At 43.3% G+C, this 72,089-nt stretch overlaps 2 protein-coding genes across 2 annotated transcripts; one reads left to right on the plus strand and one right to left on the minus strand.

Annotated features, from left to right (window-relative positions):
* The first annotated feature begins 17,737 nt into the window (after positions 1–17,737).
* LOC123143704 (uncharacterized) lies at positions 17,738–19,019 on the plus strand. The gene is made up of 3 exons (XM_044562659.1): positions 17,738–18,248; positions 18,391–18,435; positions 18,568–19,019. Exons 1-3 carry the CDS (start codon positions 17,860–17,862, stop codon positions 18,623–18,625), a joined length of 492 nt encoding a protein of 163 aa, XP_044418594.1. The 5' UTR covers positions 17,738–17,859; the 3' UTR covers positions 18,626–19,019.
* Positions 19,020–22,756: 3,737 nt separating this feature from the next.
* LOC123143705 (rhamnogalacturonate lyase B) lies at positions 22,757–25,953 on the minus strand. The gene is made up of 7 exons (XM_044562660.1): positions 25,740–25,953; positions 25,348–25,472; positions 25,195–25,251; positions 24,032–25,086; positions 23,744–23,897; positions 23,527–23,643; positions 22,757–23,439 (listed from the first exon to the last, which is right to left on the minus strand). The coding sequence occupies exons 1-7, from the start codon at positions 25,866–25,868 to the stop codon at positions 23,073–23,075; spliced, it is 2,004 nt and encodes a 667-aa protein (XP_044418595.1). The 5' UTR covers positions 25,869–25,953; the 3' UTR covers positions 22,757–23,072.
* Positions 25,954–72,089: the final 46,136 nt, after the last annotated feature.

The raw sequence follows: 72,089 nt of genomic DNA on the forward strand, positions 1-72,089 counted from the left end.
TGCTATTGCACCCATACTTGGCAGTTCCTTCGATAAAAAGCATGATTGCAATGATTTTACTATAAATTTTTTTATGTCAATTGTGCTAATAATATGCAAAACCCTAAGCTTGGGGATGCTAGTTTTGCTATGTCTACTACTTGTTGCAATGATCATGATTGGGGTGATTCTTCTTATGATCTTGAAATTTTATTTAAGCCCCATGATGAATATGAGATTGATAACAGTGTTTGCAATAATATTGAAAGTGGGTTTGGAAGAGTGTCAACTTTAGATCCCACATATTCGAGAATTTTCAATCTTATGAAGTTTTTGATAAAAGTGGATTTGGAGAGGTCATGACTTTAGTTAATATTAATCCCACTATTTTGGAAGAGTGTCAACTCTGCATACATGTGGATCGTGTTAAGAATATGTTTTGTCATAGCTATATTGTTGAATTTTCTTATGATCATACATGTAATTATTATAAGAGAGGAAAATATGGTTTTAGAAATTTTCATGTTACTAAATTACCTCTCATTATGTTGAGATTGCTATTGTTTCTTTCCGCTTCCTTGCATATGCTAGTTTTTGCTTGCCTTGATAATTTTTTTGCCTATAAGATGCCTATGCATAGGAAGTATGTTAGACTTAGATGTGTTTGTCACGTGTTTTATGATGCTCTCTTTGTGCTTCAATTCTTGTCTTTCATGTGAGCATCATTGAAATCTCAATGCCTAGCTAGGAGCGTTAAACGATAGCGCTTATTGGGAGGCAACCCAATTTTATTTTTGTTCCTTGCTTTTTGTTCCTGTTTAGTAATAAATAATTCATCTAGCTTCTGTTTAGATGTGTTTTTATGTTTTAATTAGTGTTTGTGCCAAGTAGAACCAATAGGATCTTCTTGGGTGATAGTTGCTTGATCTTGCTGAAAAAGACAGAAACTTTGCGCTCACAAAAATAATTGTTAAAATTCACAGAACGTGATAAAATACCAATTCTTTTTGCAGTAGATCAATATACAAATTTTACAGGTTGTCCAAGTTTTTAAGAATTTTTGGAGTTCCATAAGTATTCGAACAAATCTGATTACCACAGACTGTTCTGTTTTTGACAGATTCTATTTTTCGTGTGTTGTTTGCTTATTTTGATGAATCTATGGCTAGTATCGGGGGGTATGAACCATAGAGAAGTTGGAATACAGTAGGTTTAACACCAATATAAATAAAGAATGAGTTCATTACAGTACCTTAAAGTGGTGGTTTGTTTTCTTGCACTAACGGAGCTTATGAGATTTTCTGTTGAGTTTTGTGTTGTGAAGTTTTCAAGTTTTGGGTAAAGATTTGATGGATTATGGAATAAGGAGTGGCAAGACCCTAAGCTTGGGGATGCCCAAGGCACCCCAAGGTAAAATTCAAGGACAACCAAAAGCCTAAGCTTGGGGATGCCCCGGAAGGCATCCCCTCTTTCGTCTTCGTCCATCGGTAACTTTACTTGATGCTATATTTTTATTCACCACATGATATGTGTTTTGCTTGGAGTGTCTTGTATGATTTGAGTCTTTGCTTTTTAGTTTACCACAATCACACTTGCTGTACACACCTTTTGGAGAGACACACATGAATCGGAATTTATTAGAATACTCTATGTGCTTCACTTATATCTTTTGAGCTAGATAGTTTTACTCTAGTGCTTCACTTATATCTTTTTAGAGCACGGTGGTGGTTTTATTTTATAGAAATTATTGATCTCTCATTCTTCACTTATATTATTTTGAGAGTCCTTTAGAACAGCATGGTAATTTTCTTTAACCATAAAATTAGTCCTAATATGATAGGCATCCAAGATTGGTATAATAAAAACTTTCATAAAAAGTGCATTGAATACTATGAGAAGTTTGATACTTGATGATTGTTTTGAGATATGAAGATGGTAATATTAAAGTTGTGCTAGTTGAGTAATTGTGAATTTGAGAAATACTTCTTTTGAAGTTTGCTAGTCCCTAGCATGCACGTATGGTAACTGTTATGTAACAATTTGAAACATGAGGTGTTCTTTGATTGTCATCCTTATGAGTGGCGGTCGCGGACGAGCGATGGTTTTTTCCTACCAATCTATCCCCCTAGGAGCATGCGCGTAGTGCTTGGTTTTTGATGACTTGTAGATTTTTGCAATAAGTATGTGAGTTCTTTATGACTAATGTTGAGTCCATGGATTATACGCACTCTCACCTTTCCATCATTGCTAGCCTCTTTGGTACCGTGCATTGCCCTTTCTCACCTTGAGAGTTGGTACAAACTTCGCCGGTGTATCCAAACCCCTGTTGGGGATCGTTGCAGAAATTAAAAAAATTCTACGCATCACCAAGATCAATCTATGGAGAGACTAGCAATGAGAGAGAGGGGAGTGCATCTTCATACCCTTGAAGATCGCGATGCGGAAGCGTTACAAGAACACGGATGAAGGAGTCGTACTCGCAGCGATTCAGATCGCGGTTGATTCCGAACTAAGCGCCGAACAACGGCGCCTCCGCGTTCAACACACGTACCGCCCGGGGACGTCTCCTCCTTCTTGATCCAGCAAGGGGAGAGGAGAAGTTGAGGGAGAGCTCCGGCAGCACGACAGCATGATGGTGGAGCTTGCAGTTCTCCGGCAGGGCTTCGCCAAGCACTACTACTACTACGGAGGTGTTGGGGAGGGAGAGGGCTGCGCCAGGAGAAGGGGTGCGGCTCCCATGCACCTCACCACTATATATAGGGGTGGAGGGGGCTGGTTACTTGCCCTCCAAGTCCATTGGGGCGTTGGCAAAGGTGGGGGAAAGAAATCCCATCATTTCCCTTCCCCACCGATTGTTATCCCCCTTTTTAGGGATCTTGATCTTATCCCTTCGGGATATGATCTTATTCCTTCTAAGGGGGGATCTTGGTGCGCCTTGACCAGGGGTGTGGGGCCTTGCCCCCACTACCCACGTTCATGTGGGTCCCCCCATGCAGGTGGGCCCCACTCCGGAACCTTCTAGAACCTTCCCGATACAATACCGAAAAATCCCGAACATTTTCCGGTGGCCAAAATAGGACTTCCCATATATAAATCTTTACCTCCGGACCATTCCGGAACTCCTCGTGACGTCCGGGATCTCATCCGGGACTCCGAACAACATTCGGTAACTGCACACTAATTCCCATAACAACTCTAGCGTCACCGAACCTTAAGTGTGTAGACCCTACGGGTTCGGGAATCATGCAGACATGACCGAGACAGCTCTCTGGCCAATAACCAACAGCGGGATCTGGATACCCATGTTGGCTCCCACATGTTCCACGATGATCTCATCGGATGAACCACGATGTCGGGGATTCAATCAATCCTGTATACAATTCCCTTTGTCAATCGGTACGTTACTTGCCCGAGATTCGATCGTCGGTATCCCAATACCTCGTTCAATCTCGTTACCGGCAAGTCACTTTACTCGTTTCGTAATGCATGATCCCGCGACTAACTACTTAGTCACATTGAGCTCATTATGATGATGCATTACCGAGTGGGCCCAGAGATACCTCTCCGTCATACGGAGTGACAAATCCCAGTCTCGATTCGTGCCAACCCAACAGACACTTTCAGAGATACCTGTAGTGTACCTTTATAGCCACCCAGTTACGTTGTGACGTTTGGCACACCCAAAGCATTCCTACGGTATCCGGGAGTTGCACAATCTCATGGTCTAAGGAAATGATACTTGACATTAGAAAAGCTTTAGCAGACGAACTACACGATCTTGTGCTATGCTCAGGATTGGGTCTTGTCCATCACATCATTCTCCTAATGATGTGATCCCGTTATCAACGACATCCAATGTCCATGGTCAGGAAACCGTAACCATCTATTGATCAACGAGCTAGTCAACTAGAGGCTCACTAGGGACATGTTGTGGTCTATGTATTCACACATGTATTATGATTTCCGGATAACACAATTATAGCATGAACAATAGACAATTATCATGAACAAGGAAATACAATAATAACCATTTTATTATTGCCTCTAGGGCATATTTCCAACAGTCTCCCACTTGCACTAGAGTCAATAATCTAGTTCACATCACTATGTGATTGTAATGAATCCAACACCCATGGGGTTTGATCATATCTCGCTTGTGAGAGAGGTTATTAGTCAACGGGTCTGAACCTTTCAGATCCGTGTGTGCTTTACAAATCTCTATGTCATCTTGTAGATGCAGCTACCATGCGCTACTTGGAGCTATTCCAAATAACTGCTCTACTATACGAATCCGGTTTACTACTCAGAGTCATCCGGATTAGTGTCAAAGTTTGCATCGACGTAACCCTTTACGACGAACTCTTTTACCACCTCCATAATCGAGAAAATTCCTTAGTCCACTAGTTACTAAGGATAAGTTTGACCGCTGTCATGTGATCCATTCCTGGATCACTCTTGTACCCCTTGATTGACTCATGGCAAGGCACACTTCAGGTGCGGTACACAGCATAGCATACTGTAGAGCCTACGTCTAAAGCATAGGGGACGACCTTCGTCCTTTCTCTCTCTTCTGCCGTGGTCAGATCTTGAGTCTCACTCAATGCTCACACCTTATAACACAGCCAAGAACTCCTTCTTTGCTGATCTATTTGAACTCCTTCAAAATCTTGTCACGGTATGTATTCATTTGAAAGTACTATTAAGCGTTTTTGATCTATCCTTATAGATCTTGATGCTCAATGTTCAAGTAGCTTAATCCAGGTTTTCCATTGAAAAACACTTTTCAAATAACCCTATATGCTTTCCAGAAATTCTACATCATTTCTGATCAACAATATGTCAACAACATATACTCATCAGAAATTCTATAGTGCTCCCACTCACTTCTTTGGAAATACAAGTTTCTCATAAACTTTGTATAAACCCAAAATCTTTGATCATCTCATCAAAGCGTATATTCCAACTCCGAGATGCTTACTCCAGTCCTTAGAAGGATTGCTGGAGCTTTGCATACTTGTTAGCATCTTTTAGGATTGACAAAAACCTTCTGGTTGTATCACATACAACCTTTCCTCAAGAAAATTGTCGAGGAAACAATGTTTTGACATCCTATCTGCAAGATTTCATAAATAATGCAGTAACTGCTAATACAATTCCAACAGACTCTTAGCATCGCTACGAGTGAGAAAGTCTCACCGTAGTCAACTCCTTGAACTTGTCGGAAAACATCTTAACGACAAGTCGAGCTTTCTTAATGGTGATACTTACCATCATTGTCCGTCTTCCTTTTAAAATCCATCTGTACCCAATAGCCTTACGACCATCAAGTAGTTCTTCCAAAGTCTATACTTTGTTTTCACACATGGATCCTCTCGGATTTTATGGCCTCGAGCCATTTGTCGGAATCCGGGCCCACCATCGCTTCTCCATAGCTCGTAGGTTCATTGTTGTCTAGCAACATGACCTCCAAGACAGGATTACGTACCACTCTGAAATAGTACGCATCCTTGTCGACCTACGAGGTTTGGTAGTGACTTGATCCGAAGTTTCATGATCACTATCATCAGCTTCCACTTCAATTGGTGTAGGCGCTACAGGAACAACTTCCTGTGCCCTGCTACACACTGGTTGAAGTGACGGTTCAATAACCTCATCAAGTCTCCACCATCCTCCCACCCAATTCTTTCGAGAGAAACTTTTCCTCGAGAAAGGACCCGTTTCTAGAAACAATCACTTTTGCTTCCGGATCCGAAATAGGAGGTATACCCAACTGTTTTGGGTGTCCTATGAAGATGCATTTATCCGCTTTGGGTTCGAGCTTATCAGGCTAAACCCTTTTCACATAAGCGTCGCAGCCCCAAACTTTTAAGAAATGACAGCTTAGGTTTCTCTAAACCATAGTTCATACGGTGTCATCTCAACGGAATTACGTGGTGCCCTATTTAAAGTGAATGCGGTTGTCTCTAATGCCTAACCCATAAACGATAGTGGTAATTCGATAAGAGACATCATGGTTTGCACCACATCCAATAGGGTGCAGCTATGATGTTCGGACACACCATCACACTATGGTGTTCCAGGCGGCATTAGTTGTGAAACAATTTCCACAATGTCTTAATTGTGTACCAAACACGTAACTCAGATATTCATCTCTATGATCATATCATAGACATTTTATCCTCTTGTCACGACGATCTTCAACTTCACTCTGAAATTACTTGAACCTTTCAATAATTCAGACTTGTGTTTCATCAAGTAAATATACTTAGAATCTACTCAAATCATCTGTGAAGTAAGAGCATAACGATATTCACTGCGTGCCTCAGCACTCATTGGATTGCACACATCAAATGTATTACTTCCAACAAGTTGCTCTCTTGTTTCATCTCACTGAAAACGAGGCCTTTCAGTCATCTTGCCCATGTGGTATGATTTGCATGTCTCAAGTGATTCAAAATCAAGTGAGTCCAAACGATCCATCTGCATGGAGTTTCTTCATGCGTATAAACCAATAGACATGGTTCGCATGTCTCAAACTTTTCAAAAAACGAGTGAGTCCAAAGATCCATCAACATGGAGCTTCTTCATGCGTTTTATACCAATATGACTCAAATGGCAGTGCCACAAGTATGTGGTACTATCATTACTATCTTATATCTTTTGGCATGAACATGTGTATCACTACGATCGAGATTCAATAAACCATTCATTTTAGGTGCAAGACCATTGAAGGTATTATTCAAATAAACAGAGTAACCATTATTCTCCTTAAATGAATAACCGTATTGCGATAAACATAATCCAATCATGTCTATGCTCAACGCAAACACCAAATAACAATTATTTAGGTTTAACACCAATCTCGATGGTAGAGGGAGCATGCGATGCTTGATCACATCAACCTTGGAAACACTTCCAACACATATCGTCATCTCACCTTCAGCTAGTCTCCGTTTATTCCGTAGCTTTTTATTTCGAGTTACTAACACTTAGCAACCGAACCGGTATTTTAATACCCTGGTGCTACTAGGAGTACTAGTAAAGTACACATTATAATGTATATCCAATATACTTCTATCGGCCTTGCCAGCCTTCTCATCTACCAAGTATCTAGGGTAGTTCTGCTTCAGTGACCGTTCCCCTTATTTCAGAAGCACTTAGTCTCGGGTTTGGGTTCAACCTTGGGTTTCTTCACTAGAGCAGCAACTGATTTGCCGTTTCATGAAGTATCCCTTTCTTGCCCTTGCCCTTCTTGAAACTAGTGGTTTTACTAACCATCAACAATTGATGCTCCTATTTGATTTCTACTTTTGCGGTGTCGCGAATAGCTCAAGGATCATCATATCTATCCCTGATATGTTATAGTTCATCACGAAGCTCTAGTAGCTTGGTGGCAGTGACTTTGGAGAACCATCACTATCTCATCTGGAAGATTAACTCCCACTCGATTCAAGCGATTGTAGTACTCATACAATCTGAGCACATGCTCAACGATTGAGCTTTTCTCCTTAGTTTGCAGGCTTAAGAAACTTGTCAGAGGTCTCATACCTCTTGACGTGGGCACTAGCCTGAAATCCCAATTTCAGTCCTTGGAACATCTCATATGTTCTGCGATGTTTCAAAAACGTCTTTGGTGCCTCAATTCTAAACCATTTAGCATTACGCACTGAACTATCATGTAGTCATCAAAACGTGTATGTCAGATGTTCGCAACATCCACAACCGACGCTCGAGGTTCAGCACACTGAGCGGTGCATTAAGGACATAATCCTTCTGCGCAGCAATGAGGACAATCCTCAGTTTACGGACCCAGTCCGCATAATTGCTACTGTCAACTCTCAACTAAATTTTCTCTAGGAACATATCTAAAACAGTAGAACCAAAGCGTGAGCTACGACATAATTTGCAAAGACCTTTTGACTATGTTCATGATAATTAAGTTCATCTAATCAAATTATTTAATGAACTCCCACTCAGATAGACATCCCTCTAGTCATCTAAGTGATACATGATCCGAGTCAACTAGGCCGTGTCCGATCATCACGTGAGACGGACTAGTCATCATCGGTGAACATCTTCATGTTGATCGTATCCACTATACGACTCATGTTCGACCTTTCGGTCTCTTGTGTTCCGAGGCCATGTCTGTACATGCTAGGCTCGTCAAGTCAACCTAAGTGTTTTGCATGTGTAAATCTGGCTTACACCCGTTGTATGCGAACGTTAGAATCTATCACACCCGATCATCACGTGGTGCTTCGAAACAACGAACTTTCGCAACGGTGCACAGTTAGGGGGAACACTTTCTTGAAATTTTATGAGGGATCATCTTATTTATGCTACCGTCGTTCTAAGCAAATAAGCTGTAAAAACATGATAAACATCACATGCAATCAAGTAGTGACATGATATGGCCAATATCATTTTGCTCCTTTTGATCTCCATCTTCGGGGCGCCATGATCATCATCGTCACCGGCATGACACCATGATCTCCATCATCGTGTCTTCATGAAGTTGTCTCGCCAACTATTACTTCTACTACTATGGCTAACGGTTAGCAATAAAGCAAAGTAATTACATGGCGTTTTCATTGACACGCAGGTCATACAATAAATTAAGAGAACTCATATGGCTCCTGTCGGTTGTCATACTCATCGACATGCAAGTCATGATTCCTATTACAAGGACATGATCAATCTCATACATCACATATATCATTCATCACATCCTTTTGGCCATATCACATCACACGGCATATGCTGCAAGAACAAGTTAGACGTCCTCTAATTGTTGTTGCAAGTTTTTACGTGGCTGCTATAGGTTTCTAGCAAGAACGTTTCTTACCTACGCCAAAACCACAACGTGATATGCCAATTTCTATTTACCCTTCATAAGGACCCTTTTCATCGAATCCGATCCGACTAAAGTGGGAGAGACAGACACCCGCTAGCCACCTTATGCAACTAGTGCATGTCAGTCGGTGGAACCTGTCTCACGTAAGCGTACGTGTAAGGTCGGTCCGGGCCGCTTCATCCCACGATGCCGCCGAATCAAGATAAGACTAGTAACGGCAAGTAAGTTGACAAAATCGACGCCCACAACAACTTGTGTTCTACTCGTGCATAGAAACTACGCATAGACCTAGCTCATGATGCCACTGTTGGGGATCGTTGCAGAAATTAAAAAAATTACGCATCACCAAGATCAATCTATGGAGAGACTAGCAACGAGAGAGAGGGGAGTGCATCTTCATACCCTTGAAGATCGCGATGCGGAAGCGTTACAAGAACGCGGAGGAAGGAGTCGTACTCGCAGCGATTCAGATCACGCTTGATTCCGATCTAAGCGCCGAACAACGGCGCCTCCGCATTCAACACACGTACAGCCAGGGGACGTCTCCTCCTTCTTGATCCAGCAAGGGGAGAGGAGAAGTTGAGGGAGAGCTCCGGCAGCACGACGGCGTGATGGTGGAGCTTGCAGTTCTCCGGCAGGGCTTCGCCAAGCACTACTACTACGGAGGTGTTGGGGAGGGAGAGGGCTGCGCCAGGGGAAGGGGTGCGGCTACCATGCGTCTCCCCACTATATATAGGGGTGGAGGGGGCTGGTTACTTGCCCTTGAAGTCCATTGGGGCGTTGGAAAAGGTGGGGGAAAGAAATCCCATCATTTCCCTTCCCCACCGATTGTTATCCCTCTTTTTTGGGGATCTTGATCTTATCCCTTCGGGATATGATCTTATTCCTTCTAAGGGGGGATCTTGGTGTGCCTTGACCAGGGGTGTGGGGCATTGCCCCCACTACCCACGTTCATGTGGGTCTCCCCATGCAGGTGGGCCCCACTCCGGAACCTTCTAGAACCTTCCCGGTACAATACCGAAAAATCCCGAACATTTTCCGGTGGACAAAATAGGACTTCCCATATATAAATCTTTACCTCCGGACCATTCCGGAACTCCTCGTGACGTCCGGGATCTCATCCGAGACTCCGAACAACATTCGGTAACTGCACACTAATTCCCATAACAACTCTAGCGTCACCGAACCTTAAGTGTGTAGACCCTACGGGTTCGGGAATCATGCAGACATGACCGAGACAGCTCTCTGGCCAATAACCAACAGCGGGATCTGGATACCCATGTTGGCTCCCACATGTTCCACGATGATCTCATCGGATGAACCACGATGTCGGGGATTCAATCAATCCTGTATACAATTCCCTTTGTCAATCGGTACGTTACTTGCCCGAGATTCGATCGTCGGTATCCCAATACCTCGTTCAATCTCGTTACCGGCAAGTCACTTTACTCGTTTCGTAATGCATGATCCCGCGACTAACTACTTAGTCACATTGAGCTCATTATGATGATGCATTACCGAGTGGGCCCAGAGATACCTCTCCGTCATACGGAGCGACAAATCCCAGTCTCGATTCGTGCCAACCCAACAGACACTTTCAGATATACCTGTAGTGTACCTTTATAGCCACCCAGTTACGTTGTGACGTTTGGCACACCCAAAGCATTCCTACGGTATCCGGGAGTTGCACAATCTCATGGTCTAAGGAAATGATACTTGACATTAGAAAAGCTTTAGCAGACGAACTACACGATCTTGTGCTATGCTCAGGATTGGGTCTTGTCCATCACATCATTCTCCTAATGATGTGATCCCGTTATCAACGACATCCAATGTCCATGGTCAGGAAACCGTAACCATCTATTGATCAACGAGCTAGTCAACTAGAGGCTCACTAGGGACATGTTGTGGTCTATGTATTCACACATGTATTACGATTTCCGGATAACACAATTATAGCATGAACAATAGACAATTATCATGAACAAGGAAATACAATAATAACCATTTTATTATTGCCTCTAGGGCATATTTCCCACAACCCTGTGATATGATACGCTATGTCACACATAAACCTCCTTATATCTTCCTCAAAACAGCCACCATACCTACCTATTATGGCATTTCCATAGCCATTCCGAGATATATTGCCATGCAACTTTTCACCGTTTCATTTATTATGACACACTTCGTCATTGTCAGATTGCCTTGCTTGATCATGTAGTTGACATCGTATATGTGGCAAAGCCACCATGCATAATTTATCATACATGTCACTCTTGATTCATTTCCCATCTCGGTACACCGCCGGAGGCATTCATATAGAGTCATATTTTGTTCTAATATCGAGTTGTAACCATTGAGTTGTAAATAAATAGAAGTGTGATGATCATCATTAATAGAGCATTGTCCCAAATAAAAAAATAAAAAAAGAAAGGCCAAAAAAAAGGAAAGGCCCAAAAAAATAAAAAGAAAAGAAATAAAAAGGGACAATGCTACTATCCTTTTTTCCACACTTGTGCTTCAAAGTAGCACCATGATCTTTATGATAGAGAGTCTCTTGTTTTGTCACTTTCATATACTAGTGGAAATTTTTCATTATAGAACTTGGCTTGTATATTCCAACAATGGGCTTCCCCAAATGCCCTAGGTCTTCGTGAGCAAGCAAGTTGGATGCACACCCACTTAGTTTCTTTTGTTTAGCTTTCTTACATTTATAGCTTTAGTGCATCCGTTGCATGGCAATCCCTACTCCTTGCATCGACATCAATTGATGGGCATCTCCCTAGCCCGTTGATTAGCCGCGTCAATGTGAGACTTTCTTCCCTTTTGTCTTCTCCACACAACCCCATCATTATTAGGGATGGCAATGGGCAGGGTATGGGCGGGTACAACCTCCTTCTGCCCAAACCCATACCCATAGAAACTTTCTATACCCACCCACTTCAATACCCATGGGCATAAATTGGCACCCATGCCCATACCCATCGGGTATTCTATACCCAATGGGTACAATATATAGCATTTGAATTTTTAAAATGTCAAGAAATGAGTTTAAAATTCAAGTGATGATGGGCGAGCAGTATAGCACTAACACGATCTCCTCCGGTGGGTGGTCTCTTGGAGGCATCAAGGGAGTATGAGTGGTGGTTGGTGGAAGCTAGATAATGTGGGGTATCGCTCGACTGAGAGTTGGACATGAGTCTGGTAGCAAAGAGTCGAGATTTCATCTTTTCGAAGTCACATAGGATGTACGAGTTGCGAGCAGGTGATTACGCACCTATGAGCTATGGACGGTTTATGGAATACGAGACTTAGGGTGGGCCATAGGAGTTGGATGTTGACCCCACATGTCATAGGCGTTATTTTCATTTATTAACTTTTCATAGGTATCCATTGGGTTACCCATGGGCATAATTTCATACCCATATCCTACCCATATATTTTGCGGGTATGGATACCCATTACCCGTGGGTACAAAATCCCTTCAAGTCTTGCCCATGCCCGTTGTTTTCGGGTAGGGTACCCGCGTGTACCCATACCCATGGGCAAAACTACCATCCCTAATCATTATATTCTATTCCACCCATAGTGCTATGTCCATGGCTCACGCTCATGTATTGCGTGAAGGTTGAAAAAGTTTGAGATTACTAAAGTATGAAACAATTGCTTGGCTTGTCATCGGGGTTGTGCATGATGAGAGAATTTTTGTGTGACGAAAATGGAGCATGACCAAACTATATGATTTTGTAGGGATGAACTTTCTTTGGCCATGTTATTTTGAGAAGACATAATTGCTTAGTTAGTATGCTTGAAGTATTATTATTTTTATGTCAATATTAAACTTTTGTCTTGAATCTTCCGGATCTGAACATTTATGCCACAATAAAGAAAATTATATTGAAAATTATGTTAGGTAGCATTCCACATCAAAAATTCTGTTTTTAGCATTTACCTACTCGAGGACGAGCAGGAATTACGCTTGGGGATGCTTGATACGTCTCCAACGTATCCATAATTTTTTATTGTTCCATGCTATTATATTATCTGTTTTGGATGTTTAATGGGCTTTATTATACACTTTTATATTATTTTTGGGACTAACCTACTAACCAAAGGCCCAGTGCAAATTGCTGTTTTTTTTGCCTATTTTAGTGTTTCGCGGAAAAGGAATATCAAACAGAATCCAAACGGAATGAAACCTTTGGGAGAGTGACTTTTGGAACAAACGCAATCCAGGAGACTTGTAGTGCACGTCAAGGAAGCCACGAGGTGGCCACGAGGCAGGGAGGCGCGCCCAGGCGGGGTAGGCGCGCCCCCACCCTCGTGGGCCCCTTGTGGCTCCCCTGACCGACTTCTTTCGCCTATATATACTCGTATACCCCGAAAACATCCGAGAGCACCACGAAACCCTATTTCCACCGCCGCAACCTTCTGTACCCGTGAGATCCCATCTTGGGGCATTTTCGCCGGAGGGGGAATCGATCACGAAGGGCTTCTACATCAACACCATAGCCTCTCCGATGATGTGTGAGTAGTTTACCATAGACCTTCGGGTCCATAGTTATTAGCTAGATGGCTTCTTCTCTCTCTTTGGATCGCAATACAAAGTTCTCCTTGATTCTCTTGGAGATCTATTTGATGTAATTCTTTTTGCGGTGTGTTTGTCGAGATCCGATGAATTGTGGGTTTATGATCAAGATTATCTATGAAAAATATTTGAATCTCCTCTGAATTTTTTTATGTATGATTTGATATCTTTGCAAGTCTCTTCGAATTATCAGTTTGGTTTGGCCTACTAGATTGATCTTTCTTGCAATGGGAGAAGTGCTTAGCTTTGGGTTCAATCTTGCGGTGTCCTTTCCCAGTGACAGCAGGGACAGCAAGGCACGTATTATATTGTTGCCATCGAGGATAAAAAGATGGGATTTATATCATATTGCTTGAGTTTATCCCTCTATATTATGTCATCTTGCCTCATGCGTTACTCTGTTTTTATGAACTTAATACTCTAGATGCATGCTGGATAGCGGTCGATGTGTGGAGTAATAGTAGTAGATGCAGAATCGTTTCGGTCTACTTGTCACGGACGTGATGCCTATATAGATGATCATGCCTAGATATTCTCTTAACTATGCGCTTTTTTATCAATTGCTCGACAGTAATTTGTTCACCCACCGTAGATGCTATCTTGAGAGAAGCTACTAGTGAAACCTATGGCCCCGGGGTCTATTTTCCATCATATAAGTTTCCAATCTATTTTACTTTGCAATCTTTACTTTCAATCTATATCGTAAAAATACCAAACATATTTATTTTATTATCTCTATCAGATCTCACTTTTGCAAGTGGTCGTGAAGGGATTGACAACCCCTTTATCGCGTTGGTTGCAAGGTTCTTATTTGTTTGTGTAGGTACAAGGCGACTTGCGTGTAGTCTCGTACTGGATTGATAACTTGGTTCTCAAAAATTGAGGGAAATACTTACGCTACTTTGCTGCATCACCCTTTCCTCTTCAAGGGAAAACCAACGCAGTGCTCAAGAGGTAGCAAAAATCAACTTTCAAAAGAGCGAATTGTTCTCCTTTGGTAGGGCCAAAGAGGAGCAAGACACATATAGACAATTGTTCGGTTGTGAATTAGGTTCGTTGCCCTTCAGTTATTTGGGCATACGATTCATCACCGCAAGCTTTCTAATAAAGAATGAAAATGCATCAAAGATCGAATTGAGAAAAGGCTTAGCCGTTGGAAGGGTAAGCTAATGTCGTATGGAGGTCGGCTAGTGCTTGTTAACTCAATACTTAGTACTTACTAGTATGCCGATGTTCCTGTTATCCTTCTTTGAGGTACCCAAGGGGGTGTGGAAGAGACTAGACTTTTTTCGATCTCGAATTTTCTGGCAGTCAGATGAGGCTAAGAGGAAATATCGCCTAGCACGATGGGATATAATATGCTGACCCAAGGATCAGGGAGGTCTCGACATTGAAAACCTGGAAATTAAGAATAAATGCCTTATGAGTAAATGGCTCTATAGGTTATCAATAGAGACTGACAATATGTAGGCACAGATATTACGCAACAAGTATCTGCAATCGAAAACTCTTGCCCAAGTCACCGCGAGGCCGACTGATTCGCCATTCTGGAAGGGGCTTATGAGAACGAAAGATTTGTTTTTTCTTATGATCAAATTCCTTGTTGGCAATGGGATGACAACAAGATTTTGGGAGGATACGTGGTTAGGGGAGACACCACTAGCCATACAATATCCCAGCCTTTATAATATTGTGCAACGTAAAGAGGATTACGTGGGCACAATATTACAATAGGTACCCTTGAATATTCAGTTTAGGCGATCTTTAGTTGGGGAGAGTTGGAATTCCTGGATGCACTTGGTACGGAGATTGATGGATGTTCAATTATCCGGCCTACCTGACTCACTGCACCGGAAGTTCGCTAGAAACAGAGTGTTTACGGTAAAATCATTTTATATGGATCTAACTAATTCTGGCCCAATCCCGGGACCGATACATATCTGGAAGGTTAAGGTTTACGGTAAAATCTTTATGTGGTTTGTACACAAGCAAGTGATCATCACCAAGGATAATTTACTAAAGCGACGGTGGGTAGGCAGTACACGATGTTGTTTTTGTGATCATGATGAAACAATACAACATCTCTTCATAGATTGCCCTCTCGCGAAATTACTTTGGCGAATGATTCATATAGCCTTTAACATTATTCCTCTAGCTAGCATTGAATCGTTATCTGGGACGTGGTTAGTTGGGGTTGAACTCGTATTCGGATTGGAATCTGTGCGCTCATGTGGGCTATATGAAACTGCAGGAATGATATGATTTTTAACAGACAACATATGTTAACCTTCTTGCAGGTCATCTTCAGAGCTACGACATGGATCCGTACGTGGTCCTTACTCACTCCTACGGACTCCAGGGAGCCTTTGGTTACTGGGTGCAACTAGTGAGAGATGGTAGCACGGGCTATATTCAACCGGTTTGGATGGCGGTCGCATAACAAGATAGAAGTCTAGGGAGCTTGTCGTTTTATTCATATTGGTTGTGGTATTGAGCTTTCTTATATATTTCTTTGCTCCGTTTGCGAGTTGTAATACTTTCAAGACTTTGTGATACTTTGAGACTTTTAATAATATGGTTGCATGCATCATTTAGATGCAGAGGCGGGGGGCAAGCCTCCTTTTCCAAAACAAAATGTGGCATCGGATTGCGAGGGCATGGTGAAAGATATACATCAAGGATCAGGTGGTCTTCATGGAGCTATCGTCAAGGAAGTTAACGCTAGGAAAGATACTTTTATTTCATGTACTTTTATTCATGAGCGTAGATTTTTTGTTTTGAAGCACATAATCTCGCCTAATTCGGTTGTAGCCTAGGTATACGGCGCCATGTTTGGTTGGTTGCACCCCAGGACCAAAGTCTTGTACCGATGAATATTCTATAAATCAATAAAGTTGGCGAGAATTCTAAAAAATCAAAGAGAAAGGATGGGAGTGGGATTTATTTTGGGTGAATTGACGATGATGTCACACTTACATGTGACATTGTTATGTCACATCTAGATGAGCCCTAGACAAACTTAAAATAAATACCTGGTTGGAGGTTTGGAGAAGACTAGGATTGGACAAAATAATTTATAGAGCTTGTGAAGTTGATCATGGGGGTGAGGCAGTCCTGGAATTCTTACTACATATGCCAGATCAAGATTTATCTTTTATGGGGTCTCAGAATACGTGTGAGATGATTGCCATCACAATTTGGTATTTGTGGTGGGAAAGACGTAAACTAGCGCACAAGGAGAAAATTCAAGACGTTAACTAGATTTCTATGGGGATACAAAGCTTTTACGACTAATTACATTGCTGCTTCCTCTCTAAACGCTTCTTTGAAAGGAGGGGGTTGGATTTGTCGTCTGGTTGGCTTTGTGAAGCTTAATGGTGATTCTTATTTTGATCACGACCTTTTTAAGGTTACGGTTGGAGCGGTCCTCAGGGACGATAAAGAAAAATTCATTGCAGGAGGCTTCTGGAGAATTGACTGGTGTGCGGACGTTCTCACAGCGGAAGATCTAGCACTTAGATTTGGTCTATCCATGACACAACGGCGGGATGCAATTGACTTATCATTCATTCTGATAATTTGGAGGTCATCGATACCATGAATAATGAAGGACGGTCGGCAGGAATGACGGTGGCAGTTTTTTATTATTACTACTTTATTGCTTGTGATCTTCTTATTTCTAGGTTCAAAGATTGTAATATAGAAGCAAATAAGTTTGTCCATGAGTTTGCTAGATTGACTAAATTTTCCTCTATTGTTCATTGTTTTGAGGAGCCTCTAAATGGAATTGTACCATTCCTCATAATTGATGTATCTGTTGTCTCAATTGAATAAAGTCTGTACATTTGTTTAAAAAAAAGCTAGTTGGAGTATTATACTCCCTCCATTCCTTTATGTAAGGTGTATTACTTCCGGCATGGTGACCAAGATACATAATTATACACATGTTATGAGGAAATTAACCTTGGCAAAATCATTGATTGGCGGCAACTAAATCATTAGGCAAGGAAAGTAGAAGATAAACACAATCAGGAGATAGATACTTCCATTTTTTCTTTTTACAAGAAGAGATGCATGCAATCGGGGGAGAGATACTCTCCTTTTTTTAAAGGCTAATGATGGAGTTATGAGGAATTAGAAGAAATGTATCTTACATTGTGAAATTTTATCAAAAAACAAATACATCTTATATAAAGGAACGGAGGGAGTAAATCGCAATTTAGTATTTTTTCGATGTGGGCTAGCGCAAACATTTGCAACCAATATAGCAAATGAAAAATGCGATGGAGAGCGTAGAAGAGATAGGAGGCGCAGGTGGCTGCGGAGAGTCCACATAAGCAGGCAAGCTTGAGGCTCTCAGCTCTCCTGAGCTCAGACCGGCATCATGTGAGCCACGCATGGCCCTGGTAGTAGGGACAAGCCACGGAGAGAACTGATGCACCCGACGAAACCAGCTGGCCTGACGCCGAGGTCGGCACCGCCGGGCGCCGGAGAGTGGCGGCCGTCCGGCGTCGTCAGGCTGCTACAGGCGCCGGCGGTGGTGGCGCTGGCCGCGGTGCTCGCCGTGGCGTCGCCGGCGCAAGCTCGGCCAGCTGGTGCACCCCCTCCGACCCCTCCGACCCAGCAGAAGGCGGCGGAGACGGCGCCGGAGGACACGATGTGCGACGTGCCGCGGACGCTGTCCGGGGAGGACGGCAAGGAGGCGGAGCGGATCAAGCACCCGAGGTCGCGCGAGGCGGCGCGGTGCACCTCCAAGTGCGTCAGCACCTGCGTCCTCGGCGGCGCCGGCGCACCCGGCGTCGGCGGGCCCTTCAACGTCCGAAGGTAATTAAGCAAGTTATCCATCGATCGATCGATTGCATGTCCATCTCCATGCTTCTTCTCTTTTTCGTGCTTGTTCTAGCTGATCAGCTGCTGTATGTGACTGACGACATATGTATTGTTGGATCGAATGGCATGCATCCAGACCCCTCGTGGTGTTCAAGGAAGGTTTCCGCAGTCGACAGTACTGGTACGTGCTTGATGCAGAACCGTTTCGCAATGAAATTCTCTTCTAGCGGCTTCTGAACGACATCGACGCACTGTTCATATGTTTATTTTCTGCGTGAGGCTCTGAATAATTCCTGTACGTACATATCCGCAGCCTGGTGGAGTGCTCCGACGTCTGCAACCTAATCAAGGACGGAGAAGACGGGCAATGAAATGATGCATGGCATCTTCACCAGGCATGCAGAAGCTCAGGAAAGATCAGGACATCCAACTCCACCTTACCAATATATATACTAGTACATGATCAATTGGCTATGAATCACAGTAACTCTTGCTGGAATAGTGATGTTGCACAGTTTTCTAAACTGCAATGTTGGGAATAGCAATGTGCAATTTTAGGTGTATCACAGGTTTAGGTAAATCAAGTGAAATTTTGGATGCATCACAGAGTGTCTAAGGTCTTGGATCCTGGGTGCTGGCCACCTAGGTGGTTGAAATTTTAGCATTTTGACAGTGTTATATTCCTTTTCGTTTGTGAACGTTGATCAAATATATGCGTAAGTTCCGGTCAAAAAAGAAAAGAAAAAAATGTGTATTCGTTGGCTATACATTAATTTTCTTTTGAGGGGTTGTAAGGGCATCTTCAACTGCAGCTCATAAATTTTCTCTCGCAACCGTCTGTGGATAGGGGAGACCAGTCCGCGGACATGGATGCGGGAGGCAACCATCCAACTGTAGCCGCATTTTGTCCGTTAGCAAATTCAGATTCAAATCTACGCTGATCCACACAACGCGCCGGATCACACCCGCGTGGGATCGCATTCTCCGATCACAACCAAAAAGAGGGAAATATGCTTAGTCTTTACATGCCTGAATACAAAAGAATATTAGTCCGGCAGTCCATGCATTTCTGCCCCGCCGGACCGGCCATCCCAGTAAACTGCTTCCCGACCAAGGAGGTGTTATCGCTACCGCATAGGCAGCCTTCATCGCGTCCTCATCTTCCGCAGCCCCCAACTCATCTTTCTGCCGCTTCAACATCTGGTTGTGGACGGATTGCGCGATAATTCTAGTATCGGCATCCAAAAAGTCGATATTCAGGGTCAACATCTTGGCGTCCTCCGTATTGGCGGCGATCTTCACCCTCTTTTCCTCTATCGTGGCCTTTTTCTACTCGAGCGTCGCCTTCCTCTCATCGATCATGGTCCTCCTCTCTTCGAGTTTGATCTTCTTCTCCGTTGCCTCCATCAACTGCTTGAACATCTCCGCCTTCTCTCCTCCTTAATGTATGAGCGCCTCACGCATGCCTCTCCCTTCTTCACCAAGATCTCTTCGAACCTCTCCATCGGGTTGGCCATCGCACCTTGACCACCGCAATAGCAAACCTGACCACGGCTTTGAGACATGTACTTTCGGATAGCACATCAACATCCTATGAATCTGCGGTTGTGCCATACGCAAACATCCTCAATGCATCCGTTCACTTCTAATAACTAGAGAATCAAATGTTTCCATCGGCATCCTTCTTCAAGTTGAAATAGTCATCATATGCCCAGACACCATTGTAGAGGCGATCAAACACAAATTGCCTCATCCGGAATTGGCGCCAAAAACAAGGCTTGACTAGCACATCAGGGACAAAGTAGTAGTCCATCAGCATCATATGCCTGCATAATATATTCTGATTCATCACACGATGTCCCTTAATTGATCCTTTGAACTGAGAACATGCTCCTCCTCATGTTGGGTATCTTCAATAGCAGCATGCATCATCGCCATTTCTTTGAGAAAGCGTACAATAAGGTAAAATGGCCATTTCTTCAGCAGGCCTTGCGTATGAAAAGATTCGATCAGTCCTGGAGAAACCAGGTAGATTCTTTCACGCAAAAAGGGAGTGTTGGAATCAAATTGAATGATGACATAGGTCATTACTTTCAGACACACAAGGGTCTGAGGCAAGGAGATCCGATGTCACCGATTCTATTCAACATAGTGGTCGACATGTTGACAATCCTAATAGGAAGGGCTAAGGATGCTGGCCAGGTAGGTGTGGCCTCGTTCCGCATTTAGTTGACGGAGGAGTGTCTATCCTACAGTACGCTGATGATACTATCATCTTCATGGAGCATGATTTGGCAAAAGCAAGGGACATGAAGCTTGTGTTATGCTTGTTCGAACAACTGTCGGGGTTAAAGATTAACTTCCATAAAAGTGAATTGTTTTTCTTTGGAAGAGCTAAAGACGAACAAGAAGCTTACAAACAATTGTTCGGGTGCGAATTGGGGTCTTTACCCTTCATGTATTTGGGTATTCCAATCCATCATCGCAAGCTTTCCAACAAAGAATGGAAGTGCATTGAGGATCGATTTGAAAAAAAACTAAGCTGCTGGAAGGGCAAGCTTATGTCATACGGAGGCCGACTAATTCTCATTAATTCAGTACTCACGAGTATGCCTATGTTTCTCTTGTCCTTTTTTGAGGTACCAGTTGGAGTCCGAAAAAGGCTTGACTTCTTTCGACCGCGCTTCTTCTGGCAGAGCAATGAATTAAAATAAAAGTACAGATTCGCTAAATGGGATATCATTTGTTGGCCGAAAGACCAAGGGGGTCTCGGCATTGAAAATTTAGAGGTGAAGAACAGATGTATTCTCAGAAAGTGGCTGTATAAGCTATCTATAGAGGCGGATGCCACATGGGCCCAGATTCTGCGTAATAAGTACCTTCAATCAAAAACCTTATCTCAGGTGACGGTAAGGCCAACTGATTCGCCTTTTTGGAAAGGACTGATGAGAGTGAAATCAGTTTTTCAACAGGACAAAATTTGTAGTTGGAAATGGTACTACCATGAGATTCTGGGAGGATACATGGCTAGGGGAGACGCCCCTTGCACTCCAATATCCTTCTCTCTATAATATTGTTCAGCGAAGAGACTCCAATCCTCTTAATATTCAATTCAGGAAGACGTTAGCGGGAAACCGTTGGGAAGTTTGACTCCATCTTGTGAGAAGATTGATGGATGTTCATCTATCTCAACAGCTCGATCAGTTGCGCTGGAAACTAACTAAGAATGGAGAGTTTTTGGTTAAATCCATGTATTTGGATGTTATCAACTCTAGCTCTATTCCTCGTTCGAAACATGTTTGGAAAGTCAAAGTGCCTTTAAAAATTAAAGTGTTTATGTGGTTTGTCCATAAACAAGTCATTCTAACTAAGGACAATTTGGCAAAACGCAACTGGACAGGATCTACAAGATGTAGCTTCTGTGATCGTGATGAATCCATCAAACACCTCTTTCTTGACTGCCCATTGGCAAAAAAATTGTGGCGGTCGGTCCACATAGCATTTAATATTACTCCTCCGAATACTATCAACACGTTATTTGAGACGTGGCTAGATGGGATAGATTCAGAAACAGCGAGACATATCCGTGTAGGAGTATGTGCTTTATTATGGGCAGTTTGGAACTGCAGAAACGATTTGGTTTTTAACGGAACAACAAATATTCATTTCTTGCAGGTTATTTTCTGGGCCACTGCACTGATCCGTATGTGGTCGCTACTCACTCCGACGGAGGCCAGGGAGCGTATGGTTACTGGATCTATCCGATGAAAGACGGTAGCACGGGCTATCTTCAACCGGTTTGGATGGCGGTCATGTAATAGGATAGGCGATTAGTGTTTCCTATCTTATTTTTTATTGGCCGGTTGTGGCTATCCTGTTATTTTGTTTATGCTCTTTGTGAGCCTTTTTCCTTTTTGAGACCTGAAGACTTTTGTTGAACCTTTTGTCGGCCGTATGCATCGTTCTGATGCAGAGGCCGGGGGATAACCCCCTTTTCGAAAAGAATCATCGCCATTTCATCCTGACATTCATCCACATCTGAGAATGACATATCATTGAACTCGACGTAAAAGTACTCCGCGTCTCAATCCATCATGTTGGCTTCAATGTAAACAACAAAAATGTCAGTAATTTTGGCTATGACATTTGACCGAACACTTGTCAGGCGTTGTGTTCACTATGGATGGCAATGTGCAAGGGCAAAGTGTACCTGGGCGGCAGCTGGACCAGGGTTGAAAGAAGGCATAAGCAAGTAGGGGCCGATGCCCGAGTGGAGTGGTGGAGGTCCGACAAGGCCTAGGCGGCAGAGTGAAACAGCAACGTCGATCTTGGACTACACAGATACAGAGCAAGCAGAGACGGAGCGAGAAAATCACGGCTCTGGATGGGTTTTTTGTGTTGGATGTGGGTGTCGGAGGCGTACATGGCAGACGTCTGCACCACCGCAAACCTCCCCCTGCTTCCAGTTTGTGGGATTTCAAACCTCCGGACCATGCCGTCGATATTTGATGCACGACGTTGGATGATCTAACGTGTCCTGACAATATGGTCCGGACATTTGCGGACGTTTTGTCGCACTGCATTGGGAGTTGTCATAAGATAGGCCGCTCGATTGTGGGGCCATGGGACCATCACACACTGGCACACATTAACAATTTAAACCAGGAAATATTTACATACATATGTTCAATTTAGTCTCCCATAACATCTCAACAAGCAACTCTGTTCTAAACCATTCCAAAAAAAAAAAACCTGTTCTAGAGCTTGGTGCCGTAAGCCAAAACATGTCTTTGCCCCTCGCGTATGATGTCTCCGGGCCTATGAACCAGGAGGTCCTTCGAACCGTATGTAGTCGTACATGACCCCTAAGAATATGCTGTTCGCCCTCGTCTGCGTGATATGGATGGTGTTGTCCCCTTCCCGGAGCAGCCTCCCGCTGATCGGGAAATCGAAGCTCCACTGTGTGCCATGGTCGCCGTGCCTCGCGATCGCGTTGCCGTCCCCGAACGCCGGCGTCCCGAAGACCCCGCCCACACGCCTCGTCGCCCCGTTCACCTGGACCTGCAGCCTCGCCGCGTGAGCGGCCGCGAGGGCGACGCGCAAGGTGTAGGTGCCGCCGGGCACGACGCGGCCCATGCGGAACCGGATCTGCCGCGTCGTCGGCACGATGTCGTCGCCGACCTTTCTGCACGACAGATCAACGTCGGTCAGTACATACGCCGTTTTGGCTTGGACTGAAGTGGAAATGCACCCATGCATGTATGTGTGTTACCTTGTGACATGTGCGAAGTACCAGTCCTTCGAGTGGTGGCTTTCGCCGACGGTATAGACGAGATCGTCCGTCGGGTACAGTTGGGCGTACCTCTCCCACAGCCCGTACTGCCTGTACCTGTGGAACCAACCAATTGAACCATTCAGATCAGACCAATGGCTACTAAGGCTCACTGGCTCGATTTGTTAGTTAAGCTATCTGAATTTTCTGAACTAACCTGTCTTTGTTCTGGAAGAGCTTGTTCAAGTACTTCGGGTCGGGGTCGGGGACGAACATCTCCGCCGCGCTGCGGTCAGGAACGCCGATCTCCCACAGCGTCGGCCCTGATCTCGGAGCCTCGTACAAAAGATCGCCGAGGTTGATTGCACCGCCTGTTTCAAAGTTGAAAATCGAACAAACCACATCGTCAACAAAAACAGTACAGAGTTGGTGTTGGATCTTGCAGACTTTGAAATAAATCTGCAAACTGAGACGCTAGCTAGTAGCAGTATCCAGCAGTACTAACCGGGTGTTACGGTGACGCGGGTGGTGTTCATGTAATCGCCGAGAACCCCGGGAACCCACGCGTAGAGGTTGTACTCCCCTGCCCGGACGTTGTCAATGGTGAACTCGCCGGAAGTGTTCGACGCCGTCGTCCAGAACTGGTAGCCCTTGCTCTCCGTCGCCCACGAGCCAGGCTGCCCGGGCGCGGCCAGGCCAACGTAAGCTGCCCGAGCCGGCATGTTGTCCCTGCTCACGTACCTGTCCCTTACGAGCAATCGGCCGGTGACGGAGCCTCTCTCGCTGGCCTTGTGGAAGTCCGGCGACTCCGGGAAGCTGTAGGGCCACTTGGCCGCCTCGGCCTGGGCCGTCGCCTTGGCGTCCTCCCAGAGCGCGCGCGGGTCTCCCTTCTCCGAGTTAGAGTTGAGGTAGACGAACACGGGGCCCATGACCTTCTTCCACTGCTCGCCGTCCCCGATGCGCGCCACGATGTCGTCCCCGACGTAGTGCGACCCATGGAACACGCTCATGCACGTCGGGCCGACGTGCGAGGTGAGGTCGCGCTTGAGCGGCCCGCCGCTCTTGAACTCGCTGCTGGGGGTGACGACCCAGAAGCCGACGTGGCTCGGCTGGCCGCCGGTGACCCACCCGTGCACCCGGTTGTCCTTGGTGTCCAGCGTGTACTGGTACTTGTCGTCCACCTCCCCCCTGAACTCCGGCTCCGACGGGTCGACCAGCAGCACGGCCTCCTTGTACGCCAGCGGGGAGCTGCGGGGCGCCTCGCGGTCGGCCGCCCGCGGCATGTACCGCTGGACGTCGTCCGAGACGGCCATGTAGTTGAACCTGTCCGTGTTGAGCTTGAAGGCGAGCCGGGCCAGGCTGATGTCGATGGCCGGCGTGTCGGCGCCGTGCTCCAGGATGGCGTAGCTGTAGAACCCGGAGCTGCCCTTGAGCATCACCAGCCTCTTGTCGAAGTTGAGCCGGACGCCGCTCCGACGTCCCGGGCTGTACGTGCTCCGGAACGACAGCTCTACCTTGTCGTCGCTCTGCGTTACTACCCTGAACTCCGAGCCATCCAGTCTGCATACATACACAGTACAGCGATTCTAGCTTAGTATGTGCACTTCATATATTTCTCAGACAATGCGATTAAGTTAAGAGGTGTTAAGTTAATTAGCGATCACGTACGAATTGAGCAAGCCTCGTTGATCGGAGCCGGGGATGTTCCACACCATATCCCAGTACCTGCACGAAGTTTTTCACAAATCACAGATGATTAATCAAGTTAATACGAATGTGCATCCATCTATAGACATAAGCAAGCATGAAGCATGCACTAACCCGCCAGTGTTTCTGCTTCTGGTGGAGTGCAGCAGGTTGGTCCGATCCCCGCCGTAGCGGACGCCGGTGATGTGGCCCCCGGGCCTCGACAGCGTCACCTGCACCAGGCCGTTGTCCACCACCACCTGCACACGTACGTACGTACTTGGTATGTAAGTTATATACGTATATACGGAGTCATATGCATATATGTACATCCGTACATGCATGCAGCTTAAAACGTTTGATTGCATATGGCAGAAAAAAAAGTCGAGATATAATTAACATGCAGGTACTTTGAAAAAAAAATGCAGATAACACGGCTAGCTGTCAGAAGCCTCTCACATACGAATTCGATCCATGAACGCGCGGCAACAACGAGCAAGTAGCCTAGCCATGCCAGATAAGCGTACCTGTCTACCATCCACGCGCAGCGTAACGCCGGTGCGGGATCCCGACGATGGCGCCGCCGACACGGCGGCGGCCTGCAGCATCAACAACACGGCGACGGCGAGCAGGATCAGGTGCGCCGTCGTTGCCATCGTGAGGTGTCAAGTTCGTGCGCCGTCGCCGTGTCGATTCAACTGATGAGCTGCACGTGCGCGATACCGCGATGCCGAGAGTCGATTCAACTGATTGCTCGTACGTAGCTCATGATTTCTGTTTCATATATACTAGTACGGCCTGGGCGCCCAACTAGTGCGGGACCGAACCGGACTGCAATACCTTTTTATTTTGTGCGTGGAACGGACGGACTGCGATTTAGTTTTTCTTTTCTATTTAAAATAAAATCAAAGAATCAGAAGATCTATTATTTTTTCAAGAACAAGCAACGCCGCGTTGCTCATCATTATGATTAAGAAGAGAAAGAGTCATATAAAATGATGAAAACTTTCAAAAAATATATACAAGGACGAAGGAGGGCTAGAACAAGGGCGATGCTAGGCGTAAGCCGGATGATTTGTTACAAATTTAGGTCGCCCCCACAGCCGTCCGATCTGACACTCCCAGCCGCAGGATCGGACAACACCACGACCAAGTCATGGCAACAACTCCAAGGCAGCACCGACGGCGCCCGGGTGGCGCTCATTGCACCTCCAACAACCCGCCGCGGCGCTTCATTGCAACTCCGGCGATCCCCGGCGCTTCAATGCAGCCAGCCACGCTCCATTGCAGCGCCGACGAAGCTTCAACGGCTCCATGGTGCTTCCTTGAAACTCCGGCGAGCTTCGTTGCAACTCCGGCAGCGCTTGTATCAACTCCGGCGGCGCTTCATTGCAGCTCCGGAGGCGCTTCACTGCAGCTCCGGCAGCCTCCGCTTTGCTTCATCGCAACGCCAGTGAGCCCGCTCTACTTCACCTATTGTACGCAGCTCCCGCCGGCCATGGCAGCAGCTTCCGCCCAGGCTAGCCTACGGCAGCACGAGGTGTGCGGCCGCAGCGATTTGCAGCAGCGGTACAGTTTGTAGCAGCGGTGCAGCAACGCGCGGTGGTGGTGGCGCTGGTCTACGGCGACGGGCGACCACGCTGTTGTGTGGGGCGGTGTGGTGAAGGAAGAAGAAAAGGAAGAAAGAACAAGTGGCTCAGCGCATCGGGCGGAAGAGATAAGGGAGGAAGAGAGATAAGCGGCGCGTGGGCCCATCGGACGCGTAGCGCGCGCTGAAGACGGCGTACGCGAGCGAGAAATCCATCGGTTGGAAGGAAGCGTTTTCCCTAGAACATACTCAAGCCCCACCAACAGCGACACACACAACAGAACCGCCACCAGAATCTACGGCTACATTTTAATCTCACCGACCTCGACCTCTCTCTTCAACAACATTTCTTCTCGTCCGCGGTTTCCTCTCTGCTCTTGCAGCAGGTTGGGGCCATGAAGACTCCTCCCACATGAGGTGAACAAAAGATAGTCATATCTAAAGACACAATGGTAGGGGCAGATGCTAATGTAGCTAGCCGTTGCCGTCTGCATTTTCAACTCATGTCTTGACGTGACACTTCCTTTTGTCAAACCTCACACCGGCAGAGCTACACTAGTAGAAAAGGGGGCTTTTGTTCCGGTTGGTAAGGGCCTTTAGTCCCGGTTTTTGAACCGGGACTAAAGGGGCGTTACTAATGCCTTCCCCATTTAGTCCCGGTTCTTACACGAACCGGGACTAAAGGCCGTCCACGTGGACGCAGCCGGGACTAAAGGAAATTTTATGATATTTTTTTTTGAAATTTTTTTTGCGATTTTTTAATTTTTTTTTGATTTTCAAATTTCTGAATTATTTTAACCTCTAATCTCTAATCACCACCCCTCATCACTGCTCAATTTATCCTCTAATCTCTAATTACCCCTCATCATTCCAAATCATCTAACTTTCCGGACGGTCACCCACCCTCTCACTACTCCAGCCTGAGCACGCTTAACTTCTGGGTTCTATTCTCCCTCGTTTCCAAGTCTGCACTTGTTGTTTTCCTCACAATAGTAAGATGTCAATTCTATTAACCCTCAGGAATTTAGCTTGAGCATGAAGTGACACATTTCACTGTTTGAGTTTGAAACTATTGTTTTAAAAACAATAATTATTTAGTAACACTAATATTTCTGGAATAATTAGTTTGACCATTGTTTGACCACTGTTTGACCACTGTTTGACCAGATTTGACCAAAATTCAAAAAAACTAAAATAATTATTTAGTAACACTAATATTCTAGAATAATTAGTTTGACCACAGTTTGACCACAATTTGAAATTTTTTGTCTCTCCAGATCTTAAAAGCCCCGTATGTTTTTTTCTGTTAGGTTTTTGAGGATTTTGAAAATGTTTAACGAGGTTTCCCCGGTTAAATTCGGATGTAACTTTTCGAGTAGATGATTTGTCATATAAAAAACTTTTTCATCCGAGTTCGTATGCAAAAGTTATGCCCATTTTAAGAAATTCCAGAGAGATTTTGCAAATAAAGTCGAAATTCATATTTGTTAATTTTCCCAACAACTAGACCACATATCACATGGGAAACTTATTTTATTTTATTTTTTGACATTTCCATCATTTTCTTTTGTTTTTTCTAAAACTGAAAAGGCAGTCCGGGGGGGGGGGGGGGGGGTAGAGTTTGATGGGCCCTTTAGTACCTGTTCGTGCCATGAACCGGTACTAATGCCTCAAAGCCCATTAGTACCGGTTGGTGGCACCAACCGGGACTAAAGGACTAACCTTTAGTCCCGGTTGGTGCCACCAACCGGTACTAATGGGCATCGCACCCTTTAGTCCCGGTTCGTGGCACCAACGGGGACTAAAGGGCCCAGGTGAACCGGGACTAATGCCTTAGCCACACGAACCGGGACCAATGCTCACATTAGTCCCGGTTCGTGACTGAACCGGGACTAATGTGAATATTGCCCTGTGACGAAAGCCCTGTTTTGTACTAGTGCTAGCTAAGATCCATTGGGGGGCCAAACATAAATATGGATGTTGGGGGGTGTGGGGGCAAAAGACTATTTTTCTGAATCTTTCCCTTCAAAAAATAAATATATTTTCACATATTTTATCAAAGTTGGTGGGGCCATGGCCCCCTGCAGCTTTGAACATAGCTCCGCCGCTGCAGCCTCACCTGATGATTTCTCATGCTCTCTGAAGCAGACATTAACACTTTAGGGGGATAGTGATGTTGGGGAACGTAGTATTTCAAAAAAAATTACCTACGATCACGCAAGATCTATCTATGTGATGCATAGCAACAAGCGAGAGAGTGTGTCCACGTATCCTTGTAGACCGAAAACAGAAGCGTTAAGTAACGCGGTTGATGTAATCGAACGTCTTCGCGATCCAACCGTTCAAGTACTGAACGCACGGCACCTCCGCGATCTGCACACATTCAGCTCGGTGACATCCCTCGTACTCTTGATCCAGCTGAGGCCGAGGGAGAGTTTCGTCAGCACGGCGGCGTGATAACGGTGATGATGAAGTTACCGACGCAGGGCTTCGCCTAAGCACTACAACGATATAATCGAGTTGGAAATCTGTGGAGGGGGCACCGCACACGGCTAAACAATCAACTTGTGTGTCTATGGGGTGCCCCCTGTCGGTGTCAAAAATGGCGGATCTCGGGTAGGGGGTCCCGAACTGTGCGTCTAAGGTCGATGGTAATAGGAGACAGGGGACACGATGATTACCCAGGTTCGGGCCCTCTCTATGGAGGTAATACCCTACTTCCTGCTTGATTGTTCTTGATGAATATGAGTATTACAAGAGTTGACCTACCACGAGATCATAATGGCCAAAACCCTAGAAGTCTAGCCTATATGATTATGATCGTCTCTAGGGACTAAACCCTCCGGTTTATATAGACACCGGAGGGGACTAGGGTTGTACAAAGTCGGTTACAGAGAAAGGAATCTTCATATCCGAACGCCAAGCTTACCATCCACGCCAAGGAGAGTCCCATCCGGACACGGGTGAGAGTCTTCGGTCTTGTATCTTCCCAGCGCATCAGTCCGACCCATGTCAAACAGGCCGGACGCCCGAGGACCCCTTAGTCTAGGACTCCCTCACCCCCTCCCTCGTATATAAAGGAGTGGAGAAGGGGAGGGCCGGCCCTCTCTATGGCGCGCCCCAAGGGGGATTCCTACTCCTAGTAGGAGTAGGTTTCCCCCTTTCCCTAGTTGGAATAGGAGAAGAAGGAAGAAGGAGAAGGAGAGAAGGGAAGGGGGCCGGGCCCCTCCCCAATTCGGATTAGGCTTGGGGGGGGGGGCACGCCTCCCACTTGGCCGCCTCCTCCTCTCTCCCACTATGACCCATTAAGGCTCATTAACTCCCCGGGGGGTTCCGGTAACTCCCCGGTACTCCGGAAAATGCCCGAACTCATCCGAAATCTTTCCGGTGTCCAAACATAACCTTCCAATATATCAATCTTTATGTCTCGACCATTTCGAGACTCCTCGTCATGTCCGTGATCACATCCGGGACTCCGAACTACCTTTGGTACATCAAAACGTTAAGCGTGCGGACCCTACGGGTTCGAGAACTATGTAGACATGACCGAGACTCACTTCCGGTCAATAACCAATAGCGGAACCTGGATGCTCATATTGGTTCCTACATATTCTATGAATATCTTTATCGGTCAAACCGCATAACGATATACGTTGTTCCCTTTGTCATTGGTATGTTACTTGCCCGAGATTCGATCGTCGGTATCATCATACCTAGTTCAATTTCGTTACCGGCAAGTCTCTTTACTCGTTCTGTAATGCATCATACCGTAACTAACTCATTAGTCACATTGCTTGCAAGGCTTATAATGATGTGCATTACCGAGAGGGCCCAGAGATACCTCTCCAACAATCGGAGTGACAAATCCTAATCTCGATCTATGCCAACTCAACAAACACCATCGGAGACACCTGTAGAGCATCTTTATAATCACCTAGTTACGTTGTGACGTTTGATAGCACACTAAGTGTTACTCCGGCATTCGGGAATTGCAAAATCTCATAGTCATAGGAACATGTATAAGTTATGAAGAAAGCAATATCAATAAACTAAACGATCATAGTGCTAAGCTAACGGATGGGTCAAGTCAATCACATCATTCTCTAATGATGTGATCCCGTTCATCAAATGACAACTCATGTCTATGGCAAGGAAACTTAACCATCTTTGATTAACGAGCTAGTCAAGTAGAGGCATACTAGTGACACTCTGTTTGTCTATGTATTCACACATGTACTAAGTTTTCGGTTAATACAATTCTAGCCTGAATAATAAACATTTATCATGATATAAGGAAATATAAATAACAACTTTATTATTGCCTCTAGGGCATATTTCCTTCAGTCTCCCACTTGCACTAGAGTCAATAATCTATATTACATAGTAATGATTCTAACACCCATAGAGTCTTGGTGCTGATCATGTTTTGCTCGTGAGAGAGGCTTAGTCAATGGGTCTACAACATTCAGATCTGTATGTATCTTGCAAATCTCTATGTCTCCCTCCTTGACTTGATCACAGATGGAATTGAAGCGTCTCTTGATGTGCTTGGTTCTCTTGTGAAATCTGGATTCCTTTGCCAAGGCAATTGCACCAGTATTGTCACAAAAGATTTTATTGGACCCGATGAACTAGGTATTACACCTAGATCGGATATGAACTCCTTCATCCAGACTCCTTCATTTGCTGCTTCCGAAGCAGCTATGTACTCCGCTTCACATGTAGATCCCGCCACGACGCTCTGCTTGGAACTGCACCAACTGACAGCTCCACCATTCAATAAAAATACGTATCCGGTTTGTGACTTAGAGTCATCCGGATCAGTGTCAAAGCTTGCATCGACGTAACCGTTTATGACGAGCTCTTTGTCACCTCCATAAACGAGAAACATATCCTTAGTCCTTTTTAGGTATTTCAGGATGTTCTTGACCGCTGTCCAGTGATCCACTCTTGGATTACTTTGGTACCTCCCTGCTAAACTAATAGGAAGGCACACATCAGGTCTGGTACACAACATTGCTTACATGATAGAACCTATGGCTAAAGCATAGGGAATGACTTTCATTTTCTCTCTATCTTCTGAGGTGGTCGGGCATTGACTCTGACTCAACTTCACAACTTGTAACACAGGCAAGAACCCTTTCTTTGCTTGATCCATTTTGAACTTCTTCAAAACTTTATCAAGGTATGTGTTTTGTGAAAGTCCAACTAAGCGTCTTGATCTATCTCTAGAACTCGTGCTTGAGCTGGATAGTGATTTTTTTCGGAGGAAGGAGTGTGTGGGTGCAGGAATAAGTGGAGGGGAGCCACCGTGGGCCCACGAGGCAGGGGGCGCGCCCTCCACCCTCGTGGCCAGGTGCTTGCCCCTCCTGCTGTGTTCTCAGTGCCAGATATTCTAAAAAATTCTAGAAAAAATCATATTCCCTTTTCAGGGCATTTGGAGAACTTTTATTTTCGGGGTATTTTTATATTGCAGGGATAAATCAGAAAACAGACAGAAAATACTAATTTTACTTTATTTCAACTAAATAACAGAATGTAGAGAGAGGGTACAGAAGATTGTGCTTCTAGTTTCATCCATCTCATGCTCATCAAAAGGAATCCACTAATACGGTTGATCAAGTCTTGTTAACAAACTCATTCCGAATAACATGGAACCGGAGAAATTTCGAATAACACTATGTTACCTCAACGGGGAGATGCACATCCCCAATAATAAGAATATCATATTTCTTCTTGACAGTAGGAAGAGGAAATTCAAAACTTCCAAAAATAATCGATGGAATTTTTCCAATAGAGTTGATACTGTGGACTTGAGGTTGTTTTCTCGGAAAGTGTACCGTATGCTCATTACCATTGACATGAAAAGTGACATTGCCTTTGTTGCAATCAATAACAGCCCCTGCGGTTTTTAGAAAAGGTCTTCCAAGAATAATAGACATACTATCGTCCTCAGGAATATCAAGAATAACAAAGTCCGTTAAAATAGTAACGTTTGCAACCACAACAGGCACATCCTCACAAATACCGACAGGTATAGCAGTTGATTTATCAGCCATTTGCAAAGATATTTCAGTAGGTGTCAACTTATTCAAATCAAGTCTACGATATAAAGAGAGAGGCATAACACTAACACCGGCTCCAAGATCACATAAAGCAGTTTTAACATAGTTTCTTTTAATGGAGCATGGTATAGTAGGTACTCGTGGATCCCCAAGTTTCTTAGGTATTCCACCCTTAAAAGTATAATTAGCAAGCATGGTGGAAATCTCAGCTTCAGGTATCTTTCTCTTATTAGTGACAATATCTTTCATGTACTTAGCATAAGGATTCATTTTGAGCATATCAGTTAATGGCATACGCAAAAAGATAGGTCTAATCATTTCAGCAAAGCGCTCAAAATCCTCATCATCCTTTTTCTTGGATGGTTTAGGAGGAAAAGGCATAGGTTTCTGAACCCATGGTTCCCTTTAACATTAGCCATATAATCACACAAGTGTTCAATCATATAAGAATTTTGCTTTAATTGTCTACCAAAATAAGCATTGAAATCTTCTTGCTTAACCATAAAGTTATCAAACTCATCCAAGCATTGGCTAGCAATTTTAGTAGGAGGGATTTCAGCTTTATCATATCTATAGAGAGAATTTACCTTTACTACCTGTGTCGGGTTATCAAGACCATGAGTTTCTTCAATAGGTAATGGATCAAGATCATATGTTTCTTCAACAGGCGGTAAATTAAGACCATGTATTTCTTCAATAGGAGGTAAATTCTTAACATCTTCAGCTTTAATACCCTTTTCTTTCATAGATTTCTTTGCCTCTTGCATATCTTCAGGACTGGGAAATAGAACACCTCTCTTCTTCGGAGTTGGTTTAGGAATAGGCTCAGGAATTGGCTCAGGAAGTGTCCAATTATTTTCATTTGTCAACATATTATTCAATAGAATTTCAGCTTCATCCGGTGTTCTTTCCCTGAAAACAGAACCAGCACAACTATCCAGGTAATCTCGGGAAGCATCGGTTAGTCCATTATAAAAGATATCAAGTATTTAATTTTTCTTAAGAGGATGATCAGGCAAAGCATTAAGTAACTTGAGAAGCCTCCCCCAAGCTTGTGGGAGACTCTCTTCTTCAATTCGCACAAAATTGTATATATCCCTTAAAGCAGCTTGTTTCTTATGAGCAGGGAAATATTTAGCAGAGAAGTAATAAATCATATCCTGGGGACTACGCACACAACCAGGATCAAGAGAATTAAACCATATCTTAGCATCACCCTTTAATGAGAACGGAAATATTTTAAGGATATAGAAGTATTGAGATCTCTCATCATTAGTGAACAAGGTGGCTATTGTTGGGGATCGTTGCAGAAATTAAAATTTTCTACGCATCACCAAGAACAATCTATGGAGTCTTCTAGCAACGAGAGGGAAAAGAGTGCATCTACATACCCTTGTAGATCGCGAGCGGAAGCGTTCAAGTGAATGGGGTTGATGGAGTCGTACTCGTCGTGATCCAAATCACCGATGACCGAGCGCCGAACGGACGGCACCTCCGCATTCAACACACGTACGGTTGGGAAGACGTCTCCTCCTTCTTGATCCAGCAAGGGGGAGGGAGAGGTTGATGGAGATCCAGCAGCACGACGGCGTGGTGGTGGAAGTAGCGGGGATCTCGGCAGGGCTTCGCCAAGCTCAGCGAGAGGGAGAGGTGTCACGGGAGGGAGAGGGAGGCGCCAGGGGCTTGGGTTCGGCTGCCCTCCCTCCCCCCCTCTATATATAGGGCCCCTGGGGGGGCGCCGGCCCTAGGAGATCCCATCTCCATGGGTCGGCGGCGGCCAAAGGGGGGGACTTGCCCCCCAAGTCAAGTGGGGCGCCCCACCACTCCTAGGGTTTCCAACCCTAGGCGCAGGGGAGGCCCAAGAGGGGCGCACCAGCCCACTAGGGGCTGGTTTCCTTCCCCACTTCAGACCATGGGGCCCTCCGGGATAGGTGGCCCCGCCCGGTGGACCCCCGGGACACTTCCGGTGGTCCCGGTACAATACCGGTGACCCTCGAAACTTTCCCGGTGGCCGAAACTGGACTTCCTATATATAATTCTTCACCTCCGGACCATTCCGGAACTCCTCGTGACGTCCGGGATCTCATCCGGGACTCTGAACAACTTTCGGATTTCCGCATACTAATATCTCTACAACCCTAGCGTCACCGAACCTTAAGTGTGTAGATCCTACGGGTTCGGGAGACATGCAGACATGACCGAGACGACTCTCCGGTCAATAACCAACAGCGGGATCTGGATACCCATGTTGGCTCCCACATGTTCCACGATGATCTCATCGGATGAACCACGATGTCGAGGATTCAATCAATCCCGTATACAATTCCCTTTGTCAATCGGTACGTTACTTGCCCGAGATTCGATCGTCGGTATCCCAATACCTTGTTCAATCTCGTTACCGGCAAGTCACTTTACTCGTACCGTAATGCATGATCCCGTGACCAAACACTTGGTCACATTGAGCTCATTATGATGATGCATTACTGAGTGGGCCCAGAGATACCTCTCCGTCATACGGAGTGACAAATCCCAGTCTCGATTCGTGCCAACCCAACAGACACTTTCGGAGATACCCGTAGTGCACCTTTATAGCCACCCAGTTACGTTGTGATGTTTGGCACACCCAAAGCACTCCTATGGTATCCGGGGGTTGCACAATCTCATGGTCTAAGGAAATGATACTTGACATTTGGAAAAGCTCTAGCAAACGAACTACACGATCTTGTGCTATGCTTAGGATTGGGTCTTGTCCATCACATCATTCTCCTAATGATGTGATCCCGTTATCAATGACATCCAATGTCCATAGTCAGGAAACCATGACTATCTGTTGATCAACGAGCTAGTCAACTAGAGGCTCACTAGGGACATGTTGTGGTCTATGTATTCACACATGTATTACGATTTCCGAATAACACAATTATAGCATGAACAATTGACAATTATCATGAACAAGGAAATATAATAATAACCATTTTATTATTGCCTCTAGGGCATATTTCCAACAGCTATATCATTTAATTTAGTAAGATGTGCCACAACAGTTTCAGATTCATAGCCATGAAAAGGATCAGATTCAACCAAATTAATTATATCAGGATCAACAGAGAATTCATAATCCTTATCAGTAACACATATAGGTGAAGTACCAAAAGCAGGGTCAGGTTACATTCTAGCATTAAAATATTGGTGCTTCCATTTAGCTAATAACCTCTTGAGCTCATATCTATCTTTGCAAGCTAAAATAGCTAAAGTAGCTTCTTCATAAAAAACATAACCCTCAGGAATAACAGGTAAGTCTTCATCATCACTTTCATCAATATAATCAGTTTCAATAATTTCTTTCTCTCTAGCCCTAGCAATTTGTTCATCAAGAAATTCACTAAGTGGCACAGTAGTATCAAGCATAGAAGTAGTTTCATCATAAGTATCATGCATAACAGAAGTGGCATCATCAATAACATGCGACATATCAGAACGAATAGCAGAAGTAGGTTTAGGTGTCGCAAGCTTACTCAAAACAGAAGGTGAATCAAGTGCAGAGCTAGATGGCAGTTCCTTACCTCCCCTCGTAGTTGAGGGGTAGATTTTTGTCTTCCCGTCTTTCAAGTTCTTCATAGTGACCAACAGATATAAATCCCAAGTGACTCAAAGAATAGAGCTATGCTCCCCGGCAACGGCGCTAGAAAATAGTCTTGATAACCCACAAGTATGGGAGATCGCAACAGTTTTCGAGGGTAGAGTATTCAACCCAAATTTATTGATTCGACACAAGGGGAGCCAAAGAATATTCTCAAGTATTAGCAGTTGAGTTGTCAATTCGTGCTTATGGAAAAGAACTTGCATGACATCTTTTGTCCGACCCTCCCATTGCAGTGGGGTCCTAATGGAAACTAAGGGATATTAAGGCCTCCTTTTAATAGAGTACTGGAACAAAGCATGAGCACATAGTGAATACATGAACTCCTCAAACTATGGTCATAACCGGGAGTGGTCCCGATTATTGTCACTTCTGGGTTGCCAGATCATAACACATAGTAGGTGACTATAGACTTGCAAGATAGGATCAAGAACTCACATCTATTCATGAAAACATAATAGGTTCAGATCTAAAATCATGGCACTCAGGCCCTAGTGACAAGCATTAAGCATAGCAAAGTCATAGCAACATCAATCTCAGAACATAGTGGATACTAGGGATCAAACCCTAACAAAACTAACTCGATTACATGATAGATCTCATCCAACCCATCACCGTCTAGCAAGCCTACGATGGAATTACCCACGCACGGCGGTGAGCATCATGAAATTGGTGGTGGAGGATGGTTGATGATGACGACGGTGACGGATTCCCCTCTCCGGAGCCCCGAACGAACTCTAGATCAGCCCTCCCGAGAGGTTTTAGGGCTTGGCGGCGGCTCCGTATCGTAAAATGCGATGAATCCTTCTCCCTGATTTTTTTCTCCCCGCAAGCAAATATATAGAGTTGGAGTTGAGGTCGGAGGAGCTCCAGGGGGCCCACGAGGTAGGGGGCGCGCCCTAGGGGGCAGGCGCGCCCCCCACCCTCGTGTCTAGGGTGTGGGCCCCCTGGTCTTCATCTTTTGCAAGGATTTATTATTATTTCCAAATAGACGTTCCGTGGAGTTTCAGGTCATTCTGAGAACTTTTGTTTCTGCACATAAATAACACCTTGGAAAGTCTGCTGAAAACAGCGTAAGTCCGGGTTAGTTCCATTCAAATCATGCAAGTTAGAGTCCAAAACAAGGGCAAAAGTGTTTGGAAAAGTAGATACGACGGAGACGTATCAACTCCCCCAAGCTTAAACCTTTGCTTGTCCTCAAGCAATTCAGTTGATAAACTGAAAGTGATAAAGAAAAACTTTTACAAACTCTGTTTGCTCTTGTTGTTGTAAATATGTAAAGCCAGCATTCAAGTTTTCAGCAAAGATTATGACTAACCACATTTGGAATAACTCCCAGGTCTCATGTTTACTCATATCAATGGCATAATCAACTAGCGAGCGATAATAATAAATCTCGGATGACAACACTTTCTCAAAACCATCATAATATGATATAACAAGATGGTATCTCGCTAGCCCTTTCTGAGACCGCAAAACATAAATGCAGAGCACCTTTAAAGATCAAGGACTGACTAGACATTATAATTCATGGTAAAAGAGATCCAGTCATAGTCATACCCAATATAAATTAATAATAATGGATGCAAATGGCAGCTGCGCTCTCCAGCTAGTGCTTTTTAATAAGAGGGTGATGACTCAACATAAAATTAAATAGATAGGCCCTTCGCAGAGGGAAGCAGGGATTTGTAGAGGTGCCAGAGCTCGGTTTTGAAATAGAGATAAATAATATTTTGAGCGGCATACTTTCATTGTCAACATAACAACCAAGAGATGGCGATATCTTCCATGCTACACACATTATAGGCGGTTCCCAAACAGAATGGTAAATTTTATACTCCCCCTCCACCAACAAGCATCAATCCATGACTTGCTCGAAACAACGAGTGTCTCCAACTAGCAACAGTCCCAGGGGGAGTTTTGTTTGCAATTATTTTGATTTAGTTTGCATAAAGCATGGGACTGGGCATCCCGGTGACCAGCCATTTTCTCGTGAATGAGGAGCGGAGCCCACTCCTCTTGAGAATAACCCGCCTAGCATGGAAGATAAGGGCAGCCCTAGTTGATACATGAGCTATTCGAGCATACAAAACAGAATGTTTATTTGAAGGTTTAGAGTTTGGCACATACAAATTTACTTGGAACGGCAGGTAGATACCGCATATAGGAAGGTATAGTGGACTCATATGGAATAACTTTGGGGTTTAAGGGATTGGATGCACAAGCAGTATTCCCGCTTAGTACAAGTGAAGGCTAGCAAAAGACTGGGAAGCGACCAACTAGAGAGCGACAACAGTCATGAACATGCATTAAAATTGATAAACATTGAGTACGAGCATGAGTAGGATATAATCCACCATGAACATAAATATCGTGAAGGCTATGTTGATTTGTTTCAACTACATGTGTGAACATGTGCCAAGTCGAGTAACTTAAATCATTCAAAGGAGGATACCACCCCACTATACCACATCACAACCATTTTAATAGCATGTTGGAACGCAAGATAAACCATTATAACTCATAGCTAATCAAGCATGGCATAAGCAACTATGATCTCTAATTGTCATTGCAAACATGTTTATTCATAATAGGCTGAATCAGGAACGATGAACTCATCATATTTACAAAAACAAGAGAGGTCGAGTTCGTACCAGCTTCTCTCATCTCAATTAGTCCAGCATATATTGTCATTATTGCCTTTCACTTGCACGACCGAACGGTGTGTATAATAATAAGAGTGCACGTGCATTGGACTAAGCTGGAATCTGCGAGCATTCAATAAATAGGAGAAGACAAGGCAATATGGGCTCTTGGTTAAATCAGCAATAATGCATATAAGAGCCACTTCAACAATTTAATTATGGTCTTCTTCCTATCGACCCCCAAAGAAAAGAAAAGAAATAAAACTATTTACACGGGAAAGCTCCCAACAAGCAAAAGAAGAACGGGAAATCTTTTTGGGTTTTCTTTTAATTATTACTACTACAGCAAGAAAAGTAAACTAACTAAAAGCTACACTAATTTTTTTTGGTTTTCTTAAAGTTTATTAAACACACAAGAAGAAAGCAGGAACAAGAAAATAAACTAGCATGGATATTACAGTGAAAAAGTATGAGCACCGACATCTAGCAATGAGTGTGTGAACATAAATGTATTGTCGGTGGGAAATAGGCACTCCCCCAAGCTTAGGCTTTTGGCCTAAGTTGGTTTATTGCCACGGATGGCCTGGCGGATATCCATAGTTGTACCTGGGGTCGTACTGAGCTGTGGCAGTTATTGCCTCCTGAGCTGCAGCATGGCGGCGAGCTGCCTCCGCCCTCCTCTCGTACTCATCTGCCTCCTCTGTGGTAATAACATATCTTCCTTTTGCCTGATAATCGAAGAAGACAGGAGCAGGGAGAGTAATACGGACAACACGACGTTTGTCAAAGATTAAGCAATATCGGAGAGGTGATTCATTCCTCTCGATAAACTGGTGGTGGACCATAGCATTATAGTCTAAATAAGTAGGAGGCAACTCAATATCATCCTCACGAATGTCCACACCAAGAAAATCAGCTAAGCAGGTTGCATAAATTCCTCCAAAGAAATCTCCATTAAATCTATTATGATGCAACCTACGTGCAACAATGGCTCCCAAGTTATAAGTTTTGTCTCCTAGCACAGCACTCCTAAGAATACTGAGATCAGGGACACACATGTGACATGCTTCATCTTTACCATTTATGCACCTACCTATGAAGAGAGCAAAATAAGGTATAGCGGGAAAATGAATGCTCCCTATGGTAGCTTGTGCTATATCTCTAGATTCCCCCACAGTTATACTAGCAAGAAAATTTCTAAATTCAAATTTGCGAGGTTCACTAGCACTACCCCATTGTGGAAGTTTGCAAGCAGCGGTAAAATCCTCTAAGTCCATGGTATAAGATTTTTCATAAAGATCAAACAGGACAGTTAGAGAATTACGTGAAGATGAAAATTCAAACCTCCTCACAAATGTACTAGTGAGATAGTGGTACTGGCAGCATTTGTCTGCCTCGATGCTCACAAGATCAGCGTTACGCAAATATGCGTTAAATTCTTCCTTGATTCCCGCTCGATCCATAAAGTTTTCTGAAGGCCACTCACAAGGCCGCACTGGAGCGTCCCTTGGTGGCTCATCGTCAGCATCACGCATTGCAAGTCTGGGTCCTTGCTTCCTCAACAAACCACCTTGGAACATTTTCCTAAGCATATTTCTTCCTTTAAAAAATTTCTGAAATTTTTAGTAACTTCAAATAAAAGTGAACCAAACTCCACAAAATTGATAGCAACTACTCCTACAAGTGCCTAGAGCCTATATCATGCATTGGAACTACTTGGAACCATATAAATTTGACATGCAAGCTCAAGAACATGGTCACCTAGGCAGCACAAATTTGCAATGAATAAAGCACTAGAACAAAAACTAATTGGACCAATGGAGGAGTCACATACCAAGGAACAATCTCCCCAAGCAGTTTTGTGAGAGGTGCTTTGAGCAAGGAGATCGAAAATCGCAGCAAAATGAGCTAGAACTCGTGCTTGAGCTGGATAGTGTTTTTTTGGGAGGAAGAAGGAGTGTGTGGGTGCATGAATAAGTGGAGGGGAGCCACTGTGGGCCCACGAGGCAGGGGGCGCACCCTCCACCCTCGTGGCCAGGTGCTTGCCCCTCCTGCTGTGTTCTCAGTGCCAGATATTCTCAAAAATTCTAGAAAAAATCATATTCCATTTTCAGGGCATTTGGAGAACTTTTATTTTTGGGGTATTTTTATATTGCACGGATAAATCAGAAAACAGATAGAAAAAATACTATTTTTACTTTATTTCAACTAAATAACAGAAAGTAGAGAGAGGGTACAGAAGATTGTGCTTCTAGTTTCATCCATCTCATGCTCATCAAAAGGAATCCACTAACAAGGTTGATCATGTCTTGTTAACAAACTCATTCCGAATAACATGGAACCGGAGAAATTTCGAATAACACTATGTTACCTCAACGAGGATATGCACATCCCCAATAATAAGAATATCATATTTCTTCTTGACAGTAGGAAGAGGAAATTCAAAACCTCCAAAAATAATCGATGGAATTTTTCCAATAGAGTTGATACTGTGGACTTGAGGTTGTTTTCTCGGAAAGTGTACCGTATGCTCATTACCATTAACATGAAAAGTGACATTGCCTTTGTTGCAATCAATAACAGCCCCTGCGGTATTTAGAAAAGGTCTTCCAAGAATAATCAACATACTATCATCCTCGGGAATATCAAGAATAACAAAGTCCGTTAAAATAGTAACGTTTGCAACCACAACAGGCACATCCTCACAAATACCGACAGGTATAGCAGTTGATTTATCAGCCATTTGCAAAGATATTTCAGTAGGTGTCAACTTATTCAAATCAAGTCTACGATATAAAGAGAGAGGCATAACACTAACACCGGCTCCAAGATCACATAAAGCTGTTTTAACATAGTTTCTTTTAATGGAGCATGGTATAGTAGGTACTCCTGGATCCCCAAGTTTCTTAGGTATTCCACCCTTAAAAGTATAATTAGCAAGCATGGTGGAAATCTCAGCTTCAGGTATCTTTCTCTTATTAGTGACAATATCTTTCATATACTTAGCATAAGGATTCATTTTGAGCATATCAGTTAATCGCATACACAAAAAGATAGGTCTAATCATTTCAGCAAAGCGCTCAAAATCCTCATCATCCTTTTTCTTGGATGGTTTAGGAGGAAAAGGCATAGGTTTCTGAACCCATGGTTCCCTTTCCTTACCGTGTTTCCTAGCAACAAAGTCTCTCTTATCATAACGTTGATTCTTTGATTGTGGGTTATCAAGATCAACAGCAGGTTCAATTTATACATCATTATCATTACTAGGTTGAGCATCATCATGAACATCATCATTAGCATTTTCATTAGGTTCATGTTCATTACCAGATTGTGTTTCAGCATCAGAAATAGAAATATCATTTGGATTCTCAGGTGGTTCAGCAATAGGTTCACTAGAAGCATGCAAAGTCCTATCATTTTTCTTTTTCTTCTTTTTAGAAGGACTAGGTGCATCAATATTATTTCTCTGAGAATCTTGCTCAATTCTCTTAGGGTGGCCTTCAGGATACAATGGTTCCTGAGTCATTCTACCAGTTCTAGTAGCCACTCTAATAGCATAATCATTTTTCTTACTATTCATTTCATTGAGCAAATCATTCTGAGCTTTAAGTACTTGTTCTACTTGAGTGGTAACCATAGAAGCATGTTTACTAATGAGTTTAAGTTCACCTTTAACATTAGCCATATAATCACCCAAGTGTTCAAGCATATAAGCATTTTGCTTTAATTGTCTACCAAAATAAGCATTGAAATCTTCTTGCTTAACCATAAAGTTATCAAACTCATCCAAGCATTGGCTAGCAATTTTAGTAGGAGGGATTTCAGCTTTATCATATCTATAGAGAGAATTTACCTTTACTACCTGTGTCGGGTTATCAAGACCATGAGTTTCTTCAATAGGTAATGGATCAAGATCATAAATTTCTTCAACAGGCGGTAAATTAAGACCATGTATTTCTTCAATAGGAGGTAAATTCTTAACATCCTTAGCTTTAATACCCTTTTCTTTCATAGATTTCTTTGCCTCTTGCATATCTTCAGGACTGAGACACCTCTCTTCTTCGGAGTTGGTTTAGGAATAGGCTCAGGAATTGGCTCAGGAAGTGTCCAATTATTTTCATTTGTCAACATATTATTCAATAGAATTTCAGCTTCATCTGGTGTTCTTTCCCTGAAAACAGAACCAGCACAACTATCCAGGTAATCTCTGGAAGCATCGGTTAGTCCATTATAAAAGATACCAAGTATTTCATTTTTCTTAAGAGGATGATCAGGCAAAGCATTAAGTAACTTGAGAAGCCTTCCCCAAGCTTGTGGGAGACTCTCTTCTTCAATTTGCACAAAATTGTATATATCCCTTAAAGCAGCTTGTTTCTTATGAGCAAGGAAATATTTAGCAGAGAAGTAATAAATCATATCCTGGGGACTACGCACACAACCAGGATCAAGAGAATTAAACCATATCTTAGCATCACCCTTTAATGAGAACGGAAATATTTTAAGGATATAGAAGTAGCGAGATCTCTCATCATTAGTGAACAGGGTGGCTATATCATTTAATTTAGTAAGATGTGCCACAACAGTTTCAGATTCATAGCCATGAAAAGGATCAGATTCAACCAAAGTAATTATATCAGGATCAATAGAGAATTCATAATCCTTATCAGTAACACATATAGGTGAAGTAGCAAAAGCAGGGTCAGGTTTCATTCTAGCATTAAGAGATTGCTGCTTCCATTTAGCTAATAACCTCTTGAGCTCATATCTATCTTTGCAAGCTAAAATAGCTAAAGTAGCTTCTTTATCAAAAACATAACCCTCAGGAATAACACGCAAGTCTTCATCATCACTTTCATCAATATAATCAGTTTCAATAATTTCTTTCTCTCTAGCCCTAGCAATTTGTTCATCAAGAAATTCACTAAGTGGCATAGTAGTATCAAGCATAGAATTAGTTTCATCATAAGTATCATGCATAGCAGAAGTGGCATCATCAATAACATGCGACATATCAGAACGAATAGCAGAAGCAGGTTTAGGTGTCGCAAGCTTACTCAAAACAGAAGGTGAATCAAGTGCAGAGCTAGATGGCAGTTCCTTACCTCCCCTCGTAGTTGAGGGATAGATTTTTGTCTTCCCGTCTTTCAAGTTCTTCATAGTGACCAGCAGATATAAATCCCAAGTGACTCAAAGAATAGAGCTATGCTCCCCGGCAACGGCGCCAGAAAATAGTCTTGATAACCCACAAGTATAGGGGATCGCAACAGTTTTCGAGGGTAGAGTATTCAACCCAAATTTATTGATTCGACACAAGGGGAGCCAAAGAATATTCTCAAGTATTAGCAGTTGAGTTGTCAATTCAACCACACTTGGATAACTTAGTATCTGCAGCAAAGTATTTAGTAGCAAAGTAATATGATAGTAGTGGTAACAGTAACAAAAGTAACGGAAAAGTAAATAAGGGAAGAACAATATATGAAAAGCTCGTAGGCATTGGATCGGTGATGGAGAATTATGCCGGATGCGGTTCATCATGTAATAGTCATAACATAGGGTGACACAGAACTAGCTCCAATTCATCAATGTAATGTAGGCATGTATTCCGAATATAGTCATACGTGCTTATGGAAAAGAACTTGCATGACATCTTTTGTCCGACCCTCCCGTGGCAGCGGGGTCCTAATGGAAACTAAGGGATATTAAGGCCTCCTTTTAATAGAGTACCGGAACAATGCATTAGCACATAGTGAATACATGAACTCCTCAAGCTATGGTCATCACCGGGAGTGGTCCCAATTATTGTCACTTCGGGGTTGCCGGATCATAACACATAGTAGGTGACTATAGACTTGCAAGATAGGATAAAGAACTCACATATATTCATGAAAACATAATAGGTTCAGATCTGAAATCATGGCACTTGGGCCCTAGTGACAAGCATTAAGCATAGCAAAGTCATAGCAACATCAATCTCAGAACATAGTGGATACTAGGGATCAAACCCTAACAAAACTAACTCGATTACATGAATGATCTCATCCAACCCATCACCGTCCAGCAAGCCTACGATGGAATTACTCACGCACGGCGGTGAGCATCATGAAATTGGTGGTGGAGGATGGTTGATGATGACGACGGCGACGGATTCCCCTCTCCGGAGCCCCGAACGGACTCCAGATCAGCCCTCCCGAGAGGTTTTAGGGCTTGGCGGCGGCTCCGTATCGTAAAACGCGATGAATCCTTCTCCCTGATTTTTTTCTCCCCAAAAGAAAATATATAGAGTTGGAGTTGAGGTCGGAGGAGCTCCAGGGGACCCACGAGGTAGGGGGGCGCGCCCTAGGGGGGCAGGCGCGGGCGCACCCCCCACCCTCGTGGCTAGGGTGTGGGCCTCCTGGTCTTCATCTTTTGCAAGGATTTTTTATTATTTCCAAATAGACGTTCTGTGGAGTTTCAGGTCATTTCGAGAAATTTTGTTTCTGCACATAAATAACACCATGGAAAGTCTGCTGAAAACAGCGTCAGTCCGGGTTAGTTCCATTCAAATCATGCAAGTTAGAGTCCAAAACAAGGGCAAAAGTGTTTGGAAAAGTAGATACGACGGAGACGTATCAAGCTCCCACTCACTTTCTTGTAAATACAGGCATCTCCAAAAGTCTGTATAAAACCATATGCTTTGATCACTATCAAAGCGTATATTCCAACTCCAAGAGGCTTGCACCAGTCCATAAATGGATCGCTGGAGCTTGCACACTTTGTTAGCATCTTTTGGATTGAAAAAACCTTCCTGTTGCATCATATACAACTCTTCTTTAAGATATCCATTAAGGAATGCAGTTTTTGACATTCATTTGCCAAATTTCATAATCATAAAATGCGACAATTGCTAACATGATTCGGATGGACTTAAGCTTCGCTACGGGTGAGAAGGTCTCATCGCAGTCAACTCCTTGAATTTGTCGAAAACCTTTCGCAACAAGTCGAGCTTTGTTGATAGTAATATTACCGTCAGTGTCAGTCTTCTTCTTGAAGATACATTTATTCTCTATGGCTTGCCGATCATCGGACAAGTCAACCAAAGTCCATACTTTGTTCTCATACATTGACCCCATCTCAGATTTCATGGCCTCAAGCCTTTTCGCGGAATCTGGGCTCATCATCGCTTCCTCATAGTTCGTAGGTTCGTCATGGTCAAGTAACATGACCTCCAAAACAGGATTACCGTACCACTCTGGTGCGGATCTTACTCTAGTTGACCTACGAGGTTCGGTAGTAACTTGATCAGAAGTTTCATGATCATCATCATTAGCTTCCTCACTTACTGGTGTAGGAATCACTGGAACTGATTTCTATGATGAACTACTTTCTAATAAGGGAGCAGGTACAGTTACCTCATCAAGTTCTACTTTCCTCCCACTCACTTCTTTCGAGAGAAACTCCTTCTCTAGAAAGGATCCATTCTTAGCAACGAATATCTTGCCTTCGGATCTTTGATAGAAGGTGTACCCAACAGTCTCCTTTGGGTATCCTATGAAGACACATTTCTTCGATTTGGGTTCGAGCTTATCACGTTGAAGCTTTTTCACATAAGCATCGCAGCCCCAAACTTTAAGAAATGACAACTTGGGTTTCTTGCCAAACCACAGTTCATATGGTGTCGTCTCAACGGATTTAGATGGTTCCCTATTTAACGTGAATGCAGCCGTCTCTAAAGCATAACCCCAAAAGAATAGCGGTAAATCAGTAAGAGACATCATAGATCGCACCATATCGAATAAAGTACGATTACGACGTTCGGACACACCATTACGTTGTGGTGTTCCGGGTGGCGTGAGTTGCGAAATTATTCTGCATTGTTTGAAATGAAGACCAAACTCGTAACTCAAATATTCTCCTCCACAATCAGATCGTACAAACTTTATTTTCTTGTTACGGCGATTCTCCACTTCTCTCTGAAATTCTTTGAACTTTTCAAATGTTTCAGACTTATCTTCCATAAAGTAGATATACCCATATCTGCTCAAATCATCTGTGAAGGTCAGAAAATAACGATACCTGCCGCGAGCATCAACACTCATCGGACCGCATACATTAGTATGTATTATTTCCAACAAGTCTGTTGCTCGTTCCATTGTTCCGGAGAACGGAGTCTTAGTCATCTTGCCCATGAGGCATGGTTTGCAAGCATCAAGTGATTCATAATCAAGTGATTCCAAAAGCCCATCAGCATGGAGTTTCTTCATGCGCTGTACACCAATATGACCTAAACGGCAGTGCCACAAATAAGTTGCACTATCATTATTAAACTTATATCTTTTGGCTTCAATACTATGAATATGTGTATCACTACTATCAAGATTTAGTAAAAATAGACTACTCATCAAGGGTGCATGACCATAAAAGATATTACTCATATAAATAGAACAACCATTATTCTCTGATTTAAATGAATAACCGTCTCGCATCAAACAAGATCCAGATTTAATGTTCATGCATAACGCTGGCACCAAATAACAATTATTCAGGTCTAAAACTAATCCCGAAGGTAGATGTACAGGTAGCGTGCCGACGGCGATCACATCGACTTTGGAACCATTTCCCACGCGCATCGTCACCTCATCCTTAGCCAATCTTTGCTTAATCTGTAGCCCCTGTTTCGAGTTGCAAATATTAACAACAGAACCAGTATCAAATACCCAGGCGCTACTGCAAGCATTAGTAAGGTACACATCAATAACATGTATATCAAATATACCTTTCACTTTGCCATCCTTCTTCTCCGCCAAATACTTGGGGCAGTTCCGCTTCCAGTGACCAGTCCCTTTGAAGTAGAAGCACTCAGTCTCAGGCTTAGGTCCAGACTTGGACTTCTTCACTTGAGCAGCAACTTGTTTGTCGTTCTTCTTGAAGTTCCCCTTCTTCCCTTTATCCTTTTTCTTGAAACTAGTGGTCTTGTTGACCATCACCACTTGATGCTCCTTGTTGATTTCTACCTCCGCAGCCTTTAGCATTGTGAAGAGCTCGAGAATCGTCTTATCCATCCCTTGCAAATTATAGTTCATTACGAAGCTCTTGTAGCTTGGTGGCAGTGATTGAAGAACTTTGTCAATGACACTATCAACTGGAAGATTAACTCCCAGCTGGGTCAAGTGATTGTGGTACCCAGACATTCTGAGTATATGTTCACTGACAGAACTATTCTCCTCCATTTTGCAGCTATAGAACTTATTGGAGACTTCATATCTCTGAATCCGGGCATTTGCTTGAAATATTGACTTCAACTCCTGGAATATCTCATATGCTCCATGATGTTCAAAACATCGTTGAAGTCCCGGTTTTAAGCCGTAAAGCATGGCACACTGAACTATCGAGTAGTCATCAGCTTTGCTCTGCCAGACGTTCATAACATCTGGCGTTGCTCCTGCAGCGGGTTTGTCATTGCTACGCTAGATCATTGCACATCCCGATACACCGCCGGAGGCATTCATATAGAGTCATATCTTTGTTCTAGTATCGAGTTGTAAGTAAATAAAAGTGTGATGATCATCATTATTAGAGCATTGCCCCAAGAAAAAAAAGAGAGGCCAAAGAAGCCTAAATAAAAAAGGGGGCCAAAGAAGCCCATTCAAAAAAAAGAGAAAAAGGGGCAATGTTACTATCCTTTTACCACACTTGTGCTTCAGAGTAGCACCATGTTCTCCATATAGAGAGTCTCTTGAGTTATCTCTTCCATATACTAGTGGGAATTTTCATTATAGAATTTGGCTTGTATATTCCGATGATGGGCTTCCTCAAATGCCCGAGGTCTTCATGAGCAAGCAAGTTGGAAGCACACCCACTTAGTTTCCAGTTTGAGCTTTCATACACTTATAGCTCTTAGTGCATCCGCTCCATGGCAATTCCTACTCCTCACATTGACATCAATTGATGGGCATCTCCATAGCCCGTTGATTAGCCGCGTCAATGTGAGACTTTCTCCTTTTTTGTCTTCTCCACACAACATCCATCATCATATTCTATTCCACCCATAGTGCTATATCCATGTTTTGCGCTCATGTATTGCGTGAGGGTTGAAAAGGCTGAAGCGCGTTAAAAAGTATGAACCAATTGCTCGCCTTGTCATCGGGGTTGTGCATGATTTGAATGCTTTGTGTGGTAAAGATGGAGCATAGCCAGACCATATGATTTTGTAGGGATAACTTTCTTTGGCCATGTTATTTTGAAAAGACATGATTGCTTTATTAGTATGCTTGAAGTATTATTGTCTTAATGTCAAAAGATAGACTATTTCTTTGAATCACTTGTGTCTTAATATTCATGCCATGATTAGATTACATGATCAAGATTATGCTAGGTAGCATTCCACATCAAAAATTATCTTTTTTATCATTTACCTACTCGAGGACGAGCAGGAATTAAGCTTGGGGATGCTGATACATCTCCGCCGTATCTATAATTTTTTATTGTTCCATGCCAATATTATACAACTTTCATATACTTTTGGCAACTTTTTATACTATTTTTTGGGACTAACATATTGATCTAGTGCCCAGTGCCAGTTCCTGTTTGTTGCATGTTTTATGTTTCGCAGAAACCCCATATCAAACGGAGTCCAAACGGGATAAAAACAGACGGAGAATATTTGGGAAATATGGGAAGAAGAATCAACGCGAGACGGTGCCCGAGGTGGCCACGAGGTAGGGGGCGTGCCCCTGACCCTCGTGGGCCCCCCGTAAGGCGGTTGCTGCTCTTCTTTGGCCGCAAGAAAGCTAATTTTCGGAGAAAAATCTGGGCGAAGGTTTCAATCCAATCGGAGTTATGGATTTTCGGATATATAAGAAACGGTGAAAGGGCAAAATCCCAGAACTCTGAAACAGAGAGAGACCAAGAGACAGATCCAATCTCGGAGGGGCTCTCGCCCCTCCCATGCCATGGAGACCAAGGACCAGAGGGGAAACCCTTCTCCCATCTAGGGAGGAGGTCAAGGAAGAAGAAGAAGGAGGGGGCTCTATCTCCCTCGCTTCCGGTGGCGCCGGAGTGCCACCAGGGGCCATCATCATCACCGCAATCTTCACCAACAACTTCACCGCCATCATCACCAACTCTTCCCCCCTCTATGCAGCGGTGTAATCCCTCTTTTACCCGCTGTAATCTCTACTTAAACATGGTGCTCAATGCTATATATTATTTCCCAATGATGTATGGCTATCCTATGATGTTTGAGTAGATCCGTTTTGTCCTATGGGTTAATTGATGATCATGATTGGTTTGAATTGCATGTTTTATTATTGGTGCTGTCCTATGGTGCCCTCTGTGTCACGCAAGCGTGAGGGATTCCCACTGTAGGGTTTGCAATATGTTCATGATTTGCTTATGGTAGGTGGCGTGAGTGACAGAAGCATATACCCGAGTAAGTAGGTTGTTTGCGTATGGGATAAAGAGGACTTGATGCTTTAATGCTATGGTTGGGTTTTACCTTAATGATCTTTAGTAGTTGCGGATGCTTGCTAGAGTTCCAATCATAAGTGCATATGATCCAAGTAGAGGAAGTATGTTAGCTTATGCCTCTCGCTCAAATAAAATTGCAATAATGATTACCGGTCTAGTTATCGATTGCCTAGGGACAAATAACTTTCTCGTGGCAAAAACCTCTTTACTAAAACTAATTTAGTTGTGTCTTTATCTAAACAGCCCCTAGTTTTTATTTACGTGCTCTTTATATTCTTGCAAACCTATCCAACAACACCTACAAAGTACTTCTAGTTTCATACTTGTTGTAGGTAAAGCGAACGTTAAGCGTGCGTAGAGTTGTATCGGTGGTCGATAGAACTTGAGGGAATATTTGTTCTACCTTTAGCTCCTCTTTGGGTTCGACACTCTTACTTATCGAAAGAGGCTACAATTGATCCCCTATACTTGTGGGTTATCAAGACCTTTTTCTGGCGCCGTTGCCGGGGAGTCATAGCGTGGGGTGAATATTCTCGTGTGTGCTTGTTTGCTTTATCACTAAGTAGTTTTTATTTGATGTTCTAAGTTGTTCTCTATCTTTAGTTATGGATATGGAACACGAAATACCAAAAAAATTAGGTGTACTTGCTACTCATGGAGATGGGGAAGCTCCTAAAACCCTCGATGCTCGTTATGTGATAGATATTATGTACTACTTTGATAATCCTGAGAAAACCCCATTCAATTTGGTAATGGGAGACACGTTGGATCAACGTGAATACTTTAGGGATTATTGCTTGACTCAAAAAGGGAAACTATTATGGGATCAAATTTATATGTTGAAATGGTATGCTCGGCAACTATGCTTGAGATATGATTATACTTGTTGCTCTAGGATGAAGGCTCCATACCTTCCCTTTTCTTGAAAATTTAATGATAATAAAACTTTAGCTTCTTATGCTAATGGTATATATGATTACTATGATGTGGAATAAATAGACGAATTTGTTGCTTTTATGGGTGCTTATGGAATTGAATCTTTGTTCAAAGAGTGTGAAAATCTTTATGATGTTGTTTATAGACCTGAAAATTTAGCTGTCCTTAAATATTGCTATGAGAATTATGAATTCAATTCTGATATTGAGGAATTTATTGAGAAAGTCTCCGCTGTCCAAGAAGAGACTAATATTTTGCAGGAGTCTATGGAAAGAAGAAATTAATGACATTGTGAACTCATTGGATGAAAAAGATGAGGAGGAGAGCGAAGAACAAAAGGAGGAAGAGCGGATTTATCACCCGTGCCCACCTTCTAATGAGAGTAACTGTTCAACTCATACATTGTTTAATTTCCCTTCGTGCTTACCGAAGGATGATTGTTATGATTCCGTTGATTCTCTTGAAATATCCCTTTTTGATGATGCTTGCTATGCTTGTGGCCAAGATGCCAATATGAATTAGGCTTATGGAGATGAACTTGCTATAGTTCCTTATGTTAAACATGAAATTGTTGCTATTGCACCCGCGCATGATAGTCCTATTATCTTTTTGAGTTCTCCCGACTACACTATATCGGAGAAGTTTGCCCTTATTAAGGATTATATTGATGGGTTGCGTTTTACTATTGCACATGATGATTTTGATAGATATAATATGCATGTGCTTGCTGCTCCTACTTGCAATTATTATGAGAGAGGAACTATATCTCCACCTCTCTATGTTTCCAACACGAAAAATTTGCAAGAAACTGTTTATACTATGCATTGGTCTTTACTATGTGTGCATGAATTATTCTTTTATGATATGCCGATGCATAGGAAGAGAGTTAGACTTCGTTATTGCTTGATATATGTTACTTTTTTCTCACTACAAAATGCTAAATCATTGTTAATTAAAATTGGCTTTGATATACCTTGGGATCCGGGTGGATTCATTACTTGAGCACTATATGCCTAGCTTAATGGCTTTAAAGAAAGCGCTGCCAGGGAGACAACCCGGAAGTTTTAGAGAGTCATTTATTTCTGTTGAGTGCTTTTATATAGTTTAAAAACAAAAAAAATAAAGAGGGGAACTCAAAACTTTTCAAAAAGGAAAGTGAAAGTGAGAGAGACAAGCATTGTTGAAGTGGGGGAGCTCCTTGAACTTTGCTCATGCTCACGAAAACTTTGTGAATCTTGATTACAGAAACTTTTCAACAAAAATAATTATCCCCTTGTAAAATTCCATTGTTTAATAAAAATAATGTGCCAAGGTTTACAATGCTTGTTGGTTTGTGCGGTGCAGGACAGAAACTTTGGCTGTAGTGCGCGATTTTACATTTTTTTTACTGGAACGTCAAATGGTTCTTAAACTTTTTGCACTGTCTTTCTATACAATTTTTTTATTTTTCCTAATTTTGGTAGAACTTTTGGAGTACCAGAGGTATGGTGAATGTTCAGATTATTACAGACTGTTCTGTTTTAGACAGATTCTGTTTTTGATGCATAGTTTGCTTGTTTTGATGAAACTATCAATTTCTATCAGTGGATTAAGCCATGGAAAAGTTATATTACAGTAGCCACAATGCCAAAACAAAATATGAATTGGTTTGCAACAGTACTTAGAGTAGTGATTTGCTTTATTATACTAACGGATCTTACCGAGTTTTCTGTTGAAGTTTTGTGTGGATGAAGTGTTCGAAGATCGAGGATGTTTCGATATGAGGATAAGGAGGAGAGGCAATAGATCAAGCTTGGGGATGCCCAAGGCACCCCAAGTAAATATTCAAGGAGACTCAAGCGTCTAAGCTTGGGGATGCCCTGGAAGGCCTCCCATCTTTCTTCAACAAGTATCGGTATGTTTTCGGATTCGTTTCGTTCATGCGATATGTGCGAATCTTGGAGCATCTTTTGCATTTAGTTTTCAATTTTTCTTTTATGCACCATGCTGGTATGAGATAGTCCTTGGTTGATTTACAGAATGCTCTTTGCACTTCACTTATATCTTTTGAGTATGGCTTTATAGAATGCTTCATGTGCTTCACTTATACCATTTGAAGTTTGGATTGCCTGTTTCTCTTCACATAGAAAACCGCCATTTGTAGAATGCTCTTTTGCTTCACTTATATTTGTTAGAGCGTGGGCATATCTTTTGTAGAAAGAATTAAACTCTCTTGCTTCACTTATATCTATTTAGGGAGATGACAGGAATTGGTCATTCACATGGTTAGTCATAAAATCCTACATAAAACTTGTAGATCACTGAATATGACATGTTTGATTCCTTGCAATAGTTATTAGATGGCCTTAAGCCATGTTTGTTACACTTAATCTCTTTGGAGATATTCGATGTAATAAGTGTGTGATTGCTACTCTGTTATAAATCCTCCATTTGTACTGTGCGTGTCAGCATTACTGATCCAGGGATGACACTGGTGCACAGCAGCACAGGCCATTTGAGGTCTGGCCACTACAAAGTTGGTATCAGAGCACACGCTGACTATAGGACACGACCACTAAGCTTAAGCCCTAGAAAACTTCTCTCTTCTCATTTCTGACCCCTCTCCACTTTCTACTCTTTTAGGAATGGCGAATGCAAGGAGCAAGTTCATGCAACCAGATGAAGACACGCCATTTGGATGACATTTGAAGGAAGTCACCAAGTACTTGAACATAGGAATACCAAGCATCACCGGAACCTGCAACGCTACATTACCTGAAGAGGAGAGCTGGAAGATTCAAGTTATCATTCCAGGAAGGACGTTTGCGCCAATTACGGAACCCATGAGATTGGTTTTCGAAGCACCAACTTGGAGTTTAGGGAAGAGCATGGCCGCACACATCGCCATGGGACGCATTGGAGAAGTCTATCACCAGGAGCTTAAGGATACGATTTATCAAATTTGTGGACGTCGAGACGCGCAATGGGAGATGATCAAGACCAAGAAGGATGGATCAATTGCAGCTTTCATCCAGGAGCAGAACCAACATATTCGACGCCAGGAGAACCAGATATGCACGGACAAGGAAGAACTGAAGAAGGCATTCACGAAGATCAAGGAACTCCAAGAAGAACTCAAGACTACACGCGGAGATTATCTGGAGGAAATCAACGCACTAGTCGGGAAGATTGATGACCCGGAGAATAAGATTGGAGGATTCGTGAGAAATCCAGTGCCAAAAGCAGAAGTCGACGAATGCACTTGTCCGGATAACTACATCATCATCGACGACACCGACTCGGAACCAAGTGAAAAGGAATGGATTGATGAAGCTGGAGCCGATATCATGGAGTCTTCAACGGATCAGAATTTTTAGTAGACTACCATATCAGTAGTAGTTTTTCCCCCATTTAGTAGTATAGCTCAAGCACTTTGTAACGCTAGTTAGATCGGTTGTTTTGCCTTGTTTGGATTGATTGAGTGATATTGATTGAATTTGTCTCATGAGCATATGGGTAGTGTTTTCTCTCTAGACCTCATTCTATTCTCAATTCTCATCTTTTCTAAAGCTATCAGATGCCTCCGAGACGCGACACCGGATTTGTTTTTCCGCTAGAGATCACCCAGTTGATTCAGCAACAGAATGCCTTGATGCAAGTGTTAGTTCAGAACCAAGGCAACAACAACCCACCGCCACCACCACCTGTTGACCACTTAGCCCGTTTCTTAAGGCTAAACCCGCCGGTGTTTTCCAGTAGCACCGAGCCGATTGTTGCAGATGATTGGCTCCGCAAAGTTGGAAGGGAGTTGACCACTGCAGGATGCACAGATGCGGAAAGAGTGCGTTTTGCCGCACATCAGCTTGATGGACCCGCAGCATCATGGTGGGAGAATTATACAGCCACGCACCCTATTGACACTGTCACATGGGACCAGTTTCAGCAAGCTTTCCGTACAGCTCATGTTTCAGCAGGAGCTATGGCTATGAAGAAGCGTGAATTTCGCAACCTACGCCAAGGAGGACGCACCGTAGGCCAGTATGTGGAAGATTTCAGTAAGTTAGCACGTTATGCACCAGATGACGTTGCTACGGATGCAGCCAAGCAGGAGAAGTTTCTAGAAGGATTGAATGATGAGCTGAGTATGCAGTTGATGGTAGCAACTTTCAACAACTACCAGGAGCTGGTGGATAGAGCTCTCATGATAGAAGGGAAGCAACAACAGATTGAAAACCGCAAGAGGAAGTATGGACAAGGGAAGTACAATTCTGGAGCCCAGCAGAAGCCACGATTTATCCCGAAGCCGGGAGGACAGTTTCAGCATACCCATGGAGGAGGTAGTTCGCACAACCATAATGGCTCCAAGAATGGTAATGGGAATGGAGGAGGAAACGGACAGAACCGCACCAACCCATCTACCCCAACCAAGAGAGATCTAAGTCACATTACTTGTTTCAAGTGCCAGAAGACGGGACATTATGCAACTGATTGTCCCGAAGCCCAAAATGGAAATGGCAATGGAAGCTCGGGGAAGAAGCCGAACCCGTTCAACAAAGGACATGTGAACCACGTGAGCGTGGAGGAGATTGAAGCTCAGCCTGATGCAGTAATAGGTAAGTTTTTGGTTAAGTCATTTACTGCAACTGTTCTTTTCGATACTGGTGCATCGCATTCATACATATCAAGGGGATTCGTAAACAAGTTTAAGATGTCCACCCAAGTTCTCAAAAGCCCCATGTTAGTAACCTCGCCAGGAGCAGAGTATATGGCCACCCAAGGATGTTTTAAGATACCATTGGCCATTGGTAGGCATGTTTTCCCCTCAGACCTCATTGTTTTGGAATCGCAAGGTTTGGATGTGATATTGGGAATGGATTGGCTATCGTTGTATGGAGGAAACATCGATTGTGCCAGCAAGACTATTTTGCTTACCACCCCGGAAGGAAAAAGGATCAAGTATGTATCCAGGCATATGCCGAAGAGGACTCAAGTGAATTCCTTATCAGGAGTTGTACAGGAGGAAGTACCAGTGGTGAAGGATTATCCAGATGTATTTCCAGAAGAGTTGCCAGGCATGCCACCAGATAGAGACATTGAGTTCTTGATTGAACTTTTGGCAGGCACAGGGCTAATATCTAAGAGACCGTACAGGATGCCCGCAAAGGATTTGGAGGAAATTAAGAAGCAGATCAAGGAGTTACTGGATAAAGGCTATATTCGCCCAAGTTCGTCACCTTGGGGATCACCAGTACTTCTAGTGGAGAAGAAAGATGGATCACTAAGGATGGTTGTTGATTACCGAGGATTGAATGAAGTGACCATCAAAAACAAGTACCCACTGCCGATGATCAATGATTTGTTTGACCGCCTGCAAGGAGCTAAAGTATTTTCCAAGATCGATCTACGATTAGGATACCATCAGTTAAAGATTCGAGAGCAGGATATACCCAAGACAGCTTTTACCACCAGATATGGATTGTATGAGTATACCGTTATGTCATTTGGACTGACTAACGCACCGGCCTATTTCATGAACCTGATGAACAAAGTGTTTATGGAATTTTTGGATAAGTTCGTCGTGGTGTTCATTGATGATATTTTAATCTTTTCCAAGGATGAAGAAGAGCATGAGGAGCATTTACGATTGGTACTTGAGAAGCTCAGAGAACATCAGTTATATGCCAAGTTCAGCAAATGTGAGTTTTGGTTGAAGGAAGTTGGATTCCTTGGACATGTTATTTCTGGAGAAGGAATAGCAGTAGACCCTGCCAAGGTTGACACAGTGACAAGTTGGGAATCACCCACAACAGTTGGAGAAATCCGGAGTTTTCTTGGACTTGCAGGATACTACCGGAGATTTATCGAGAATTTCTCAAGGATTGCTAAGCCCATGACTGAGCTATTGAAGAAGGACACCAAATTTAATTGGACTGAGGAATGTGAAGTTAGTTTCCAGGAGTTGAAGAAACGATTGGTTACCTCACCCGTGTTGATTCTGCCAGATCAACGCAAGGACTATGAAGTTTATTGCGATGCTTCTCGTCGAGGACTTGGAGCAGTGCTTATGCAGGAAGGAAGAGTTGTTTCGTATGCTTCACGACAACTTAAACCCCATGAGAAGAATTATGCTACGCATGATTTGGAATTAGCAGCCGTGGTGCATGCATTGAAGACATGGAGACATTTCCTCATCGGAAACCATTGTGAAGTGTACACGGATCACAAGAGTTTGAAGTACATTTTCACGCAGAAGGAGTTAAACCTCAGACAGAGGAGATGGTTGGAGCTCATCAAAGACTATGATATGAGATTGCATTATCACCCTGGAAAGGCTAATGTAGTAGCAGTTGCGTTGAGCCGCAAGAGTCATATCAGCACCATCAAGACAGGAGAGTTACCTCAGGAGTTAGCCGAGGACTTACGCGAGCTATGTTTGGAGATAGTCCCTAGAGGCTATTTAGCGACATTGAATATTCAGTCTACCTTGATGGACAAGATCAGAAAACAGACAAGGAGATTGAAGAGATAAAGAAGAAGATGAGCAAAGGAAAAGCCAAGGGATTTCGTGAGGACGAGCACGATACCTTATGGTTCGAGGACCGCGTATATGTGCCAAATGATCCGGAGATCAGGAAGTTGATTTTTGAAGAAGCCCATGATTCACCGTACTCGATTCACCCAGGGAATACCAAGATGTATTTGGATTTGAAGAATACTTTCTGGTGGACCGGAATGAAGAAGGATATTGCGGAGTTTGTAGAAGTTTGTGATGTATGTCAGAGAGTGAAGGCAGAGCATCAGAAGCCAGCAGGATTGCTACAACCATTGCCGATACCCGAATGGAAGTGGGATAAAATAGGCATGGATTTTATCACAGGATTACCCAGGACCCGTTCAGGCTATGACTCGATATGGGTTGTAGTCGACCGTTTGACGAAAGTGGCTCATTTCATTCCAGTGAAGACCACTTACACCAGTGCTAAGTTGGCAAAGATATACATGACCAGGATAGTATGTTTGCATGGAGTTCCGAGGACCATTGTATCAGACAGAGGAACCCAATTTACCTCGAAGTTTTGGAAGCAGCTACATGAAACATTGGGAACCAGGCTGAAATTTAGTACAGCATTTCACCCGCAGACAGATGGACAGACCGAGAGAGTCAACCAGATTTTGGAGGACATGTTGAGAGCATGCACGCTAGATTATGGATCAAGTTGGGACGACAATTTGCCATATGCGGAGTTTTCTTATAACAACAGTTATCAAACCAGTTTGAAGATGGCCCCTTTCGAAGCTTTGTACGGAAGGAGGTGTAGAACACCGTTGTTGTGGGACGAAGTTGGAGACCGTCAGTTGTTTGGACCAGATTTGATTAAGGAGTCTGAACAGAAAGTGAAGTTGATTCGCGATAGGCTCAAGGTAGCCCAGTCCAGGCAGAAGAGTTATGCTGATTCTAAACGCAAGGAGACAGTTCACGAAGTCGGAGACAGAGTGTATCTTCGAGTATCACCACTTCGAGGAGTGAAGCGCTTTGGAGTTAAGGGAAAGTTAGCGCCCCGTTTTATCGGACCATACAGAGTGTTGGAACGTATGGGAGAAGTTGCCTACAAGCTGGAATTGCCCGAAGGATTGTCCGAAGTACATGATGTATTTCACGTTTCGCAGTTGAAGAAGTGCCACGCAGAGATGGCTGAGATACCGCTGAGAGATACTGTGCCACTGGAAGCGATTCAGTTGGAAAGTGATTTGACCTATGAGGAGAAGCCAGTTAAGATTCTCGAGTATGCCAGCCGAGTTACCCACAGCAAGGTTATCAAGTTTTGCAAAGTTCAGCGGAGTCACCACACAGAAGACGAGAGGAAGATCTACGGAAAAACCACTCCCACCTGTTTTCTAGCCAACCCGAATCTCGAGGGCGAGATTCATCTTAAGGGGGTAGGTTTGTAACATCCCAAATTTTCAATTTGGAATGTTATACATAGATCATCATTGCATATCATGTTTTATTGCATTTTGACAAATCCTCGATAAATCCTAAGCAACTCAAGGACCCTCGGAGGGAGTTGGGGATTTTCTCAAATTTTCTTATTTGACTTTCAAACGAGGATTGGGATTTTAATTATTTTTCTCTCCGGAAAATATTTCATTTTAAAAATAAACGAGAGGAGAAAATATGACTTCTCCAAAACATTTGAAATACTGGAGGAAAAATGTTAAAATCATTATTTGGAATTTATTGGATTTTATTTGCAATTTTTATTGCATTTAAAAATATGCATGTTTTCAAAATATTTATTTTTGATTTTAAAAATGTTCACCCTATTCTAGATTTTCTAACTAGACGGGGAAAATTTATTTCATATTTTTCTGATTTTCATTTATTTTTCTACGCAATATTTTCCGCGGAACATATTTAAAAAAAACTTTTGTTTTAAAAAAAACCCTAGATCGGTTTTTTCGGTTTTCTTATTTCACGAGCGTTCACCGAACCGTTCGTTTTAACGAACGCGTTCGTCGGTTTTTCTCTGTTAACGAACGTCCGTTATTTAACCGTTCGTCTGTTTTTCTTTTTCGTCGGATTTTCTCGTTATTTTCTCAGATTCGATTTCTGATCGAAATTTCGAATCTGTTTAACTTCTCGCTCGTTTATCAGACTCAGGTGATTCAAGCGCCTAGAGTTTCGTCTCGAAATTCTCTTTCCGTTTAACCTACTCAAACAAGTTTTTGCTACAGTAAAATTTGACCTAGATCCAGATTAGCAAACTAAGTTTCTTTCTTTCGCCGTTTGACTTTCGTTGCTTCTTTCGAGTTGATTGTTTTTGCAAACCGGAGTTCTTAAGTTGAACTTTCTGGTTGGATCTTTCTTTTGAGTTTTACCTGTGCATTAGATGAGTACTGATTGTATGCTTGTTTGTTTGCGATAGAGTACCCGGAGTGTGCCGCTTGTTACTTCGACTCGCTAGGTTTTGCGGATCATCAGCAAGGCAAGTAACACTTTGATCATACCCCGTTCATACCCAGTTTTATTGCATTAGATCTATTTCCTCAAACACATTGCATGATTAGGATCTAATCAAATTGTGGGTATTGGGAAGTAGTTGAGGTAGTACCTATTACCTGTTTTCTTATCAAACCCTCGGGAGTTACTTCTACGTTGCTTTTATTATTGCCATGCTATGCTCGTAGACGTGGATTGGGTTTGAGAGATATTCATGACAGATGTGAGTGTTTAATAATGGTTCAACTTAAGGTGGCAACTAAAACTCACATCTGGGTGGATTGAGGCACCTGGAGAACCCAGTGTTGTCTGTTTGTATAAGGACCGCCACCCAGGCTCAAAGGGATCATAAGATTGTTCATGCTAGAAACTTCCGTGTGCAGCCGCAAGCTATTATGGGCTCTAGCATAGCTGAGTAGGTTACAGGATCTCTTGAAGAGGTGGACTAGCAGATGTAGGGGAAAGTAGGTGTACCGGTCCATCCAGAGTAGAGAGTGACTGTTTCTGAAAGACTGTGTCTCGGTCATCCGTTTCTCAAACATCATGCAGTGCGAGAATCAAGCGGAGGCGATCGAGTCTTGTGGGAAAAGTGCACAAACCTCTGCAGAGTGTACAAACTGATCATGATTAGCCGTGTCCCCGGTTATGGACAACTTGAGTATCTAGTACCTGGATTTTCATTTGAATCTCATCACCGTGATTCTTATAATTAATTTTGTTGGGTTAATGATGATACTTAATTGGGATTGAGTTGGAGGTACCTTCTCAATGTTTCAACCACCATGATAGTTAAATAAAATTTATTCCTTTGCAGTAGGATAAAATTGGCTTTTCGCAAAACTGTAACCATAAAGCCTTTCCACCAGCCACATATGCATATAGTATAGCATTATTATTGTTCATTGTTCTCTATGTGTTGCTTTGCCAGCATATTCTATGTGCTGACCCGTTTTCGGGCTGCAACGTTTCATGTTGCAGACTTTTCAGACGACGAGTAAGGTGCCTTAGGTTGTGGTCTTATACTCAGTGATGCCGCTGGAGTTGATGGACTCACTTATCTTCCAAGTCTTCCGCTGTTATCGTTATTAGATGGCCTTAAGCCATGTTTGTTACACTTAATCTCTTTGGAGATATTCGATGTAATAAGTGTGTGATTGCTACTCTGTTATAAATCCTCCATTTGTACTGTGCGTGTCAGCATTACTGATCCAGGGATGACACTGGTGCACAGCAGCACAGGCCATTTGAGGTCTGGTCACTACAAAGTCGGTATCAGAGCACACGCTGACTATAGGACACGACCACTAAGCTTAAGCCCTAGAAAACTTCTCTCTTCTCATTTCTGACCCCTCTCCACTTTCTACTCTTTTAGGAATGGCGAATGCAAGGAGCAAGTTCATGCAACCAGATGAAGACACGCCATTTGGACGACATTTGAAGGAAGTCACCAAGTACTTGAACATAGGAATACCAAGCATCACCGGAACCTGCAACGCTACATTACCTGAAGAGGAGAGCTGGAAGATTCAAGTTATCATTCCAGGAAGGACGTTTGCGCCAATTACGGAACCCATGAGATTGGTTTTCGAAGCACCAACTTGGAGTTTAGGGAAGAGCATGGCCGCACACATCGCCATGGGACGCATTGGAGAAGTCTATCACCAGGAGCTTAAGGATACGATTTATCAAATTTGTGGACGTCGAGACGCGCAATGGGAGATGATCAAGACCAAGAAGGATGGATCAATTGCAGCTTTCATCCAGGAGCAGAACCAACATATTCGACGCCAGGAGAACCAGATATGCACGGACAAGGAAGAACTGAAGAAGGCATTCACGAAGATCAAGGAACTCCAAGAAGAACTCAAGACTACACGCGAAGATTATCTGGAGGAAATCAACGCACTAGTCGGGAAGATTGACGACCTGGAGAATAAGATTGGAGCATTCGTGAGAAATCCAGTGCCAAAAGCAGAAGTCGACGAATGCACTTGTCCGGATAACTACATCATCATCGACGACACCGACTCGGAACCAAGTGAAGAGGAATGGATTGATGAAGCTGGAGCCGATATCATGGAGTCTTCAACGGATCAGAATTTTTAGTAGACTACCATATCAGTAGTAGTTTTTCCCCCATTTAGTAGTATAGCTCAAGCACTTTGTAACGCTAGTTAGATCGGTTGTTTTGCCTTGTTTGGATTGATTGAGTGATATTGATTGAATTTGTCTCATGAGCATATGGGTAGTGTTTTCTCTCTAGACCTCATTCTATTCTCAATTCTCATCTTTTCTAAACCTATCAGATGCCTCCGAGACGCGACACCGGATTTGTTTTTCCGCTAGAGATCACCCAGTTGATTCAGCAACAGAATGCCTTGATGCAAGTGTTAGTTCAGAACCAAGGCAACAACAACAACAACAACAACAACCCACCGCCACCACCACCTGTTGACCACTTAGCCCGTTTCTTAAGGCAACAACAACAACAACAACCCATTATTCTCTGATTTAAATGAATAACCGTCTCACATCAAAGAAGATCCAGATATAATGTTCATGCATAACGCTGGCACCAAATAACAATTATTCAGGTCTAAAACTAATCCCGAAGGTAGATGTACAGGTAGCGTGCCGACGGCGATCACATCGACTTTGGAACCATTTCCCACGCGCATCGTCACCTCATCCTTAGCCAATCTTTGCTTAATCCGAAGCCCCTGTTTCGAGTTGCAAATATTAACAACAAAACCAGTATCAAATACCCAGGCGCTACTGCAAGCATTAGTAAGGTACACATCAATAACATGTATATCAAATATACCTTTCACTTTGCCATCCTTCTTCTCCGCCAAATACTTGGGGCAGTTCCGCTTCCAGTGACCAGTCCCTTTGAAGTAGAAGCACTCAGTCTCAGGCTTAGGTCCAGACTTGGACTTCTTCACTTGAGCAGCAACTTGTTTGTCGTTCTTCTTGAAGTTCCCCTTCTTCCCTTTATCCTTTTTCTTGAAACTAGTGGTCTTGTTGACCATCACCACTTGATGCTCCTTGTTGATTTCTACCTCCGCAGCCTTTAGCATTGTGAAGAGCTCGAGAATCGTCTTATCCATCCCTTGCAAATTATAGTTCATTACGAAGCTCTTGTAGCTTGGTGGCAGTGATTGAAGAACTTTGTCAATGACACTATCAACTGGAAGATTAACTCCCAGCTGGGTCAAGTGATTGTGGTACCCAGACATTCTGAGTATATGTTCACTGACAGAACTATTCTCCTCCATTTTGCAGCTATAGAACTTATTGGAGACTTCATATCTCTGAATCCGGGCATTTGCTTGAAATATTAACTTCAACTCCTGGAATATCTCATATGCTCCATGATGTTCAAAACATCGTTGAAGTCCCGGTTTTAAGCCGTAAAGCATGGCACACTGAACTATCGAGTAGTCATCAGCTTTGCTCTGCCAGACGTTCATAACATCTGGCGTTGCTCCTGCAGCGGGTTTGTCATTGCTACGCTAGATCATTGCACATCCCGATACACCGCCGGAGGCATTCATATAGAGTCATATCTTTGTTCTAGTATCGAGTTGTAAGTAAATAAAAGTGTGATGATCATCATTATTAGAGCATTGCCCCAAGAAAAAAAAGAGAGGCCAAAGAAGCCTAAATAAAAAAGGGGGCCAAAGAAGCCCATTCAAGAAAAGAGAAAAAGGGGCAATGTTACTATCCTTTTACCACACTTGTGCTTCAGAGTAGCACCATGTTCTCCATATAGAGAGTCTCTTGAGTTATCTCTTCCATATACTAGTGGGAATTTTCATTATAGAATTTGGCTTGTATATTCCGATGATGGGCTTCCTCAAATGCCCGAGGTCTTCATGAGCAAGCAAGTTGGAAGCACACCCACTTAGTTTCCAGTTTGAGCTTTCATACACTTATAGCTCTTAGTGCATCCGTTCCATGGCAATCCCTACTCCTCACATTGACATCAATTGATGGGCATCTCCATAGCCCGTTGATTAGCCGCGTCAATGTGAGACTTTCTCCTTTTTTGTCTTCTCCACACAACATCCATCATCATATTCTATTCCACCCATAGTGCTATATCCATGTTTTGCGCTCATGTATTGCGTGAGGGTTGAAAAGGCTGAAGCGCGTTAAAAAGTATGAACCAATTGCTCGCCTTGTCATCGGGGTTGTGCATGATTTGAATGCTTTGTGTGGTAAAGATGGAGCATAGCCAGACCATATGATTTTGTAGGGATAACTTTCTTTGGCCATGTTATTTTGAAAAGACATGATTGCTTTATTAGTATGCTTGAAGTATTATTGTCTTAATGTCAAAAGATAGACTATTTCTTTGAATCACTTGTGTCTTAATATTCATGCCATGATTAGATTACATGATCAAGATTATGCTAGGTAGCATTCCACATCAAAAATTATCTTTTTTATCATTTACCTACTCGAGGACGAGCAGGAATTAAGCTTGAGGATGCTGATACATCTCCGCCGTATCTATAATTTTTATTGTTCCATGCCAATATTATACAACTTTCATATACTTTTGGCAACTTTTTATACTATTTTTTGGGACTAACATATTGATCTAGTGCCCAGTGCCAGTTCCTGTTTGTTGCATGTTTTATGTTTCGCAGAAACCCATATCAAACGGAGTCCAAACGGGATAAAAACAGACGGAGAATATTTGGGAAATATGGGAAGAAGAATCAACGCGAGACGGTGCCCGAGGTGGCCACGAGGTAGGGGGCGCGCCTGCCCCCTGGGCGCGCCCCTGACCCTCGTGGGCCCCCCGTAAGGCGGTTGCTACTCTTCTTTGGCTGCAAGAAATCTAATTTTCGGAGAAAAATCTGGGCAAAGGTTTCAATCCAATCGGAGTTATGGATCTCCGGATATATAAGAAACGGTGAAAGGGAAGAATCCCAGAACGCAGAAACAGAGAGAGACCGAGAGACAGATCCAATCTCGGAGGGGCTCTCGCCCCTCCCATGCCATGGAGACCAAGGACCAGAGGGGAAACCCTTCTCCCATCTAGGGAGGAGGTCAAGGAAGAAGAAGAAGGAGGGGGCTCTCTCTCCCTCGCTTCCGGTGGCGCCGGAGTGCCACCAGGGGCCATCATCATCACCGCAATCTTCACCAACAACTTCACCGCCATCATCACCAACTCTTCCCCCCTCTATGCAGCGGTGTAACCCCTCTTTTACCCGCTGTAATCTCTACTTAAACATGGTGCTCAACGCTATATATTATTTCCCAATGATGTATGGCTATCCTATGATGTTTGAGTAGATCCGTTTTGTCCTATGGGTTAATTGATGATCGTGATTGGTTTGAGTTGCATGTTTTATTATTGGTGCTGTCCTACGGTGCCCTCCGTGTCGCGCAAGCGTGAGGGATTCCCGCTGTAGGGGTTGCAATATGTTCATGATTTGCTTATGGTGGGTGGCGTGAGTGACAGAAGCATATACCCAAGTAAGTAGGTTGTTTGCGTATGGGATAAAGAGGACTTGATGCTTTAATGCTATGGTTGGGTTTTAACTTAATGATCTTTAGTAGTTGCGGATGCTTGCTAGAGTTCCAATCATAAGTGTATATGATCCAAGTAGAGAAAGTATGTTAGCTTATGCCTCTCCCTCAAATAAAATTGCAATAATGATTACCAGTCTAGTTATCGATTGGCTAGGGACAAATAACTTTCTCGTGACAAAAAGCTCTTTACTAAAACTAATTTAGTTGTGTCTTTATCTAAACAGCCCCTAGTTTTTATTTACGTGCTCTTTATATTCTTGCAAACCTATCCAACAACACCTACAAAGTACTTCTAGTTTCATACTTGTTCTAGGTAAAGCGAACATTAAGCGTGCTCGATAGAACTTGAGGGAATATTTGTTCTACCTTTACCTCCTCGTTGGGTTCGACACTCTTACTTATCGAAAGAGGCTACAATTGATCCCCTATACTTGTGGGTTATCAAGACAACGTAGACATGAAAAATACTATTAGGTACTAAGTTCATGATAAATTAAAGTTCAATTAATCATATTACTTAAGAACTCCCACTTAGATAGACATCCCTCTAATCATCTAAGTGATCACGTGATCCAAATCAACTAAACCATGTCCGATCATCACATGAGATGGAGTAGTTTTCAATGATGAAGATCACTATGTTGATCATATCTACTATATGATTCATGCTCGACCTTTCGGTCTCAGTGTTCCGAGGCCATATCTGCATATGCTAGGCTCGTCAAGTTTAACCCGAGTATTCTGCGTGTGTAAAATTTGCTTGCACCCGTTGTATGTGAACTGTAGCATCGGTTCATACTCAGGGAGAACACTTATACCTTGAAATTTAGTGAGAGACCATCTTATAATGCTACCGCCGAACTAAGCAAAATAAGATGCATAAAGGATAAACATCACATGCAATCAATATACGTGATATGATATGGCCATCATCATCTTGTGCCTTTGATCTCCATCTTCAAAGCACCGTCATGATCACCAGTGTCACCGGCTTGACACCTTGATCTTCATCGAAGCATCGTTGTCGTCTCGCCAACTATTGCTTCTATGACTATCGCTACCGCTTAGTGATAAAGTAAGGCAATTACATGACGATTGCATTTCATACAATAAAGCGACAACCATATGGCTCCTGCCAGTTGCCGATAACTGTGTTACAAAACATGATCATCCCATACAAAAATTTATATAATCATGTCTTGACCATATCACATCACAACATGCCCTGTAAAAACAAGTTAGACGTCCTCTACTTTGTTGTTGCAAGTTTTATGTGGCTGCTACGGGCTTAGCAAGAACCGTTCTTACCTACGCATCAAAACCACAAAAAAATTTCGTCAAGTTTGCTGTTTTAACCTTCAACAAGGAACGGGCGTAGTCACACTCGATTCAACTAAAATTGGAGAAACAGACACCCACTAGCCACCTGTGTGCGAAGCACGTCGGTAGAACCAGTGTCGCATAAGCGTACGAGTAATGTCGGTCTGAGCCGGTTAATCCAACAATACCGCCGAATCAAAGTATGACATGCTGGTAAGCAGTATGACTATTATCGCCAACAACTCTTTGTGTTCTACTCGTGTATATAACATCTACGCATCGACCTAGCTCGGATGCCACTGTTGGGAACGTGGTATTTCAAAAAATTTACCTACGATCACGCAAGATCTATCTATGTGATGCATAGCAACAAGCGAGAGAGTGTGTCCACGTACCCTTGTAGACCGAAAACGGAATCGTTAAGTAACGCGGTTGATGTAGTCGAACGTCTTCGTGATCCAACCGATCAAGTACCAAACACACGACACCTCCGCGATCTGCACACGTTCAGCTCGGTGACGTCCCTCGTACTCTCGATCTAGCTGAGGCCGAGGGAGAGTTTCGTCAGCACGACGGCGATGATGAAGTTACCGACGCAGGGCTTCGCCTAAGCACTACAACGATACGACCGAGGTGGAAATCTGTGGAGGGGGCACCGCACACGACTAAACAATCAACTTGTGTGTCTATGGGGTACCCCCTCCCCCGTATATAAAGGAGTGGAGGAGGGGAGGGCCGGCCCTCTCTATGGCGCGCCCCAAGGGGGATTCCTACTCCTAGTAGGAGTAGGTTTCCCCCCTTTCCCTAGTTGGAGTAGGAGAAGAAGGAAGAGGGAGAAGGAGAGAAGGAAAGGGGGGCCGGCCCCCTCCCCAATTCGGATTGGGCTTGGGGGGGCGCGCCTCCCATTGGCCGCCTCCAACTCTCTCCCACTATGGCCCATTAAGGACCATTAACTCCCCGGGGGGTTCCGGTAACCCCCCGGTACTCCGGAAAATGCCCGAACTCATCCGAAACCTTTTCGGTGTCCAAACATAACCTTCCAATATATCAATCTTTATGTCTCAACCATTTTGAGACTCCTCGTCATGTCCATGATCACATCCGGGACTCTGAACTACCTTCGGTACATCAAAACATATAAACTCATAATATCGATCGTCATCGAACGTTAAGCGTGCGGACCCTACGGGTTCGAGAACTATGTAGACATGACCAATACTCACTTCCGGTCAATAAACAATAGTGGAACCTGGATGCTCATATTGGTTCCTACATATTCTACGAAGATCTTATCGGTCAAACCGCATAACGATATACGTTGTTCCCTTTGTCATCGGTATGTTACTTGCATGAGATTCGATCGTTGGTATCATCATACCTTGTTTAATCTTGTTACCGGCAAGTCTCTTTACTCGTTCCGTAATGCATCATACCGTAACTAACTCATTAGTCACAGTGCTTGCAAGGCTTATAATGATGTGCATTACCGAGAGGGCCCAGAGATACCTCTCCGACAATCGGAGTGCAAACACCATCGGAGACACCTGTAGAGCATCTTTATAATCACCCAGTTATGTTGTGACGTTTGATAGAACACTAAGTGTTCCTATGGTATTTGGGAGTTGCATAATCTCATAGTCATAGGAACATGTATAAGTTGTGAAGAAAGAAATAGCAATAAACTAAACGATCATAGTGCTAAGCTAATGGATGGGTCAAGTCAATCACATCATTCTCTAATGATGTGATCCCGTTCATCAAATGACAACTCATGTCTATGGCTAGGAAACTTAACCATCTTTGATTAACGAGCTAGTCAAGTAGAGGCATGCCAGTGACACTCTATTTGTCTATGTATTCACACATGTACTAAGTTTCCGGTTAATACAATTCTAGCATGAATAATAAACATTTATCATGATATAAGGAAATATAAATGACAACTTTATTATTGCCTCTAGAGCATATTTCCTTCAAGTGAGTTATTTAAGAAGTGAATGAGAAGCTAGCTTCCTCCAACAATTAAGCATACATATATATTAGTAGTGTTGAAGGCTGGCCTCAGGCACAAACATGTCTATTATAGTAACCCAAAGTCATAATCTTTCTCTAGGATCTAACTAAGGGCTGCACTGCAATGCAATGTCGCGCTATAGGCATAGTGTACGATGTTGCTTCGCTTCCACGGTCCATATTGCTCCCTCGCACCCTGCTACCTCTTGAGCATGCGTTGGTTTTCCCTTAAAGAGGAAAGGGTGATGCAGCAAAGTAGCGTAAGTATTTCCCTCAGTTTTTGAGAACCAAGGTATAAATCCAGTAGGAGACTACACGCAAATCGCCTAGTACCTGCAAAAATAATCAAGAACCTTGCAACCAACGCGATAAAGGGGTTGTCAATCCCTTCGCGGCCACTTGCAAAAGTGAGATCTGATAAAGATAATAAGATAAATATTTTTGGTATTTTTGTCGTATAGTTTGGAAAGTAAAGATTGCAAAATAAACGGCAACAGAAATTGGCAAGTTGATGATAAACTAATATGATGTAAAATAGACCCGGGGGCCATAGGTTTCACTAGTGGCTTCTCTCAAGATAGCATATATTACGGTGGGTGAACAAATTACTGCCGAGCAATTGATAGAAAAGCGCATAGTTATGAGAATATCTAGGCATGATCATAAACATAGGCATCACGTCTGTGTCAAGTAGACCGAAACAATTCTGCATCTACTACTATTACTCCACACATCAACTGCTATCCAGCATGCATCTAGAGTATTAAGTTCATAAGAACGGAGTAACGCATTAGGCAAGATGACATGATGTAGAGGGATAAACGCAAGCAATATGGTATAAACCCCATCTTTTTATCCTCGATGGCAACAATACAATACGTGTCGGTTCCCTTTCTGTCACTGGGATCGAGCACTGCAAGATTGAACCCAAAGCTAAGCACTTCTCCCATTGCAAGAAAGATCAATCTAGTAGGCCAAACTAAACCGATAATTCGTAGAGACTTGAAAAGATATCAAATCATGCATATAAGAATTCAGAGAAGAACCAAATATTGTTCATAGATAATCTTGATCATAAACCCACAATTCATCGGATCTTGGCAAACACACCGCAAAAAGTATTACATCGAATAGATCTCCAAGAAGATCGAGGAGAACTTTGTATTGAGAACCAAATAGAGAGAAGAAGCCATCTAGCTAATAACTATGGACCCGAAGGTCTGTGGTAAACTACTCACACATCATCGGAGAGGCTATGTTGTTGATGTTGAAGCCCTCCGTGATCGAATCCCCCACCGGCAGTTCACCGGAAAAGGCCCCAAGATGGGATCTCACAGGTACAGAAGGTTGCGGTGGTGGAAAAGTGGTTTCGTGGCTCCCCTGGATGTTTTCAGGGTATAAAAGTATATATAGGCAAAAGAAGTAGGTCGGTGGAGCTACGAGGGGCCCACGAGGGTGGGGGCGCGCCTACCCCCTGATACGTCCATTTTGCATCATGCTTTTATATTTATATTTACCGCATTATGGGTTGTTATTACACATTATGTCACAATACTTATGCCTATTCTCTCTTATTTTATAAGGTTTATATGAAGAGGGAGAATGCCGGCAGCTGGAATTCTGGGCTGGAAAAGGAGCAAATATTAGAGACCTATTCTGCACAACTCCAAAAGCCCTGAAACTCCACGGAAGTTATTTTTGGAAATAATAAAAAATACTGAGCGAAGAAAATACCAGAGGGGGCCCACACCCTGGCCACGAGGGTGGGGGGCGCGCCCTACCCCCTGGGCGTGCCCCCCTTCCTCGTGGGCCCCCTGGTGGCCCTCCGGTGCCCATCTTCTGCTATATGAAGTCTTTCATTCGAGAAAAAATCATAAGCAAGCTTTCGGGACGAGACTCCGCCGCCACGAGGCGGAACCTTGGCGGAACCAATCTAGGGCTCTGGCGGAGCTGTTCTGCCGGGGACACTTCCCTCCGGGAGGGGGAAATCATTGCCATCGTCATCACCAACGCTCCTCTCATCGGGAGGGGGCCAATCTCCATCAACATCTTCACCAACACCATCTCCTCTCAAACCCTAGTTCATCTCTTGTATCCAATTTTTGTCTCTAAGTCTGAGATTGGTACCTGTAGGTTGCTAGTAGCGTTGATTACTCCTTGTAGTTGATGCTAGTTGGTTTATTTGGTGGAAGATCATATGTTCAGATCCTATATGCATATTAATACTCCTCTGATTATGAACATGAATATGCTTTGTGAGTAGTTACGTTTGTTCCTGAGGACATGGGAGAAGTCTTGCTATTAGTAGTCATGTGAATTTGGTATTCGTTCGATATTTTGATGAGATGTATGTTGTCTCTCCTCTAGTGGTGTTATGTGAACGTCGACTACATGACACTTCACCATTATTTGGGCCTAGAGGAAGGCATTGGGAAGTAATAAGTAGATGATGGGTTGCTAGAGTGACAGAAGCTTAAACCCTAGTTTATGCGTTGCTTCGTAAGGGGTTGATTTGGATCCATATGTTTCATGCTATGGTTAGGTTTACCTTAATACTTCTTTTGTAGTTGCGAATGCTTGCAATAGGAGTTAATCATAAGTGGGATGCTTGTCCAAGTAAGGACAGCACCCAAGCACCGGTCCGCCCACATATCAAATTATCAAAGTACCGAACGCGAATCATATGAACGTGATG

Source organism: Triticum aestivum, chromosome 6D (genome assembly GCF_018294505.1).
Source record: "Triticum aestivum cultivar Chinese Spring chromosome 6D, IWGSC CS RefSeq v2.1, whole genome shotgun sequence".
Classification (NCBI taxonomy): Eukaryota; Viridiplantae; Streptophyta; class Magnoliopsida; order Poales; family Poaceae; genus Triticum; species Triticum aestivum.

Bases quoted from the DNA above. Each gene is read 5' to 3' on its own strand.
- LOC123143705 (XM_044562660.1), bottom strand. From the start codon at position 25,868: ATGGCAACGACGGCGCACCTGATCCTGCTCGCCGTCGCCGTGTTGTTG. The intron at 25,252-25,347 runs GTTAGTGCATGC...AACTTCGTGCAG, and splicing joins AGAAGCAGAAACACTGGCGG to GTACTGGGATATGGTGTGGA. The intron at 23,440-23,526 runs GTAACACACATA...TCTGTCGTGCAG, and splicing joins TACTTCGCACATGTCACAAG to AAAGGTCGGCGACGACATCG.
- LOC123143704 (XM_044562659.1), top strand. From the start codon at position 17,860: ATGCACCCGACGAAACCAGCTGGCCTGACGCCGAGGTCGGCACCGCCG. The intron at 18,249-18,390 runs GTAATTAAGCAA...GCATGCATCCAG, and splicing joins GGGCCCTTCAACGTCCGAAG to ACCCCTCGTGGTGTTCAAGG. The intron at 18,436-18,567 runs GTACGTGCTTGA...ACATATCCGCAG, and splicing joins TTCCGCAGTCGACAGTACTG to CCTGGTGGAGTGCTCCGACG.